At 35.6% G+C, this 70,113-nt stretch overlaps 1 protein-coding gene across 6 annotated transcripts; it reads right to left on the minus strand.

The window, feature by feature from the left end:
- Positions 1 to 720: 720 nt before the first annotated feature.
- On the minus strand, positions 721 to 49,663 carry LOC150100807 (uncharacterized). Of its 6 annotated transcripts, none has more exons than XM_090401765.1 (8): positions 49,554 to 49,663; positions 36,080 to 36,238; positions 30,117 to 30,242; positions 17,130 to 17,264; positions 15,366 to 15,577; positions 7,836 to 7,910; positions 3,577 to 3,738; positions 721 to 1,186 (listed from the first exon to the last, which is right to left on the minus strand). In XM_090401765.1, the coding sequence occupies exons 2-8, from the start codon at positions 36,213 to 36,215 to the stop codon at positions 905 to 907; spliced, it is 1,128 nt and encodes a 375-aa protein (XP_090257891.1). In that variant the 5' UTR covers positions 36,216 to 36,238; positions 49,554 to 49,663; the 3' UTR covers positions 721 to 904. The 6 variants fall into 6 exon arrangements, with proteins under 6 accessions (XP_090257891.1, XP_090257890.1, XP_090257889.1 ...); XM_090401764.1 differs by lacking the exon at positions 49,554 to 49,663 and adding an exon at positions 44,428 to 44,559; XM_090401763.1 differs by lacking the exon at positions 49,554 to 49,663 and adding an exon at positions 44,253 to 44,421 and having other exon boundaries at positions 36,080 to 36,232.
- Positions 49,664 to 70,113: the final 20,450 nt, after the last annotated feature.

A 70,113-nucleotide genomic window follows, 5' to 3' on the forward strand; every position in this document is an offset into this window, starting at 1 on the left:
AGGAACCTGTTGATATGCCTTTGGAATTGGAGATGGGAGTTCTTAGGAAAGTTGGGGAAGATTGTTCTACAGTACAGAAGTACCCGGAATGAAAAATGACGAGAAGTTGGTTCAGTATGTTTAAAAAAGTGTCCAAATAAACTTATTGGGTGATCAATTGATTGTGTATTTACGTGTCTAATAGAAAATGGAAGAATGGTGGTAGCCATTTCAGCGGAACAACGCACATGGAAAAGATCCATAGAAGAGGGCTTAAGGCGGTAACAGAACGTCTTATAGATGGGTCATCATGTAAGCATCCAGTTGTCCTCTTCTGAACAGCATTAGTCATTTTAGGGATGTTAATGAACCATTTCAAATGTGAGAATGATTGTGTTCCACGGTTTAGAGTAGATGAACATAGGTATACACAAAACGTACCTCCACTTGCACAGCTACGCGACAGATCAAATATGATGCATATCAGAGATGGTATTTAGTGTTTATTTATTAAATCAGTAGAAATACTTTGTTTTTACTAATATATAAAATCATGAACGGTCTACTTTAACACCTTTTAATATTCTTGTTTTACTTATTAAGTATATATTTAGTTATTTGTGAATATAATAGGAAAGAACTAGGGAATATGAGTCAGGGTTTGTCACATTATATATATAATTACACACACACAGCTTAAATTCAAGCTGGGGACACCAAGAATTTATAGCATTCGAGGTATTGAACTGCATCAGCTCTCCTTTATTTTATCACATACTTAACACGGTTACCAAGTATCATAGAGCATATATTTCTTGTTGTAAATTAACTGTGGTTGCTAAATTAACTCTGGTAATGTTCAGCTAAAGAAATTTATTCTCATTGTCCTCATTTTTTTTTAGTTCAAAAATAGCTTGTATGTGTATTAATTGACATTGGATAGAAACAAGCTATTGTCTTCTGTAGTTGTTTCAGTAGTAGTTGGCAGTGTGGTGGGCACGGATGTTTCTTCATCCGTATCAGTACCATTAGTATTACTGATCGTAGTCGAATTTTGGGCTACTGTGTCTGTGCTGTTCACTTCTTGTTCTTCCGATGTTTCCACCCCCTTCAAAGGCAACATAGCAGTAGGGGACGCACTTAGATACATGAAGTAGGTAGAAAGCTTGCCGTCGAAGTACAGCTTGTAAGCATTCAGTGCGTTCATCTACAAATTAAAAAAAAAAAATTCATAATGAAATAATCAACAATTAATATAACTAATGTATGGTGTATTTATCTAATCAATATACCAAGAGAGACGTAATTTTTAAGTTGCAAAAAATTATGTATTTGGCATCTAGACAGATATACTCATTGAAATAAAACTATACTTTTTTTTTTCATCATGAAGGTTTCTTTTATTGTCTGCTAACAAGAAAATTTTTGTACCTGCCTATGTCCTTGACTTCATAAGGAAAATTTCTTGAGATGCTAGAATTGTTTTTGTTTTCTCATTAAGAGAATACAAAAAATTTCGCAGAGGCGTATCCATAGATCACATATATGAATACGCACCCAAGTATATATAAAGTGATGTTTGACACTAAGCGTCAAATTCTTAAAGATAAAAAAAAATACCATGAAGTCTTATGTAATGCTTTTATAAATGTGATTTTAATAAAATGAAAATTTAGAACTAATTTTCTCCTTTTAACTGACCTTCAGAAGGAAACATTTTTTTTGAAACATTTTTGGTTCCAAACTGACTTAAGCTAATCTATCAGAGACACAAGGTTTATAAGAAAGGGCTTTTTACAACCGAGGGAAGTTAGCGTCTCATACTATGAAGTATTTTTCTTCTCCCTGACCGACCCATTCTTTCAAGATGGTGTTTTTTTCTATAATTTGAAGATGTCTGTAGAATAATTTTTTTTTTAAAGTTCAATCCTATTTAAGATTTCCTCGTGTTTTCTTTAAATAACATGGTATGCGTAGGAATTACTATCAGGGCACCTAAGGCCGTCAAGTTAGTATGTATTAAATGCGCGTTTTCTGCTTTCTGGGAGGTTTTCTGTTACCACCTCACAAGACCTGGTAACTCACTTTCAGTAAGCTCTTATAAAAATGTTACTTGCATCTTAACAGGATTTGAGCTGAGGTGTTTCCAACCTCAGGGCAGATATCGCAACTACGCCACATCATTTACGGCAATTACTGGTATCAAATCAGTTTATAATCCTATCGTCTTCTATGTTTCACTAAGATTAATCGTCATGGCCGATTTTCAGATGAGCTGTTTAGAAACTGGTTTTACTTAGATTTAGAAGTCTGTTTCTTAACATTTATGAGGCAGAAGGTAATCATGTGATATAATTAATACAGTAGCTTACCTCCCCCTTTCCCACACACAAACTGTGTGCTGTTTGGTATTACGGCCGATGCAGCTGTGGCTATGGGCCATTGTATTAATATTTATGTTCCTCTTGCCTAGCTATCTGTTTTATCATATAAAAACTATGCTATCCCCTTTCGTGTAAAACTGGCTAATTCACCTTCCGTTGAAAAGCCCTTTAAGGTCTTCGCGTAAAGACGAGATTAGAAACCATTACGATCAAGATGCCTTATTTGTTGATACGCAAAATGATTACTGTATCATCCGACTACAATAAAAACAGTTTGAATATCCGAAGCAATATACGCTGTGAGGCAACCATATATTATTGAAATGATTCAATGAGAACGATTTCAGAAAAAAATAATTATACTTCGGCTTATTTTGGAAAAATCAGCCCACCTTATGTTTGTCTTCTACAGCAATTTGGAGGCGTAGGGAAGGTTCTTCATCCTAGATGAAAAACTAATGCCACGACAACTAGCGAAATTATGCATTTTAGCTCAATTATTATTATAATTGTCTCCATGGTGTCAGAAGACTCATCGCGGGAGACCCTACATTGACACACCAGCCATTATTCATACAATACCTATCATATTCCTCAAATTCATTAAAAGACGAAGCACTCACAACCACCTCTGGTAACATATTCCACACATTCACCACCCTCTAAGCAAAAAATCTAGTCCTAACGCCCTTGTTAACCACACTCTTTCACAATCTCCAGGGATGACACCTCGTTCTCCCCCCCCCTCCTGCACTGTACAGCAAAGTCAGATAATCCTATAAAATCCCTTTAATAATTTATATTCCTCTATCATGTCTTCTCTCTTACGTCTATCAGCTAGTTTTTGGAGCCCACAGACCAAGCTTTCCTAGTAGGAAAGCTTACACAGACCTGCAACTTTAATCTCGAAACTTTTACCAAATTGAAAAATCTAGTGTCGCTTTTTTGGACGCTATGTTTGAAAATCCGAAAATTAATTCGTGTGATCTTGTAGTGATGGATGGGTTACTAATCCTTTCCTGTTTGGAAATGATTCACATTAGAAGTCATGCTAGCCGTCTGTCTATTCTCATGCTCATTTAGATTGGCAAATTATGTGAATAATTTCTTATACACTTCTTTAACAGCTTCAATCGACTTCGTATTAGTATGGATCTGCATGTTAAATGATAAAAAAAGCTTGTTTTATTTTAGTAATTTATTCCGTACTTACCCAACAAGAGAGAATCACATGTGTCCGAATCGGTAGTCCAATTACTCGTATCATTACTGCAGGAACCATATATACATTTGTATCAAATTTATTGGCCGGGAAGAAATCCACTGGAATGCCTTCTGCTGGATACATTTGGATTCCTTTTATTACATTTGCATTCTACATTGCGAGAAAAATGTAGAATGAAATTAAGAAGGAAAAGGAGCTTAATTAAATTATATATAATCAACAAGCTGAAGTATATAATTTTAATCAAATCATTAATCTGTGCATTGTAAGTCGGCATTAAATGTAATTAATCGCTTTAATTACTATGGGTAAAGCTGCGTTCTGACCAAACTATGTCAGTGGCGTTTTTTTAAAACTCCGGTGCTCAGGAAGCGAATACAAACTCCCCCCCAATAAAGAACATGTTATGGGCAGAGTATTCAAAAGTTATCATGCGATAAATGAGCCGCTTTAAATTATTTCAAATACAACGTATCGGAAAGAGTAATATTGCCATAATATAAACGTGTACCATAAAAGACACGTGATAAGACGTAGAGAAGGAAAGAACACTAGTATAGTGGCTCCATCTCTTCACTATGTAATTTGTTTCACAAATCTGCATTTGCCATCTATAGACCGCTAAACTATGGTATATATTTTTTCTTTTTTTAAGCAAAGGTTAAAGAAACAAACCATGAGCTAAAGTGATCAAGGGTTACTTTACTCATTTACATATCGATATTGTTACATCAAAGCAAACCCAAATTGAGCATAACAAACCTCAGATACACTGAATGAATATGTATGCTTCTTTGTTTAGATAATTACTCTACCTTACCTTAAAATTAATGAATATAAGCCTACAAGTTTCTTAATTCCTCATACTTCCATGAATAATGGTGCAAAGCGGCATATAAAAATCTTGCGGTAGGTTTTGGTCAAGAACAATGGATGACTAAATTCATTTCAAAGATTGCCTGAATCCCAATATAAAATTCACTCGAACTGGAAGATCACAAAAAATTACCGTTCCTTGATATCCTTGTCTAAATAAACGAAGGAAAAAAAAAGAATTCCCTTTTCAGTATACAGAAAACCTACCGCAACTGGAAGATTTTTACATGTCTTACATCCACCATCATCCATTACAAGACACAGGCATGATTAAAACATTACAAGATAAGAGCATACAGGATATCCAGTACGTCAATTAACAGGAATGAAAAAAAAAAAAAACCCGAGTTACAACCTCACCCTCAATGGTTATGAACCCAAGGAGATCAACAAAATTCTTAATAGAGCTCCGACAACTAATGTACTTAAGTTTTAAGAATGCGATTACGCTACTTTACATCAAGAAGGTTATAGACAAAGTTGCTCCATGAGTACATTAAAGTGGCTTTTTTTTTATCATTGCATAAAATCTCCTGATTCTTACCTGCCACAAAACCAGGCATTTTATGACATTCATTGCTCTTAAGCGAGTGTGTGCGTGGAATGAAAATTTCAGAAACAGACACAGAAATTACTGAGCGATGTACGGAAAAATGTCAGAAGAACAGGGACAAAAACCAGCAGCAGCAGCAGTGATGGAGTGTGAAGGATATGAAGATTAAAAGGAGGAAAAAAGATAATGCTATGTAGAAATTCTATAATTAGAAGTGTGAAAGATGGTGGAATCATTCAAGCATGTTATACAGGATCAACGATTAGGGATTTAACCGAGGCCGTGAAGTTGCAGAGGGATAGAGAGTGAGTGAGATTATTAGTAGTGGAAACGAATGATATAGGTAGCGAAATATATTCTGTGCAAGATTTGAAAGACTTATAGCAATGCATGCAAAGAATGAGAGTGGAAAGATCATGAGTGTGCCTACCAAGATTAACAGTCATGAATTAACTTTTGTAGAAATGAAATTTAATATCTTTTTATGAATGTCTGGTATGAGTTTAATAAGAGGAAGGAATTTAAGAATGATTGTTTGCACTTAATCGGACTGGGCGCATGACATTTAGAACATTTATTGATAAAGGATAGAGTAATCAGCTAACAACAGGGAAATTGCGGGCTAATTCACGCACAGGGAGGTTATAGGATGAATGGAGTATTTGTAGTATATACAAATACTCCTTGCACTTATTCCGAATACTAAATGCCAGAAGTATTCGGAATACGTGCGAGGAATTTTTGGCATTAGTTATTACAACTTGGCCAAAAATTATAGGAATTAGGGAGAATTGGTTGATTAAGGGTGATGTTACCCTTGTGTGATCTGAGATTGGTGCATTTACTTGTATAATGCAATTTGTAACGCGTGTATTCTAATGTATAGTTCTATAATCCTGTCCTATTTGTGATATATTTCTTAATCTGATCTTTTATGGAGCAGTTAATTAGGATGCGATCCAAGATCCCAGGGTGGAACTCCCTGGGATTTTCCATTGTCGTAACCATAATTGTATAGTAGATATTCATTCTTTAAGATCTGTGCTACTGTCATTGTCTTTTTATGCTGTTAGATTTTGTGTTTAGTCTTATCATAGTTTCTCAATCCTCATGGACTTATTTCTAATGAGTACAGGAGTGGCCAACCCGAGGTATGTGATGATAGATCAAGCTTACTTCACATAATGTATATTTGTTATGTTATCTGTAGACTTGGCCCTCATCTTTTCTTTCTCTCTTTGTTCATCTTGCTTTCTCCCTGTGCTATTAGAGTATTCGAGGGATTTATGTTGACCACTTCGAAATGCATAATTATGAATTACTTGTTTTTGTGTTAAATTTCAAGTTCTTATATAATCAACATTAGACATCTTATACTCAGCATTTTATTAAGCATAGCTTAGTTATCAAAACAAATCTGGAGCAAAACGAAATTTTGACATTCATTGACGAGTGTTTCTCAAATACTAGGTGTATACAAACAAAATCAGGCATGCACGAAATTGTGTAGAAAACACAAGGTGAATAGTAATACTATCTAATTCTGTTCCGAAAGATATTCTACAGAAAATTGCTCGAGGCAGAAAAACTTACTCGATCTATACAAGATGTCAGTTGCTGGAATAAATAAATGTAATATATTTTCCTTTAATATCCTTCATATAAGGCTTAACTTTAAATGCAAAGACGAAGGGAGGAGGGGTGAGATGCTGATAGTAGCTCCCCAGCCTTCCAAATCAAGAATTGATTTTTATAATTAAGTTTACATTCCTCATATTATGTATAAAATTTAAAAATTTTATACGAGTTCCTTTCATTTAAAACAAAAGTTTGGTCATCACCGTTATCATTAATATTCCCCTTAAAAGGGAAATATTAATTATAATGTAATATCTGGACAACTTTTAAGTTGTCCAGATTTTGCTGCACTCCATTAGCCATTCTAATCACTGTCAGGAACAGTGATCAGATGATGAAATCATTTATAGATAAGCCATATTCGTTCTTATTTGCTTTTTTTTTATGTTGCTCCCACCATGAAAAGTTATCTGCAGACCTACAGTACATATTATACCGTGGGTGGACTAAGGATCCCCTCCCCCCCTTTTTTTAATCAATTATATATATATTTTGTATTTTAAATTTATTTTTACATAGTCCGGAAACGCTGTTCTAGAGACCAAACATGGAACTTTTTTAACCCACTTCGGGCATCCAAAAAGCGGGTGGTTTCACCCGGGGCGAGGAAATTCATATCCCACCTAAAAACAATCGCGAACATCCATGCCTACGGCGGGATTTAAACCAGCAGCCTGTTGGAGAGCGGCCACGCTAACTACTCTGCCAACTAGGCCTAATTTAAATATCAGGTGTACTAAAATAAGTTCTTATTCATCAGTAGTTCTAGTCTAGTATAAAAACTTTTTTTTTTTAACGGTAACTGAGGATCAACATAAGTTTTCAATTAATATTAAAAAAATTAAAATTAACAAAATTAGCGCTGCTCATTTCAGTTTGTATGCTATACAAACTGAAATGAGCTTCTTATGCTTAAGGGCTTGAATTTGAATTATATTTTGTGCTCAGATTAGATATCATCGTAGTCAAAACAGGTTAATTCAGCTTGCTAATCAGATACGAATATGATGTGTGATAGTCATTGCCTACTAGCGTTCACTTGTAATATTGTATCAAGTTATGTTAATATACTATATTATATCCAGCTAGTTTGTAAATTTAAGAACAAATAAAGAAAAATTAACGAAACTGATTAGGGGTCATGGTAATTTCGAAAGCAAATGGTTTACCAACTACTTACATTAGCTTCACATCCAAATGTAATGTATTTGGACTGAGACTTAGATTTCATCACTTCTGGTATCCAGCTTTTTGTCTGTAAAAGTCCAGTAAAATGATATTGATGCATTAGTAAGCAAATACATAACAATTTTGAACATTCTATGTAATCTAAAGCAGATGACGATTTGTCAACAAATTTTACTTCGATCCGAAAGAAAATCACCTCTTTAATGGGGAGTGAAGTTACTTTTAATTTATCATGTGTTCTATTAGTTTGTTTTCTCTAGTTGCGGGCGGGGAGAGGCTTGCAGCCTCATAAGAGACACGTGTCATCATTTTTTACTTATGATCATGATAAAAACGAATATTGTAATGAAAAGAAAAATATGTACGAATATTTCAAGAATCAATATAGGACAGATTGTGAACTGTAGGCTCAAATTTGTAAATATTTAGAGAATGGGAAATTTTAAACAAGACAAACTTTAAAATATCAGGCCCAGTGGTGGACGGTTGATCACAAGATTGTCATTTTTCAAGTGGGTAATATCAAGCGACCACATTGATTTTGCCGAACCATTCCATATCATGTGTTCATTGATTGGCGATGCTGGCAAGGCGCTAGGGCAGGTAAGAAAATGATGCTAGGGCAGGCAAGATGATGCTGATAATGCTAGGGCAGGCATGGGCAACCTTTTCTAGTTCGGGGGCCAAATTATCATTCTGTCTCCGAGTCAAGGGCCAGACCAAATTATTAAATAAAATAAATTAATATTTAAATTAATTAAAACAAGTTGCTACTTCATATTTCATTTATTTATAATATAATGCTTTGGTATAAAGCTCTACATAAATTTTATAATATAATGAACGGCATAACAATTTAATGTGAAGATTGGCCTTGTACTTCAACTACGAGACTATCAATATTGACGTTAATATTACTTTAGGATAATCGCATATAATTTTCGAGGTGTATTTTATCTTCGAAAAAAAAAGTGTTCACGCATATATGTGCTGCCGAAAAGACAAATGATTTTTCTTGAAAAGGCGCGTAAATTTGTATATTTTTCTTCCACCAAATAAAATTTATAAAAATCCGTCAAAGCAATCTTGTTAAATTGCGATTTTAGTACTAAATCCGCCTGAAGCTCAATAAGTTCCATCTGTAAGTTTTCTGGCACATTATTTACATCAGCATCCATCGGACGAGCTAATATAGCGAATGTGGAGTCTTTGTTTTTGAAGTCGGCAAACTTTGTATCAAATTGCTCTATTAGTGCCTTCAGTTCATCTCCATAACAATTATAAGGGATATTTTTATGAGTTGCTAGAGTAAGAAAATGATAACAATTTTTAGCTCTTATCTGACTTTCCAACAATCTTAGTTTATTACAAAAAGCTTTGACACGTCCATTCAGTTCATGAACCAATTGTCCTTGTTTTTGCAATTGAAGATTCAGTTCGTTTAGGTATCCGGTGACATCTACAAGGAATGCTAAATCACACCCACTCATCTTTTACTTGGTTAATTGTTTCCTTTATTCCATAAAATCCACAATGTCTTGTTTCAGATCATAAAGTCGTTTTAACATTTTACCTTTACTCAACCACCTCACTTCACAATAATAAGACACATCTTCATAATCCGAAAATAGGTCTGCCAAATACTCCTTAAATTGTCGGTGATTAAGTGCACGTGACTTAATAAAGTTAATACTGGCTACTACAACTTCTATAACATTTGTGAATTTAATCGATTTTGCACACAGATTTTGTTGGTGGATAATGCAGTGAAAATTTGTTAAATTTTCCGGATGGATCTGTAGTTCTATTGCTCTTTAATGAACTATTCCAATAAATCCCTTCTGTGCACCAGCCATTGCAGGGGCTCCATCAGTGCATTATGCCAGATAGTGAACTCCATTTAAGCCCAAACCTCTCGAAGACTGTGTTGACTGTTTCAAATATATCTTCAGTAGTTGTACCTTTTAACGGCCGAAGCGCCAATAATTCTTCAGTGATGTTGAAATCCACATCAACTCGAATAAATATTGCTAGTTGTGCTGTATCGGAGGCATCGATGCTGTCATCCAAAGCAATTGAAAATGCTTCCAATCTAGCAGTGTTCTCTTTTAAACTTTTTTTGATATCAGCAGCCATAATTTCTATCCGTCGGACAGTACATCTCGACAAACGAATATTTTCGAAGTCTTTTCTTTTCAGGACATATTATACTTGCAACATCCAGCAGACATTCTTTGATAAATTCTCCTTCACCAAATGACTTAGAATGCTTAGCGATTTTTTCGCTTACCACAAAGCTGGCTTTGACAATGCTGTGGTGCTCCGTTCTTTGCTTGTTGAACATTTGATGTGGGTATCCAAGTTCTTCAACTTCTGTATTTCATCTTTTCGTAGATGTCCATCAATTTGTGGGTGATCCACGTCTCGAGTGTCTCTTCAAGTTGTATTCTTTGTTGACGGATATGGATTCGTTGCACAGCAAACATACAGGCAAACCTTTATTCAGAATAAAATAATCCTCCGTCCAGTTGTCTTGAAATTGACGATTCTCTGCATCTACTTTTCTTTTTTCTTTTTTTTGCAATAACTCCTGACATTGTCCCAAATTTATAAGCGATATTCAAAACTGTCAAACAAAACTGTCTTCTACACCGCAGGCACTGAACAAAGCAAGTACACCAACGCAAGTACCGAACTGACACGTTGTAACGCGTTCACACACGCCGCTAATCAAAGTGAGAAAGAGACCTTGGTTGGAGAAAACAGTGTGTTTTGCGCAAGTCATATGACGTCAGCTTAATGCGAGTTTGTAGAACACACCTTGTTTTCTCCCACCGTGAATCAGACAAACTTCACTGAAATCGATTAGGGCCGAATCAAAAGACGTAGAGGGCCGGATCTGGCCCGAGGGTTGCCCATATCTAGTCTAGGGGTTTGGTTAGGCTAGAGAGGAGCGGTGATAAAGGCTTTGGTATTTCAGTTATTCTTTTGGTAAAGGTGTTCTGGTCAGAAGATCGAAAATAGTCCAAGGAAAGTAGAAAAATTACAGACATCCCACTTAGCATTATTCGATATGAGACTAATAGTTCTATGGTTCTGTAGAGAACCATAAGATTCTCTTCCGAACTATACAAAATACGGTCGGTCTTGGCGTGTTTAGATAATACGTAAACTCCGATTTATGAACATGGTACTTTTTAAAACCACTTCCGCCTCTGATAAGAAGGGCGGTGGTCTTGCACTGGAAAATCATTCGACACCTTAAGACTCACAAACACCCACGACCCCTTGTAGAAAGGAGCTTTTATTCCTGTCAAAAACACTGATACTATTGATTTTCAACATTCATAAATACAATAATACAATTTGGGAGTGTTGATGGATAGGGAATTGAAGTTTAGGGGGCACATTGCAAAAGTGGCTAAATCAGCTCATCAAATCACTTGGCTTCTGAAAAATACTTTAACATGCAGAGACAAACAAGTTATTGTTCCTCTGTATCGAGCCTTGATAAGACCCCATCTGGACTACTTGCCCAGTTATGGGCGCCAGGGTTTCTTCGTGATGGGGAGGAAGTGGAGAGGATTCAGAGACGAGTGACCAAGATGGTAGCAGGTCTGTGGAATGAACCTTATGAGAATAGGTTGAAGATTTGTGGGTTGCAAAAATTGGTCGATAGGCGGAAAAGCGGTGATATGATTGAGACATTCAAATTACTGAAGGGTTTCTATAAGATTAATCCAGAAGATATTTTTTTAAAATAGGACTGGTAGTGGGAGGACTAGGGGCCATGCATGGAAGCTGGGTAGGAATGTGATTAACAAGGGTGTTAGAGCTAGGTTTTTTACTTGGAGAGTGGTGAATGAGTGGAATAAGCTGCCAGAGTCTGTTGTGGGTGCTACGACCGTGGATGAGTTCAAGGCAAGGTATGATAGATACTGTGTGAATGTCGAATAGTTGTTCTTCACATGATGTTAGGGCCTCCCTCGATGAGTCTGTCGACTCCTTGGAGTTGCCCGGGATAATAATAATAATACCTTATTTATTTGGACTTATGTGATAATGTTCAGGTAACGAGGCCTTTAACAACTGATGATTTTTTTTTAATATTACACCATGTTTTTTTAGAGTTTAAGTTTGTTAAGAAAACAATTTACGGTATATGGAGAAGGAGTGAAAAGTTCAATATACATGAGGTTGGGTAGCAATGACCCATCTCCTGAACTGAAAGAGCACTGTACAGTCAGATCAAAAATGCTTTTATTGTAAAATCGTATCACAGAACAATCCATTCCGCGTTACTATATGACATGCACCATTGAATTAGAAACTTATTTAAGACTATGTTGGACCTCCTTTAGCCGAATTATAGCACATTTCCAGAAGGTGTTGAATGGAATCTACGTCTACAGCATACCAGAAGTTCAGACAGTCCTTTAACTAGCTCAGATTTGACGGCAGAGGACGTTGCTCCCGGATCTTTTTTTTCTAACATGTCCCATACAATCTCAATGGGATTCAGATCCCAGCTTTATGGTTGCCAGGGCAGATAGTGAAAGTTGCTATTCTTGGTCTTCACTGGCCACCACAAAGCCCAGATCTGAATCCTATCGCTGATCAATTGCTACGCGGTGGACAGTAGCATTGTTGTCCATTAAACAACCGTCACCTGCTGGATAAAAAGTCAACATTTCAGGATGGACTTTATCTTCAATGCTATGTTCACACATCTCTTGGGGGACACCTGACCTTCCATCAATATCAAGGGACCCGTTCCATACACACAGAACATGCCCCACACTATGACACCGCCTCCAGAACTTTGCGTTTACAAGGCAAGCTGAGTTCATTGTTTCATAAGGCTCTCCTGCTAAACTCTCTGCCAACTGTCGATACAAAACAAGGTGTACCGTGGCTCATTGGACCACATGACTGAGTCAGTGTCCAGTTAGCGTTCCTGACACTCTAGACGAACTCGGTTCTTCGCAGAAATCAGTGGCTTCGTTATAGTTCTTCGACTGCTAATACTGATCCTCTTCAATTCCCTGCGCATAGTTTGGCGAGGTATGGTTCGGCAACTGCTTTGATTCAATGCTTCGTCTTCTGCACACAAGTTCTGTTTGTCTTTACAAGTCTTCCCAGAAACAGCAATCTCGTTCCTGACAGATTATCTTAGGACCACAGTTATTCCTCTTATACAAGCAATGTGGATTATTTTTGCACTGATTCAACACCCGGGTATCTCACCTTTTGAGAAATCCGTCATTTTCGGTGTTTTCAAAATCTTAAATCCAGCTAGATAGATACCCACAGTATCTATCTACCTGATCATCTCATATAATTGCCTATAACACGCGGCGAAGTATTTTGCATATATGCGGCATAAGTGATTTACATATATCTGCATAACGTTTCCTAATTCAGTCGCCAGCATTTGTATATTCTCCACATGCATTTAGTTTCTCGACGAAACCACTGCAAGATTTGTCTGTTATGGAATTGCATTTTTGTGTGACCTATCTGTCTGAACTTGGTGGTACAGATCCGTATACAGCTGGATTTTCTCTAAAAGATTCTGGAAGAATTTTCGAGCAAGGAAATATCTTACTGACTGATACTTGGAATTTATAGCAAAGGATCTGTTTAGTTTCCACTGTCACGAGATCTATATCCTTTCGTTGTTTCTATATGGAATGTATTTTAAAAAACAGCATTTCGGAGAAATGCACTAATGAAAAGTGCGATTGAAGAATTTTTTGTTCTCTTTGTAAGAGAAAATATTTGGACGTGTTATTCGTAATTTCCAACTAAAACTTTATTGATAAACGAGGACACATCGAACAACTGGCACAACATATTCACCATCTCTTCATTACATAATGTGCATATGTAGTGTTCGTTTTACTGATACCAGCTAACGCCCTTCTTATTACTGTATAGCGAGTATGCGAGGCCTTTTTAGCCCTATCTAACTTTTGGAGACTAAGTGGGCAGTTCAATCTCCACTGGCACCTAATCAGAGATAGCTGGTCCAAGACTATCACTAATTAAATATCATACACAGTGAAGAGAAAGAGAGACGGCTCAAATGCCGCCATCTCGTGGTCCATAACACAATATATTTAATGTCTGAAATAGTGTGGGTCGATTTTCTTGAGTTTACCGGACGAAAAACCCGAGTTTCATGTAGAAAAAACTCGCTTGCCCGTGCCAGAGATCAACTAACTCGGGAACCGGTCGAAAAAAGGTTTAGAAAAATTTCCTCTATTCTCCAAAAGCAAGTCTTCCTTCTTGTGCTGAAGCGCTGTGGCAAACGCCACATCCACTGAGCCATACAGGCTCTATTGGGATTTTTATCATCCACTTCAATACCGTTTCTCGTCGTAAAATGAAGCGGGCGGGAATCTGCTGCGGGAAAATTGTGCATCCAATAACTCTTCACATGTCCGTAGTAGTAGTTAAATACTTGAGTGTCACCATTGGTTTGTGAAATCTCACAAACATCCTTCGACATCGCGGAATTATAATTTATGCATGATAACATTCTACGGAGAGATGATGCAACTACTGATGCCATTGCAAAAATATCCTGTTGTACAGGTAACTGTAGGTTATAAACAGTGTTCTTGCAGCATATTTTAAGTTACTGAACGTGCTCAGAGCACAGCAGGTTACATGATGGCACAAAATATTTGCTATAAAATGTCTTCCATTTTGTAACTGGAGTTAAAAAATAAGTGCTTATTTCTATATCTGTTATTTATTACTTTCATGTAGGTTTGTTAGCCGCTCTGGTTGAACTGCTTTGATTGTAATGCAGTACTTGGGATTGATATGAAAGTCACATATATGTGCTGCGATAGCCCATTCAAGACGAGAGACTTCGGCCACCATTAATGAATTAGGCTATGAGAGAAGTTATGCAGCACATCGCAACGAGTCACTCAACTCATCTGACATCTCGCTGCGTTTTCAACATCTAGTTCAACATAAATTTGAATAATGATAGTTGTTGAGAAATCTTTTTTCCTAATGAAAATACTTAAATAGCAACTTCGTACCAAAAAAGATGCACGTGGTACTCACCAGGTGCATCTTTATCAAGCCACGTAAACCTTAATTCGCTATAGAAAGGATGTTCTTATCTTTCAGTTTTGGAAGATATGCATGCTTATAAGATATTTTTTACAGTGAAAATGACAAAAGTTTAGTAGCTATGGCGTGAGTTGAATAAAATTAACTCCGTATTAAATTGGTAAAATCTCTAGCTCTTACATTCTTTTGACCCTCTAGGAAGACAGAAAATTTATTTAAATTGTGAACCGCTGATTATCATCGATGAAAGATCAGGTTATCATTCTATGATGTAGAAAGTCAATTTTAAAACCAGGCATATTAGTGCGCCTGCCGTTTCAAATATAAACAGTAAATGTGTACAGTCCACAATAGCACACTAACTTAATAAAAGAATTATCAGAAAACTAATAGCTGGAAAAATATGCTTTTCTATCATTCGCCTTACGTTTTCTAGACGTAGGAGGAGGCATGGGTTTATGACCCCGTTTACTTCCTCATAACCAAACTGCTTGTCTGGCGAACATCCTGCAGCATCCCACAGACTTCGATTGACGTAACAAGGCTTAGAAGGGACTGGTTTCCTAGTAGGGCAGTTTACATAAGGAAGAGGTGGGGATTCTGTAGTAGCCGTAGTAGTCGAAATATTTGTCTGGTATTCTAATAGTAAATAAAGGAATATCTTTCAGTTAAAACAGCAAAAAAAAATATAATATTAATAATTAATGTCTAATTTGATTTAAAATCAAGTGTCTTTGTCCCATGCATGTCTTTCTTTATGCAGTCTTGCACACCTCCCACTCAAACCAGTTCTAAACAATATAACATTTAAACTCATTTTACTTCATTCTTTACAGATATTTTAGTTGTTTATTCTCATCTTATTCATTACACTGTTTCGCTAACTCATACTGGAAATGAGTCTCCACATAAGGAGGGAGGGAGGAGGAAACTAGAATCTCTCTAGATGTTTTACGTCTTTTATCAAAAATTGATATTTTCCCTTGTCTATTGTTGGAATGCATCCATTCCCCCCCGCCCCCTTTTTTTTTGATAATATAAAACCCGATGGCACATAGTGAAAATATAGATTTCCATCCTTATTTTCTTATACTATTATAAGTAGTATAAGAAAGAAGTGAGGTGCCAATCATGGAGTTACGTTCAGCAGTCAACTTTTATAAGATCAGTATACATTCTGTTGCTAATAGCAATGCGCACTAAGGCACCACAGCAAATAAGGCACAGTTTGAATAAAGTGCCTGATTATTAACATATTGATAACATTAAACGAATATCACATTGAAAATAAGATTTATACAGGGTGGCCCATAATTCACAAAGGGGTTTAAAAATATGAATTTTTAAAAAATCTCCAGGCTCTGTATTTCATTAAAAAAAACAAAAAATAATAAATAAAAAGTTATTAAATGTTTAAACCTCTTCGTGACTTATGGACTCCCCTGTATTTTAAACTATATCAGAGGGGTAAGATAAGCGTTACAGAAATCGAAGGAGTCTTCGAGCCCTTCGATTTCTGTAACTTTTTGAGGTCTGATCGAAACGATTCGTGTCACTGGAAATTGTGCATTGAGATTTAGTTCTCTTTCCAGAAGAGTTCCACAAATACAGGGAGGTGACATGCGAAAAGAGCCAGTGTATACTTTCTAAGCTCTAAATTATGGCATTTCACCGATTTTTAAACTTTTTTTTCACTGTGTAAATAAATTTAATTGTAGTTTCACTTCAACTTTTCTCACATCGTCGTCTTAAAAAGGCACCTACGTACCAACCCTCAGATTTTGTTTTCTTTTTTCTGGAAATTATCGCATTTTTAAATGCTTTTGTGGATAATTCCGTTTTAATTTGTTTCGCTATTTTTTTTTTTTAAATTTGTAAATCGATCCTAAGTTTCATGCCTGTAGAAAATGCTTCAGTTACCCCCACCCAGTGTTGCCCTTTAAGATGAACACAATGTGACGTGTTCCTGAAAGCAAGAGCTAAACTTGAGATAAGATGAGATTAATAAGTAATAATAAAAAATGAGCCGGTGCTATTCTTTCATTTTAAATCTTAAAAGTATATTTTTTTAGATCGAGTGAGATAACTGAAATAAGTGGCTTTATATAATTTTAGATTAATCACATGTATACCAGAAAATTTCTGGTTTTCATTTTATTATACTAAACTCGTGACTAAATAAATCACTCACTATTGTAAATTTCGTTCAGTTCCGGAAGAATCCTGCTTTGGATCGACGTTCTATCCAAATAAATAATGTACTCCTCACCAATCGTTGACCATGTTCCTTCATACGGCATGCTTTTTGGATAAAGTTGTAAACCACCTGTAATTAAAAACAAAAAATAATCTACAGCAAGTAAATTATTTTTTTCAAAAATTAAAATCATCAAGAATTTGTTTCGAGAACGCAGGAACTTAGGGTTATCAGACATACCAACAAAATGAAATGACTTCTGTACCATTCTCCACAGAGGGTTAACTTCACTGTATGCAGAATACAACACACCTAGAGCTGCCCAGGCAAAACCTAAGAGGCTAGGACATTGGAAACTCAATCGAGTGGGACAGATCCTTCAAAAGGGTTATCAAGACAGTCCTGTATTTTACAGCCTTCATAGGGTAATAAGGAATTAAAAAAAAAGGCCTAAATAGGATTCCTACCGAGTATTTCGGTTATTTTTTGACAGATGTCACATTACTCAATGATTAAAATAAAGTCAGGCTGTTTTTGTGTGATGTGCTAGTGTTGAAGTAATGCAACTACCATTCCATAAAATTCCACATTATAAAGGGAGGTTTATTATTGAATTGGGAAGAAAGTGTTGATCGGCTTCAGATTTTTCTCTCTTTAGATTGGGTTTGTTATTCTAATCCAGATCCTGCCTCTGTAATTTCCCAGCACATATCTAGGTCTCCTACCTCAACATTCCATACTGAACTCAGATGTTCTCGTCTTACTTCACGTTCCCAGGCAGATTTGTCTGTTTAAATGAAAAATTCAGGAAGGGATGCATCCTCAATAAATAAAAAAATTATTCCAAAGCGGTGTCCTCACTTCAATGATGAGAATCGAACTCAAGCACGTTTTTGGCCAAAAAAGATCTGCTTCTGCTAAATCTATGTAAACAGTCCTTATTAGTAAACCCAAGTGAATATTTATTGACTTATTTTAAAAACACTAAAATTACAGCAAGATATTTTGAATTCAGTAAAAGAAAAATAAAACGGATCTTAGAGCTATTTAGAAATATTGCTCTTTAATATATACTAATGCTCGTTTAACTTCTTTTCTGTGAGTAAAGCAACCCGTGTAAACAGACACCTCCCATATTATAAGATTTTTATACTGTATTTTATAAAATAAGAGTAGAGTATCAGGTTCTCCAAGAAGGTGTGAAAAAAAAGAACCTAATTCCTTTTCGTCTTTTGAATTAAGTAAGCGTCTTCTTTAGCTCAACTTTCTGTTGTTGGTAACTATAGGCAGCAGATCTCATCTTCGCTGAGGTTCATTGAATCCCCAAGACGTGCTCGGTAAGTGACTATGTTCCTAATCCTGACCAGCGATTACAGCATTTGTATGTACTGATCAGCTGTCTTAAAAGCTGATATTGCTGAATTGCACAATCCAGAATCCGATTTTTTTTTCGGTAAAAAAGGAAAAAAATTAACTTACCTGCGCAAAAGGCAATTTGCATCGCCTGAAAAAAAAAAAACGATTCTCTACAGGTTTGATTTTAATCACCATATGAAGTCTTCTGGAAATTTAGGACATGCTAGTTGCAAGGTTACACAGACCGATTAATTCGAGGGAAAAAATTTACAAAATTCAATATTTTATTGTGAAAAACGGGGGGAGGTTATACCTGTGATTTCCTGAGTGATGCAACAATTGTGTCCTTCTTCCCAGAATTCAAAAGCTCCTGATAAGCAAGCAAATCACGCAACAGTTAAGGTAGTAATATATGTCTGATGTAAAATTAAGTCAATTTTTCTGAATTTACCATTGCATACATTTGCTTTTTTTTCCCACACTCAGGTTTGAGATCCAAATCAAATTATTAAAGACAACTTCGAAGGGATCTGAATTTTGTTCAACAAAAGGAAGGCGTGGGTTAAAGGATAAGCGTACCAGTAACTCATTTTCTGATTTACTTTGACAGTTCGTGGTCCAGTAGTTATACTACCGTCTTTCTTACACAAATTAAACTTCGTTTTCTTAACTGAAGTTATAATTTCTAAAATTAGGAACACAAAGTTTGATTTAATTCTTTAATTCATTTGAGTTTAATTTAACAATGCCTGTAAATGGACAGAAATAATGCGTTGTTTATTTATTAAATGTACCTGACTACTAGGTGTTTTAAACAAGATTAAATGTACATTCATACCAAATTCCTTGCTTGCTCCTTTTAATTCTTAGTATTTTTGCGCTTAGTAGTAAGCTTAACAAGGTATTTCCCAATGAATTCTTTCATATTACGTGAAAAGGAGTTAACGAAGAATAACTAAAGCGAGAACAAAAATTGACGCGTTCGTTCGTGTAAGACTGAGCAGGCAGCAATAAGAATATTATTGCAAAAACAGCCAAAATGTATAAGTGATACGACCGTATACACCATATGTATTCTGCCAACAGATTTTGACATATATACACTGTAGAATACTTTTGTTCTGAAATACTGAATTGCATTAAGCATCAGGGAAGAATCGTTTCGCCAATAAGACACTAAATTATAACGCAAACCCAGCTTTGAAATAAACATTAGCTAACAGACTGATTATTATTAAGATAGACTTCGAGGGAGGCCACATACTATACGCACCAGCTATCATAATTATTCTTGAATTCATTCACACGCTTGTACTCACAACGTCCAATGGCAATTCATTCCAACCACACACCACCCTATGAGAGAAAAATCTAGCTCTCGCCCCTTCTTAGCGGCATTCATTCTCAGCTTCCAAGTATGCCTTCTTGTCATTTCCCCACCCCTCCATAAAATGAAAAATTCGAACAACTGAAATCCTATATGACCTTTTCAGAAGTTTGTAAGTCTTAATCATATCACCCCTTTACCTCCCTCCCTAGTGATTGCAGCCTTCATAATCAGTATTCCGCAATTCTGATATCATTTTTAACACTCTCCTTTGCACTCTCTCTCTCTCTTTCTACTGTATCAGAATCCCAACGGAAACCAGACCTGCACACAATAGTCCAAATGAAGTCTTACCAAGGTTCTGTAAAGAGATAAAAATATATTTACATGCGAAAGTTCGTTTCAGCATTGCAATTATCTTTTGAGTTTTGTTTGTAATCTTTGCTACATGCTCCCCCCCCCAACATCAACTTGCTATCTATTAACACTCCAAGATCAATTTCTTCGAGCATAATCCCACCAAATAATATGAAATTGGATATTTAATCACGCCAAAGTGCATGACTTGTATTTACTGACATCCATTTTCTCATGCCCACAATTCCAGCTATTCGAATCATTTTTCAAGTACTGCATATCAGCAGCATTCCTGATTACCCTACCTATCTTTACATCATCAGCAAATAGCTGTATATTGCCTGTCAAATCCTTCCCAATATCACTAATGTACAGATCGAATAGCAGTGGACCAAGGACTGATCGTGTGGTGTTCTACTAGTTATTTATTTTTTATTATTATTAATCTTTGTACTGGTTATGGGCAGTACTACCCTTACATCACATCCAGACATCTCGTCCAGACTTGATATAGGCCTAAGCCTTTACAAGTGTTTTACCCTATGTCTATTGTAGTTATCATTGTAGTCATTATTTGGTGGCAATGCCATGCCACCAGTGTGCCTTGTAAGGTCCTCAAGGAAAGAACTTTGATATCCTTCTGGGTAAGCCCAAGTTGTTTTAAGTCCTTATAACTATCCGCGCTCCATACGCCATGTAAAGAGGTGGTGGCGCTGGTAAACCTCGGAGTTGCCCCCATGCTTCTCTTTAAATCTTCCAGACTCACATCCCCCATATACCACTTTTTGATATGTCAGTCAGCCATCCCCTTATCCACTCTAATAATTTATATTCTAATTTCATATTTTCCAATTTATGCAACAGTCTTTCATGCTGTATTCTGTCGAAAGCCTTAGCAAAATCCAAAGTATCATGGTGTATCAAATTTTTGTCTAACCTAGTGTAACATTGTCTACGTGTTGTAATCGACACTGTTCTGAGTTCCATTTTCTTGTTTTAGAGGGAATTATCGCGTTCGTTAGAAACTCATGCTATTCAGAGAACTATCGAGTAGTGCAATTTTATTAATTCACAACCTTATAATACTAAATATTAATATCAGTGTTTCTGCGGATGCGAGAAGGTACACTGGTTAATCTTTCTCTAGTCATAACAGATCGTAGCCAGAATTTCACATACTTAAAGCAAAACATCAGAAGAATTATAGTAAGTCAAACAACTGGCAGCTGCTGACTCGATGTGATGTGGCCAACAGGAAGAAGTCATTTGGAGTACAAAAAAGGAATAAAAAGTTGCAAATGGTGGCCAGAGTGGCGTAATTCACCATATCAGAAGTTTTTGTGCTTCTGGAATAATCAGAATGGAGATAACTACCACACTCTAGATACAACAGTTCTTTTAAAAATGCTATCCAACCCTTTTCCTCTGGGTTGGATAGTATATTATATTAACAATTAATTTGTCAAGTATAACATCCGGTATAAGTTACAAGAAAAATCTGTGCTTGGATTGCATGTAAAATCCAAGACACAGAAATCTTCTCCATCCTTGTTTCACCCAAGCATAAAACATGCTACTTTCTAACTTCAAAATGTGAATCTTCCCGTCTTAGTTAATTGCCCAATGTTTTCACCGTGCGTAAATTTCCTCACTCATAAGGCATCAAATATGTTTCAGTCCCTTGTATTATGGGCGATTTTGTCTCAGTTTGTAAAAAATACTAATTACTGATCAGCGTACGTGCTGTCAATGCCCTTTCTTGACGATTTTTTTTTGCATAATAAGAGCTAGAATTTTTAAATAATCATTTTTGTATGCATCAGACTAGATTTCATTTTCCTGGTATGAAGAATCTAATACATTGAGCATTCTAGCAAACATAATATTTCTCAATCAATTACTGTAGTTTATATCACTAGATGGCAGCATAAACGTCTTATTGGGTTTATCCCCCTCCCGACGACGTTAATATCGTTCATGCAGTCTCTTTCAGCCCGTGTCGATTCCATAATTTTTTAAGTTTCATATAATTTACATTACACTAACAACTGTACATGTTATGAGCAAAGAAAATTGTTTTTATTAACAGAAAATTCATAACCGATTTCTTGAAATTTGTCTTCTCTCTTTGGACGCGCCACTATTATTCACCTTTCACCTAACAATGTGTCTGTCGCTCGTTCTTAAAATCGTTTCACTTTTCATATCGCTATTGTAATATGGAAAAAAAATCAGGAATATTTGATGTGAATTTTCTTGTTTAACACTTTCATTGCCAAGCTGAAAATTGGAATTTCGTGTGGTGGCCAAATTTTTTTTTATTTAGTTAGCGATGTCCACGCGATAACGCGTGATCGGCCGTTTGGTGAGAACTCGCATCACCGACATCGCTTGATTGGCAATGAGATTTTTTTTTTTTTCGCTTGCTTTCTTTATCTACCTTCCACATACTTACGTGGGAGAATATTGCGATTTCTTTTATTAGCACAGAGGATCGAAAGTAAAACCAAATAAGTAAAGCTGATAAAAAAATGACTTACAATAAAGCTGTTGGTTGCATTAATTCCTAGACGGAACATATAAAGATTGCGTCTAAGAATTATCATACAACCAAGAGATTAATCATTTGTTTTTCTTTATTCATTTGTTAATGAAATGGTTTTAATAGTCTTCAATATTTATAAGAGTGGATCATATATATCAACTAGTTTTGTGAAGGAACTAGTTGCTTCTTCAGTGTGAAAAGTGAAGGATTACAAAAGCATATGACAGAAAATCCATTAGAATCGTAACAATAAGAACGAAGCATGAGTAACGCTCGGCAGGCATCAACTATTTTCCATGGTTTGAGACGAATTTTGGAAAAGCTGAAATGAAATATGTTAAGGGATGGCGACTTCCAGACATCCTTTAGGACGCGTTTCTAGTTTCTCTTGAGCGAATCAATATATTAATATTGATTAATTAAATATCCTTTACGCAAAGTTTTACTTATAAAGTAAGTTTACATATAACAAAAAATTATATTAAATAATATTTAATAAACTTCAATATATTTCATCCAACGTTTCGTGGACATCGTCAGGGAGAACTACATGCAGAAGATGAATTGCAGTAATGAATCATAGTTCAGGCGTATATTAGCTCATGTCTCGGTCGCTGATAAAGTACAACACTATTAGGATTCAAAGAAACAACTGTAAAAAGTTGCGTAGATAAAAAAAATTAAATTAACGGTTATTAGTGATCCCTTCTCGAAATTTGGATATCGCCATGCAGTCTTATCGATTCAGGTTCGGATGATTTCGTAGAGTTTCACATGTTTCTAGGAAAAGACGATAGAATTTGAACTTGCTGGAATGAAGAAATTTAGTCTGATTCCAAAGAACTATGCCTAGTGTCAATAGCTTGCGAAGCAACGCCAGACTTTGATTCCAAAAATCTAACAGTCTTGATGTTCTTCAATTCTAATTAATGGAAGGATCAGCCTGTCTAAAATAACAAAGATGACATGAGAATGTTACTTGATAGACACCCGGTAAGGAAAGAGGTGGGAATGCATCCTTTGTGGAGGGCAGAAAGGAAGACAGTTTCCAAGCTGGTTTAAAGGAAGTGTATATATTGAATTTTCGAAGAATCCTTGCTATTTTTTTCCGAGGTTCCTTAAAGGTATTGAAATTCTTTTCGCATTAGAGTGTAGTCTGTTGGAAAGATGATAATTATCAATAATTTTTAATGGTAATTTTGTTATGTCCATTACATATCAGATTGTTTAATTTTATTCAGTTCATCTAACGAAAGGGATCAGAAGAGTAGATTCGTATGAGCTTTACATATAAGTCTTGATCTTTTTTTTTCTATATTTGTGATGAATGACGTTGAAGGGATGAGAATGCATCCCACAAAGCTTCGCTTATCTAGAAATTCAACATGACCTGCTGAATTACGAATAGTTAAGGTATCCAAAAAGGGTAGTTTGTTATTGGACTCACGTTCAATAGTGAACTTGATACGGGAGTACAAGGAGTTTCTCTAGGAACTGAAGTAATTCTGAATCAGTGTGGGACCAGATCGCTAGTATCAACAAAACTTAACCATATATGAGGCTGAGGGAATAGTGTCCAAGAGTTCTTTTCTAGATGTTTAATAAAATAATCTGCTAAGGCTGGTGAGATAGGACCTGCTCATCTAGATAACCATGATATGGCTGAATAAACGAATGTTTGGTTTGCAATTCGGCCAAAACATTCTGAATTAAATTTTATAAAATGTTTTGAACAAAAACACTCATTAAAATGATTTTATAAGATTGAAAAAAAAAACTGATCTCTCTCCTAACAACGCAACTACATTAAAATGCAAGAATAGAATTTTACTATCTCCGATTTAATAATAAAAAAAGGGCCATTTAATTTTCCAAGGAATATTTATATAAAAACAAACAGCATGAAAAGAAAAACAGCATTAAAAAAGGGGGAAATCATTATTTCAGCAATAAATGAATACTAAAATAGTAATGGAACTTTGATTTTAAATTATTAAAAACAGATAATTATGGATTTATTAATCAAAATGAATTCGCGATAAATTGTGATGCAAGAAGTTGCATCACAATTTAAACATTTTCAAAACCATTACAACATTTTCAAAGTTGTAATGGTTTGCAGCTTTCGAAATTAAAGCAATATTTTGAACTCTGTTTTGGTAATTTCCTCGATGAAGAGTCCGATTTGCGATTACTATATTTAAATGTTTATCGATTGTAAAGATATTTAATACTTTTTTGTTATTCTTGTGTTCGTTGTAGCACAAGTATTTTAACCATTCATCCACTACCTACTTGAAATTAAAAAAAGATATTCATACTGAATTAAATGTCAGTCATAAAAAAAGTAGAGTTCCACCTAGTAGATACATCTTAATTTTATATGGCTGATATTTAATTGGGTTTGAAGATCTTAATTCAAACATTCATTGGATGAATGGTTTATATAGCTGTGTATTGGTGGTATCCGTAATTGTTAACTGCGACGTGAATAAAACATGGAATGCTTAGAATTTCAGCATCATTACATCATTTTGAAAATATTGGTGCTGTTGTCTCCAACCGTTACATGAATGAGTGAAATGCATATATCCCATATTTGTAAGGTAGCGAAAAAAATTTTCATTAAAAAAAAAATCATTTCACTTGCATGCCTCTCTGGAAAATGTTGACAGTTCAAAACTGATTATATTCAAAGTTTATATCTCACCAGTGTTCTATGAAGGTAATGAAACTTTCGTTTGTATGCCGACAGACCCATATATCCGATGTAAGAGAAATCGATTTAGCATCAGCAATCTTATTTTTAATAGTTGCAACTGATCCATTGTAAATAAATATCTGAATTTTTTTTCCCAAGTAAATTGGAGCAAGTTTACTCATTAGCCTTCTAATCCTTCAATTAGAGTCAGTTGAATAAGGCGTGTTATCAAATGCATCACGCCATAGAAAAGATGATTGCAAGATTTTCATCTACATCCCATTTTTTAGATTTTACGTCAATAACGTTTACTGTTTTGGTTTAGATTCTGAGTGCTATTTGTTCTTTCATTCTGAGTTCATACTTCAGTTTTTCACTTTTTTTAAAAACTATTTATCGCTATGTTCGAGTTTTACATGATTAATAATAGATGTTGAATATGCATTATCCCCCATACCACCTCAAAATGTTTGCAGATTTTACATTTTGTAAATTTTTAATCTCCACATAAATCCTTTAGTTCCATATACTGTTCTCTATCTCACACAAAGAAATTGATAATTTACGGATGACGTAAATTAGAACAGTTAATTTTAATATTGAACTTTCGGGCGCGTGTGTATCCGTCTGTTGATATGCAGAGAAATAGTTTATTTATTAGAACAAACTATAAACTAAATGAAAATTTACAGCATAATAGCGTGTTTATTACAGCAAGATTTTATGCTGATAGTTTCAAGCAAACGAAACGATTCGTGTAGACGTTTGAATACGTCCAGTGTTTCAATTTTGATCCTCAGCCCGAATCAATTTTTGTAAGGGGAAAAGAAAAAAGGGAAATACTCCTTGTTCATCTCTTCCCCATGTTACGCAGATTCACTTGAAGCCGGTTATGAAGTAATTATGTTGTGTCCATGCCTGTTCAGGAAAATGATTTCCTCCAGAGCGAAAATCATATTTAGACATTAACTCCGTCACATCCATATCTATTAAGTTATTTTGAAATGATTTTTAAATTTCAGATTACAATTCATGGCAGATTGTACTTGCCAGGTTTCATTTTCGTCAGTAACATCACGGTATATTCAGGATTTCCTACGAGTGAAACTGTAGAGTAGGTAAAAATCAGTAAATATTTTCTTTAAGTAAACAATTAAAATTAAGATCTGTAACTGTATGAATGATTTTCAAACAATATCGAACATGCTGCCGAAATGCCTTGTAGATTCAGTGATTGTAGAGGTGCTTTCAATTATTGTGTACACCCCTCATATACAGTTTTTTGTAGATGGAAAACATTCAGATTGCAATTAAAGGAAGACTATACTTGCTAGGATTCATTGCATAACTACAATGGAAAACATCAGTTCAGGAACGTCTCAGACAGGAACGTCTGTGTAGAGCAAAACAAACAACTTTCCTTCTATATGACAAGGACATATGTGACTAATTCATGAAACCATGAAAATATTAATTGTCAAGGATTTCATAATTAAAATTTTATGAATATAGCATTAAATCACGTTTATGCAAGTAAAGGATAAAATTTACTTGCATATTCGTGATCCTCTATTTAAATTATCACTTACTAAAATTATCGTAATAAAATTCTAATTATCGTCATCAAATTCCATTTACTAATAAGAAACGGAAACTATCACTTGTATCAACTATGCAAAAATTCACTATAACAGTAACACGTTTAGATTTTACAAAGGCATTTGATAGGGTACCACATCAGAAACTCATGTTTAAGCTGCCCGTATGGGTTTGGATATTAGGTTGGAGTGGATTGGCAATTGGTTGTCTGATAGATATCAAACGGTTGTGTATGGAGGGGCAATATCGAGGAAAATGAAAGTTACTAGTGGAGTTCCACAAGTCTCTGTGCTGGGACCATTACTTTCCAACCTTTAGATCAATGATATTTTCGCTGAAATTCAAGAAGATAGTCGATTGCTTGTGGATGACATGAAGCTGGGGAAGGTTATTGAGGGTGGCGCGGATGTAGTGGCTCTTCGGAGGATCTGAATAAGCTGGAAATGTGGACAGATAAATGAAGAATACCAGTTTAATTGCTAAATTTAAGGTTTTGAATTTTTGGAACTGAAAATGGGATACCGACTGCTCTATATGTGGAAGTATGCTGAAGGAAGTTGAGGAAGCACAGCATCTTGGGATTATGGTGGTTCGAAATTTGAACCACCTTGGCATTTTGCAAAGGTGGTTAAGACAACTCAGAGGATTGCTGACGATTAAGACGAACATTACATCAGCAGAGATAAAATGGTAATTATTACACTGTATCAGGCCCTGATTAGGCTACATCTGAACTAGTGTGCCCAAATCTGGTCACGAAGGTTTAGAGAGGATGGAGATGCTTTGGAGATAGTTCGCAGGCGGTTGGCAAAAATGATTTCAGTACTGTGGAATGTTAGCTATAAGAATAGAATGAAGTCAGGTCAATTGCAGAGAATTGGCTGATAGAAGGGGGGGGGGGTGATACGATTGAGACGTTTAAGAGAGGTATTTACCGGATGGATACGAGAAATTTTTCAGATTGTTGAAAATAATGGGCGAGAACTAGAGGCTATTCCTGAAACTTGCCCAAAGAATGGTGAATAAGCGGGTAAGAAGTATTTCTTTTACGTGGAGAGTGATGGGCGAGTGGAATGCATTGCCTGAGTATGTTGTCAATGCTACGAGTGTGAATGAGTTTAAGCTTTAGTATGATATGTTACAGGCAGGAGTGATTTTCCATGTCTGTGGACTTTTGTAATATATGTATATTACATTACAGTATGAATAAGTATATAGTGTATATTTCTTATATTTTAATTGTTAATGGTATAAACCTCTCTCTCGACGAGTTTTTGGCTCAAGGAGAGTTGATGTAATAATATTTTTTGTAATATATTTATTACATCGTCCGGAAACCCTATTCTAGAGACCAAACGTGGAACTTTAAGCCGTTTCAGGCCTCCAATAAGATGGGCGGTAGTTTCATACCGAGCGATGAAATCCATCTCCCACCTAAAGACAGTCAGAGATATCCATGCCCACTGCGGGATTCGGACCTACAGCCTGTTGGTTGTAGAGCGGGTAAGCACCAAATTTTTATTAAATTTCACAAAATTTTATTAAATTAAAAATAAACCTCCGCGTGGAGGCTGCAGTACACCTTACATGACTTGTAATAACGTAGTGATCATTTTATTGTCTTGACACAAGAATATCGAACACATTTAGTTATTTAACATTCCTGGCCAAATTTTGTCCCGAGACAAACTTTGGCCAGGAAGACACTCGATGGAGCATTTATGCGCTGTTTAGCACTCGCAAAGTGCTCGAAGTACTGAGGTTTTTCTGTTTTCAAGGAAAATAGACTGAGCTCTCAAGGTCATCCTAAGAGGCCATCCTTAAAAACGTCATACTATGGAAGGTTGAATAATATGACATTTGCGACGGAGAAGAGGATGGTGGAAGATCTTCGAATTGCTGAAGCGGTCAATTATTGTGAGGTTTCTGCAGGTTTTGTCCCTAATAATCTCTCGCTTCCTATTTGGCATCATCTACAAAAAATTTCTATTACCAAATAATAAATAGTACTATTGAAGAAACTGGAATATTCTGTATTTATGTAGCAGTAAGATTGTAATAAAGCATTTGTCTACCTGATAGAGCCTATGATTAGTATAAGAATATCAATTATTTAGCTGTAGATAATTTTCAATTGGCCCAAAAATATATATAAAATAGCTATTCTGTTCATTTTTTTTATATCTTTGATATTGACAAGGGCTTTCATTTTTATTTTTTTATTTAACTGAGTGCATTTTATAAATATACACCACTAAACTGAATGGTGTGTGTGTGTGTGTGTGTGTGTGTGTGTTTTGATGTTAAATATTTAGTGCCTCACGATTTAATCTCCTTACAACAGTTTTTATAGTTCTGAGAAAAAAAATATTAGTAAGGATAGCCTAAGTTACAGAAATACAATTTATGTGGAAATTTTAGATGCAGTAAGGTTCATTTGTTTATATAATTTCTTTCTTTGTAACATTCGAGGTAAATCGTGCTCGAGGTTTACTAACACTTCGTAGGGAATGGCAAACGATGGACGGTCCCAGTCCCGAAGTACGACATTTCACGAAATTACCTTTAATTAATGAATAATGATGCGATCAGTAGCATTAAGACTTAAGTTCATAGTTACCATATTGATAACTATGTATAATAAAAAAAAGTAGAATGAAACAAATTAGTGATATTTTAGAAGGTGTATCAAAAAAGGTTTCTTACACAGCTAATTTATGCCTAATTTCCGCACTTTAAATATTTTGACTACAGAAATCCGAAACAGCATCATTAACAATAAAATAATATCAAGGAAGTAGATATGCCGTTTGCAAAAGTTCTGCAACAGACTTTTGCAGTTAAAATCCAGTTTCCTACAATTTTTTTGGCTGTAATATTTTTAAATTAATAATAACGTTATTACGTTCACTGTTCATTACGCATGCGTTTATTCCATTTTTCTCATAATTGTATTGGATTCTAAGTCTTCTAAAGCCATCTGTGGTTTTCTCAAATGAAGCGTTGTATCAGTATAAAATAAAAACTCTAAGAAAGTAGTATATCGAGAAGCTTATTTTGTAGAAATTAATGCTTAAGTAAAAACAAGTAGATTACCTTGCACAGTGTAATATTCTTGAGACTTAAGAGGACTACGCTTCCACAGGTATCCGCGACGAGGAATTAACGAAACACACAGCAGAAAGAGTAAAGCTAATGCTCCAACTATGCAAGCAATCAACCCTAAAAAAGGAAAGGAATAGTTATTTGGAGACAAAAGTTCAACCACTTAATGTTGATGTATGAATAAATGAAAAACTGTCATACCCAATAACAGATACGTTAAAGATACCAAGTAATTTTATAACCTTGGTTTTAATCCTTTTTCCTAAGTAAGCAGACAAGTAAGTCAAGTTTGCGCCTGAACGTGATCCAAGACTTATGGTGGTGGTGCAACACCAAGGCAACTCGTGGTAAAGATGGATTAAGTTCTGATCCCTTTCCTTAGTATTTCCCATACATGTAAAACACATCTCCTAGGAGATGTATGATGTTATACATTATGGGTGGGGGTCACTACCCAGACAGGTTTCCACCTTTATTGAGGTCTCATCAGTGAGTAGGCAGACCCTGAAATGCCAAGGTTTAAGTAATACAGAGTTTATCAATTTTACCTATGCAAGTTGCCACATGGTGCTTTGACCTTATTAAGAATCTCCGGATGAGAGAAAGATGTGGAAAGATGCGAACATATATTATACCCAAGGTAAAAAACTTTTATATATATAAAATCATTTGTTAGAGCACCTTACTCGGATCTTGTTAAAATCCATTTTGAGATCTGGATATGTTTTTAGCCAAAGAAAAAGGGATTAAGAGTTACAACAATAAAATTCTGATAGTCCTTAAATATGTATAAATGTGAGAAATGATCAGCTTGTTCTGTACGCAGGTTATAATACAGTGCACTTCTAATGCAATTTAAAATGTTTTGTTGTATAAAGCGTTGGAGTTGGGAAATAGAAAACGACGCATGGTGGACTCGTTAGTCAAGTTTTCCGGATGCTGAAGTATTGGACGTTTTGAGCCACAAACGTCCAGTAATAAGAGAAGTATTTCATTTTGTTTTTAATAGTAAAATGGGTGATGTTTTCAAACTACAATTGATACACGTTCAGAGTAAGATGACAAAAACACGTTTGCGTCACATTAAGAAAATATCGAATTCTACCAAACTACGTTTGTTTAAAGTACTTCTGAAAGTTCCAAGAGCTTATAAAACCATGAACATGGCAGGAATTTTGTTTTAAGTAGTAGTTCAATACTAGTACTTCGCGATTTGATTATTTTCGATGAAGGGGTTCACTGATAAGGACCAACACTAAGCAGCTGTCAGCTTAGAAAAACCTTAATCAAAAAGCACTGATAAGAGTGCGAACATACGAGCCAGAGTGTTTTAAGCAATACCAGGACCACTCGTGCCGAAAGTTTGCATTGTCGTAGTTCTCAATCGCTTTCGAAATTTTTAGTTTGCAAAAAAAGGCAAACTTTGTTTATTTAGATGTAAAATAACCACTGGATTATAACCCTTTTGTTTAATAGGTCTTGATGAAAAACGCTTCTGAAGAGCATTAACTAGGATGTGTCAACACTTTCTCTTCGCGAGGAACCAGTATAACGGATATTTTCAGTTGAAATATATTAACTGGCCTCATACCAAGATTTTTTTTTTTTTAACTTTCATTCCCGAAAACAGGCAAGCTGGCCAGAAGAAGGAATGGTTGGAAATACATTGGCTTCCAACATTCGCCATAAATTAACCCACCCAGCAAACCCAAAACCGATTAGTCTACCCCCTTCTTGAATTCTTTCAATTTTTTTTTTTCTCAGAATAGAAGTTACATTCTCCCCCTCCCCCAAACATGACATTGACTATCATCGGAATATAATTTCATAATCATGAACATAAGTCATATGAAATTGTTTGGGACTAACAAGAATGGTGCGCATTTGATTACCTCAACTCCCATCCCTCTTTTTTTCTTTTATCGAGACCAGAAAAACTTAATCCAATATGTCCATACTCTGGTTTTGGGAAAGAAGATTGAGAAATACATAAGGATTGCTGACTTCATGAATAATTTAGTTCAACTTTTCACTAAATCACATTTCAGAATTTCAGTTTGTATTATCTTAATATGATACAAAAGTTGAAATTTGCATACGAGGCTTTAGCTGCACGAGTTCCCCCCCCCCCCCATGCAACTAAAGGTTTGTATGCACTTTGCGAGGTAATAACCTCACGAAGACTGATACACCAATAATGCAGACAATATCAAGGACGTCGATGTGCTTCCTTGAAATCATTGTAAGCGTATTGTGCATATTACTTAACTGAATATTAAATGTTTAAAGTATTTTTTGTTAAGCACGTAAAATGTAAAGCACGCTAAGAACTTTCTCTGGAAACATTTCAGTAGTAGGATAACCACTAGATTAAGTCAAAGCTTCTTCTCATACAAGGAATTAGAATTATCTGAGGTTTTTTTTTTTTTTTTTTTTAATTCCAATATGCTAGTTGATCTTATCGTTTCTTTCACAGTTCGTCTATTAGGTTAGTGAACACTTTGCCCAGAGTTAATTAAAATGGGACAAGGTTGACAAATTGAAAACTCCACTGTAAACGTATGGAATATATCATAGAAATTAAAAATTTAAAAACAATTAACGAAACATACCGAAATTACTTTCATTTTAATTGCAGAGTAGCAAGAGACGCATTTTGATGGATTGTTTATCCTTTTAGCCAGAAGGTATTAGAGCTAATAAAATTCTGATTCACTCAGGGCCAGAGAAAAAACTCAGGCACAGATCTGCTATTTTATGATGATCAGCCTATTTTTCTACCAGCTGCAGGGTGAATGCCTCTCCTATTGCGGGAGGTTTGAATTTACTACTCCCATGATAACCTAGTCCATATTGGGAGAATATCTCTACGTGGGTGGATGAATGTATGAAGGTGGAAGACAATCACAACATCCAATTGAAACAAATTTCAGAACAAACAATGTTTGCTATTTTCACCAAAATGGTTCATTCACTGCTATTTGCGTTCAGTGACAGTGTCATGTTTTAATTTCGGTAGTATCTTTAGAGCCATAATATCTCTGTATGACTTACGTTTAAAAAATGCATTGGATAGTATGACCTTGACAAAGAAGGACCAGACACCGTGCAGAGTGTAGGAGCTCCACTCTGTATAACAGCGTTAAAAATACTTTTAGAATCCGGTTTCACAGAAAGTCATAAGAATTCACGAGCATCAGAGGAGACAATTGCAAAATGATTTTTACAGTGGTGTGAGACGTGTAATGATGCACAGTCGAAGATTTCATCTTTTTACATAAAAAAAATTAACTTTTTTCCTCCATTTCGAATAAAAAAGAGACAGAACAAGAATATTCTTCTGAAGGATTTTAATGAAGAAACAGGAACAAAAAATAACATCCTACTTATTAGCAGTAGGTTAGCAATTTAGCAAGAGGAAATTACTTGTCACCTGTATTACACAATCATTTCGGTGATTGTACACTATTTCACTGATGTACTTTAAAGTGAGATTGGAGGTTATGCCTCGAGAGTTTTTTTTTTTTTTTTTTTTTTTTACTTTTAATACTTCCGTATAAGGATATCGATTCCTCGACAGCTCAAGAACGTTAACAATAAATATAAGCAGTGCGATTCGTGTTAGAGCAAATGAAACGATGTTGACCATAATGATTTTTTTTTTTTTTTTTTTTTTTTAACTGAGATACCATTTTAAAAATCATGTATCGTAAGTCACCATGACCATTTGTCTGACTTATCAAACCTTCAGTTGAAACTGAACACCGTGTTTTTGAGATTAATCTGTACTCAAAGTTCTTTTGGTAGTAGTGATCTTCTAGGATCGTTTTCCTTGTTTTAAACTTTGTTAACAATTGTTTTAATCATTTTTCTTTTAGTATTAAATATCATTTGTGCACTTAAATATATCCCCCCCCCTTCAATTTTGATATTAATTTTTTTCCACCATTTTAAATGAATGTCAATCGAGTTTAAAGACTACATTTTCAAAAGCAAACTGATGTGGAGCCAGTATGAGTTAATGAAGATTTAATCTTGACAGGGAACTTAAAATTCAGTTGCTTCCTATCATCTCTTAAGAAATTAATTTTGAAGATATAACAACAGAACTAGAAAGCCTAGGATTTATGGAACACGAAATGTAAAGAAGAAAATAATATTTTATACAGGATGTCTAAGTTGATTCTGAGAATTTAGGAAAAAGACTAAAGTCAGTAGTAGAATAAACGAATATGTTCTTAAAAAATACGCTGTAAGAAACACTCTTCGGAAAGAGTAGATCTGAAGAAATTGATATTTGTTTATATTTAATATTACTCAACCAAATCAAACAAACATTCTTATGCTAAATTTATGTAGGAAAGTAAAATTAACTCATGAAAGTTTTAAAAAAGGCATGAAAAAAATGAATACGGGGATGTGATCAAAATTAGACCTTCAGGAATGATAGAAAGGTCATTTGTAATAACTTGGTAATTTAATAATAATTCTCGAATATTTATGTAAATCTATTAGGCAGCGCTTTTTTTAAGGGATAATTTAAACTTAGAATCCTGGACGGGTCGCAAACAGTATTTTATTGAATATAATTTGTTTTTCATAAAAGAAAAATTATTAACGAGCATATTCTCATAGCTTGCGTTTTTTATATAATGGACTGAAGAACGTCAAATTTCCCATCTCCATGCTTTGGTATGGCTTTAGTATTTGAGGTGGTTATTTGAGATTAGTTAGAATTAAACCAAGTCTAGTGCGTCTCTTCTCTGGCTGGTTGTTTTGTGAAGTAAATCCGAGTTTCTTGGATGAAAATTCTTCTGCCTCCGTACGAGACTTTACCATTATTAACTAACCATTCGAAAAGCTCTTATAATAAGTCCCCCCCCCCTCCCGGATTACATTCAAATTTAAGTCTGTCGAACCGAAGGAAAGACATCACACCTTCATGGAGAATGCGCTCTCGAGAGTAGTTCATTTTGCGTTGCTTGATACCCAATGCAACGTTATGCACTTATACCATAGTACCATAGAATGAACTGTTTTGCATGATGCTGAAGAATGCAGTGTTGCAAATAGAAATGCTATTGCAAACTCGGAAAGAACTGGTCGTGCATGCAGAGCGGCCATACAATTTTGTTACATCTGAATTTAAAGTTTAAAAATGGAAATTACTTTCAGGCCCGATTAACATGATCACTGCACTTTTATGCTAGAACAAATGTAATAACACTCTTTGGAAGAACATTGAACGGAATTTGCTCCAGGAGTAGATGCTGGTACTTTTCTGAACAGTTAAGCTACTTACAAAAGCAGTACCATAGAAAATTACTATTTTCCAAGTCGTTAATGAGTTTAAAGATAACGTGCTTGCATATCTTCCTGGCTCACCGAAACATGCCCAAACACCACTGAATGAAATTCACTAAACATTCAGCAGAAGTTGAAATAATTAAGTGAACACTAATTTCCAATGCGCACTCTGTTCCTCTGTAAAATGTCTCGACAAATTCCACATAACCATCAAAACTGAGTCTACAACTTTATTGTAATACATTCAAGACTCAGCGATCCAAAAATTACTAACTGTTCAACAATATAAAGTTACAAACGCTGGTGTATTATGGATACTCAGGACTAGTTGACTAATTTTAAGTAGCGCACAACAGTCAAACCATTCTGTTATGATTTTGCTAAAGCGATTCTTGCAATTTGTGTCCTGAAAACTACCTCCAGATGATCAATAAGACAATTACTACTTCTCTTATACTACACATAAATTCAAATTCCTTATGCTATGCATTAATCGCTACTAGTACGTACTCCTGTGCATAGCCACCACTAAGCAGAACCACACGCATCATTTTTCTTTGGTACTTTAGCAATATCATCAGCATAATAGTGAAAATCAAATAATGAAAGATTATTAATTTAATGAAATTTATTCAAAGGTTACTTACAGCCGCGTGTAAACACCTTGGCTTTCTGGTTTTCTTCATTGATGGAAGAGTTCGACGAGTTGTACACGGGAGATGATTTATCGGAACCAGCAGGTACATTGATTGTGTAAATTGTATACTTTTGAGAACGCGGCATCTTCTTTCGAAAAGAACCTGAAACTAAAAATATCCGCTTTTAAAACTACAGCTCTGCTTGGTTGCAGCATGGAAACGGGTAGTTCAAAACTAATACAACTTGTTTTATAGACACGGAGACTCAAGAATGGGTATTACCTTAGAAAACACAAAGGAGAGAAGGATATTCTAAACATGCCATTTTGACAAGTTTGAACAGTTACTGTCATCATAATATTCAAAAGGTCACTAAGTCTTGTTTGGGTCTACCGAAGTATAACTGCTGGTAAACAGTACAAAGTAAGGAGTTTAACCTTTGCACGGAATGTACAAGATAAGTAATGCCATTCATCCCCGTATGAAAGTACTTTTTCCGAAGCGTTTACAGTAAGTTAGTCACCACTTGATAGCAAATGCTTTTAACTAGCAGATACTACTTTAACAAACGGAAAGTTAGTTATTTAGGGTTGATGCACGTGTAGTTGTGCAGCCGTTATTTGTAAGATAATTTGGTAATATGTAGGAATGAATTCGTGTCGTAAATTTCTTTTGTATAATGTTGTAATAGAAATCCGAGGTAACTGAGTCATGTAGGCAGCAATAAAGAAAATAAAATACTGTTCTAAATGCTAAGTATAGTCTTAAGGGCAAATGGACTTTAGATGTTCCTGAAATCACATGTAACAGTAACCTTAGTAGTACTGCATCTTGGGTTGCAATTCTTGAGGATCATGCCTAAATTAAGGCTGTGAGGCGATATTACTATATGATGATTGCATATCTTCTAGGGCTGATTTTTATACTGCAAGCTTGAAGTTTCGAGATAGTTTCCCTTACATATCCATGGGCGTGTGTTTGCAGGAATATGAACATATGGAAGTTCATACCCAATCTCACAGCAGTATATTTAATGCTTTTATTATATGCTATGTAATAAAAGTGCATTCTTCTTAAAGCTGTCTTGCATTTTCATTCCTGTATCACTTATTGTATGCAGGAAACAGAAGTAATATACCTTTCTAAGAACAACCCTGTCTAACCTATCCTCTCTACTTCTGTTCTTTGGAATCATTGTAGACCAAATGAATAGCGTCTCGATTTTCTAGCAGTTTGGATGTAGATTCGAATCCTACTGTGGGTATGGATGTGTAAGTGTGGTACCACATTTTCGTCGTCCAGTTTGTGACGATCATTCTTATTGGACACCTGGAGAGAAGAAGAAAAAAAAATGTTTAGTCTCCAGAGCAGGATTTCTAGAATATCTAACCCTAATCCACCCAAGTTATTAAACGTGTGATAGGTTTATGCCATTTTGTGGGTGGAATTCATATATAAGAAGAATATCACTACTTTTGAAGGATTTGACATTTCTAGAAATAACCGACATCCATAGAATGAATATGAACGTTAAGTAATAATTCATTGCTATTTTCAATTTATGCCTCTACTTTTCCTTTGCATGCTACTATTACAAGGTTAAAAAATATACAGCACCAAGAATTGTGTGTGTGTATGAGAGAGAGGCTGTCTAACTTCCTAGGATTCTAAATGTTTGGAATAAACTGCATTTCATGAAAAGTTTATCCCATTTCTTAATTTCTTTCATGACAATGAGAAAAAACTTTCAATTTTTTTTTTTTTTTTTTTTTTTTTTTTTTTAATATAAGGAAAGGGATTAGAATAATGGGAAGGTATTAGTTCCGCGAGTTCGAAGAAGAGAGAATGGAATTCATCTCATTCCAGTTCGGGGGAACATGATGGCCATAGAAATGCCTGTATAGAAAGAGGTCAGCACAATGAACATGTATAAATAGATATCCAGTCGGTTCATCGATTACCTCAAAAAAAGGAAAAGAGACAGTTTCCTCGCCCTCCCGTCGTGGTATACTTATGCAGCATTTCTAAAAATGCTGCTGCTGATTAGAATAGGATGGATATTTATTATGTATTTTAAAAAAGGTATCACCCGAGTGTGAGAACATTATTTTGTGCTACAAACAGAATCTTTAGAATCAACACAAAGGGGAAACGTTATCGTTTGCAAATTAGAGAAAACTCAACCTTACTTAACAAGTTATTTCCAATCTTATTTAATTATAAAATTATCCAATCTCCAGTAATAGGAGGGGGAAACATTTTTTGGAAGAAAATGTGACCGAGTTTTACCAGGATTAAAGAGTTTTTCTGTTTGAAACACAGAATCTTGTTTTACATTGATTAAAAACCATACACACACACGATACTCAATTTAGGGATGCTGTTATTAGGAGATGTTAAAGGGAATAAGCACTTGCAAAGTTTTTTTCCCCTTAAAGAAAAGTTAGCAGTAGACACTGTGCCTAAGACATGGAATGCCGCTTCTGAAAATTTCTCATTCACTCAGAACGCATTTTTCATAGCTAAAATCCAAGCATTCAAGAAAAACAACTGATATCGTAAACAACAAAAATATTCCTATCTAGTCCATCCCCTTAAAAACATTTCAGGATAAGGTTCTGGAGTCACTGGAGATGCTCACACATCTCAGTAGAGACCTCCAGGGAATCGGGCCTCATCGAAGGGGACCCAACATACTACTGCACCAGCTGTCATACTTGTTTTTAAATTCATTTTACTTGCACATCCGAATTCAGTGGCAGTCCCTTCCAATCACACCACTCTATGCGGTGAGATTTAGGGAAACCTAAATCTCACCGCTTTCTTCATAGCATTCATTATTGGCTTCCAAGGATGCCTGTTCGTCCTTTCCCCACTCTATATAAAATGAAAAATTCCATCGATTGAAATCATGTACCGCCCTTTTAGAAGGTTGTAAGTCTCAATTATAACACTCCTCTTCCTCCTGTTTACTAGCGTCTGCAGTCTACAAATTATCGATTGTCTTCAATCAGCATAGTCTTTTCCACTCTTCGCCACAATCCTGATAATATTTTAACTCTCCTTTGCACTTTCTGCACTGTATCAAATTCACCACGCAACCAGGAGACCAGACCTACACACAATAGTCCAAGTGGGATCTTATCCATCCAAAGCCTTGTACAGAGGCAGAGTGGCTTCCTTATCTTATATCACAAAGGATAATTTCAATGTTGAAATGACGTATGAGTTGTATTTGCAATCTTTGCTATATGGCCCTTGAAGTTCAACTTCCTATCTACTAAAACTCAGATCCCTAATCTCATCAGTATGGTGTAGCATAATCCCACCAGTATAATATGGCATTGGATATCCAATCACTCCGAGGTGTATGCCTTTACATTTGCTGCAAGTACCTCATGCCAGCCGCATTCCCGATTACCCTGCCTGTTATATTTGCATCATCAGCAAATAAGCTATGTCGCATTTCAAATGTCGTTAATGTACAGATTGAATAACAATAGACCAATTACTGATCCTTGTAGAAACACCATTGATTACCTTAAATCTTGCAGAACTCGCATCCCCCCACATACCACTTTTTGATATATCAGTCAACCGTCCTCTTATCCACGCCAATAATTTAATCCAATCTCATATTCTCCAATTTATGAAACGGTCTTCGGTGGTTTATTCTGTCTTAGCAAAATCGAAAAGTATCACGGGGTATCTAAATTAGTGTAACATTATTATAGAATGTGAGCAAATTGCTCAAACATTACGTTCCCTTAGTAAACCCATGCTATTCATCCCACAAAGATTCTCTGTGGAGACCCATTTTCGAATGCGAACTCTAACCAACTTTTCCAGTCTTCACTATTACCACTCCAGATATAATGACAGATCGATTGTTGGATATATCATTCTTTGCACCACCGTATTGCAGTAGGATTACCATGCATTCTTTCCACTCCTGCTGAATCTTCCCTGTTCTGAGTCTCAAATTATTTAATCTGGTCAAAGGAAAAGACAGTTCACAGCTGAACACTCATCATCCGCGCTGATATCCCTTCAGTCCCCATCGCCGAATTCTTATTCAGTTTGTGCAACAGTTCTAATACCTCCTCCACATACACCTGAGTTTCTTCATCCGCATAGAAGTAGAAGTTCACTGCTACCGTGAAGAGGTAGCAGTGAACTCAATGTTGTATACACCAGGTTGATAGCTTTTAGCAAAATGGGCACTTATTAGTTGAACAACCTCTTTTGCATCTGTCACCATCTGCATTTAGTAATTATTCTTTCGTATTCATTCTTTCTTTAACTTGCAACAGAACGATAGAAGTCTTTGGAGTTGTCTTTAGCTTGCAAAGTCAGTTTCGTTTTATAGACAGCTTTCTAGACAACAGTTTTGATTCTGTCCTGTTCCTTATTTTCATAATTGACTTTCTTATGCGCACAGTGTTCCTTTCACGTCATTTTCTTACGAATTTCTTGCTCAATAAGATTACACATTCATTTCACTCCTATCCTATTTATTTTTTGAACTCTAGGGATACATTCCCATATTTCATCATTTAAGTATTTTTTTAAATGATTCCCATGTCGATAGTGCATTCTCCCCCATTGAACAACTGATACCATGGCGCTGAATTCAGCATACTCCTCAGTTGGTTATAATTTCCTGCTTTATAGTTTTAGCATGTAACGTTTTCTGAATCGAACATTCCTAAAAAATAAGCCACTTCTCAAATGAATACAGCATGATCGCTGTCACCAACCAGAAGCAGCATATGTCCTTAACTCAAGCCCTCTGACACTTGAATGAAATCTAACACTCTTTGAGCTCGCGTTCATCTGTCACATGCTACCTGAGCAAGTTGTTTCGCAACAACAATAAATTCAGTTTTTTTTTTTCTCGTGAGACTTTACTGCTACCCAATCAATGGTTGGATAATTAAGATCCCCAATTAGGATTGCTCTTTTCGCACCATCATCTTTATTTGGGATACATTTCTTCGTCATTAGCAACTGATGCACCACGTCTATAACACCACCATACCATGTATAACTACTCGTTAGACTCCACCTCACACCAGATGGCTTCAAACTCACCACATGAAAAATAGTTGCTATACACATTGTATCCTTTTAATTTTATAGCTTCTCACCATTCCTCCCACGATACCAGTTAATGCCTGCTTCTGACACGTCTCACTTATGCATACAATCTGAGGTCCAACATATTGACCAAGGCAACAAACTCTACCCTTTTGTTTCTGATATTTCTAGTATTCTTGTATAGACATAAATTATCTGCAGTCTGCGTGACACAGTTGTACAACTTGCAGATCTGTATTTATCTTGTGTCTTATTTATACAGACATCTTTTGCACATGCTTGATATGTCCAAATCGGATGAACGCAAAATGGTTGTTTTCTCTCCTCTACAATTTCCATGATAATTCCTATTCCTAACATTAATAGTTACATAACATTGTCGCTCTTACATATAGCTTCTCACCATTCCTCCCATCGTAATTTAGTTTCCCCTGACTGTATTAGGTCTCATACCAATTAATAATTTTTCAAGACTTGATGCCAAACGCATTCAGGTGTAGTTCGGTCCTCTTATACAAATCCATTATTCACTCAATCTCACTCCATTCCTTCTACACAGCTTACGCATCGATTCGTTTGCCATCATAGCCCTTCTGAATTCATGTTTATCATATCGAGGTAATATAGTGACGATTTTCACTTTCCACTCTCGCTTCTTCCAACAACACTTTCATATCCACTGATGTTGAACTTTCGGATAGTTAAGTCGTCTGTACCTACTAGAATTGCGATTTCTTTTGTTTTTCTGTTTTTCAGCTGTACGGGCTATAATTTTAATTTTTATTCCTGGAAAAACTGAAGTTATAACCCACTCATGAATAGAACGTTTGATGATAGTCACCATACCAAATAATACCCTTTTTACAATCAACGTTTCTTACCTGATTTTCGTTACGCACTAACTTACCCGATTTCGTGCTTTTGTTTATTTTGCTGCTTACTTTTCTTATTCCCCTCCCCATATTCTTTTAAAGGCCTCCCGATTTACTGTAATTCCCATGTCGTCTGTCTAATAATCTGCTGTAACTTTGCGATTTTGGAAGTTAAATCATTTTCAATATCCTCCTTAGCGGCAAGCCTTCTTATTCTCGACCTAGTGTTCCGTTTCTTGTGCCATTTTGGCGCTATTTAAAACTGTATTTAATGTTGCAATATCCTAATCAAAATGTTATAAAACACTAATTTTCTAAGGAAAGAAACAATAAAAACAGATCACTATGATTATCAATATGTGCACTGAAACGTAAAGATTTCAGTAGTAATATAATATAGTAGGATATAAATGTATCAGTCCGAAGTAACTTGTTGCTGAATATCTAAATTATCTCGCCTCTCCCCATATTTAGTTACTTCCGCTGAAGTATGGCTACTGCCCGGATGTTATTTACGATGCACAGATCATGGGTCATCATTTCTGCCACTCCTTTCCTTAGCTATATTTGAATTAACTGGCTGTGAATATGGGATGTTAGTTAAATTCATATCTTTACAAAACTGATAGTAAAATACCAATAATTACTTCCGAATGAAAGTAATGAAAATAACTAAAATAAAATTTACACTATACGTGCACGTGATAACGAAGAATCACTTGCAAATGGAGGACAACATGATCAGAGTGTATAGTAAACTTTGCAACAATTTACAGTTGTAGATTTTGGCAATTAGTTAAAAGAATCCTCGTTTTATTTATTTATATTTCTTCTGCATCGAGAAATATAAAAAGCAAAAAATCAACTGCGAGAAGGAACGAGTGAATGAAAACATTTGAAAATAACAGGTTGAACCAAAAGAAAAAAAATTAGAGGTTCAGTTTAAAAATCTAGAAAATATTTAAGATCATACTGTAAAATTCCTCTTTTTAATAAGTGTTTACTATTTAGTTTCAAAATTGAAAAGTTAATCAATAAAGGGGGAAAGTAAGTGTTAGATAATAAATCTGCTTCCCTACTCACATTTTTCCATTTTGCCTTGTGTGTGATATTCGTCTTCCTGAAGCGAAGAACTGGTATTAAAAAACATGGAAACTTATCCATGCACTTTGGCATATAAAATGCATCCAGTGAAGTCTGGATCTGTCGTGTTCATAGATAAATATAATGAAAAGTAAGAAGATTATCTCCGCAAGTACTTTTTTTTTAATAACATCCAATATTTCCTTTTCAGCTTTACTCAGATTCCTCTTAAATTGTCCGAGCTGTATAAATATTTCTCAGAATATGATATAATCTGTATAAAGGCGTTAAATCTAAGTTTTCTTTCCAAGTTGTGTATTACAATATTTATGGAACGGTGAAAAAAACTTCCCCCCCCCCACAAGATCACAGATCTATAACATGTCTTATGTGCAAGTAGTTAAAGGGAAAAAATAGAATCGATTTTTATACTTTTCAATCAGATAACACTTCAAATGGAAAACCTTGTTTTAGTTCATTTTGCCTGTACTTTATTTTAAACTAGAAATTGGAACAATTGAGCTTATTATGGTGCCTTCTACCATTTCATATTCATCAAGGAAACTCAAACGACAGGGCGTTGATTAAAAGAAGTACATGTTGATTGTTCAGAAAAAATTTTAAGGCGTCAACAGTAATGCAGAGTTGAGAATAGTTCTGCGATACAAACGATACTGTTGATAAATGATTACTTTGATTCTCTGGTCAAAATTGCTATTCTGCAGTTTATGGACATTTTTAGAAGAATTTATTTAGAAATAGTACGAATTTTCGGGATATCCCAGTAATCAATATCAGAGCTAAATCTTGAAAATAAAATTCAGGGTTAATAAACTCAATGTTTCCTTCCTACTCCCACAGTCAGTTACTCATGAAAACATTAGCAAGATTAGCTAGCACTAATCAGCTAAGGATAATCACCATCAACTAAGCATAACAAAATGCAGATGCTAATTTCTATTTGACTAAGCAAATTGACTATCTTCATATTTCAAAGACTGAGATGAAAAGCAGAGCATTGAATTATTATTGGATCTTTGGTTATCCCGTTGTTATCCAACTATCCTGATTCGAATCTCATAATTATAGCGAGTCATCTTTAATACAAATCATAAACAATTACTTACGTTCTTTTTGTCCAACTGTAAATAGCTTATTCATATTTGATTATTTAAAAATTTTCGTTCGTTAAAAAAACCCAGTCATTTTAAGGATAAATAAGACCATTTAGTAATTTCATATTCACCACTTGAACGGTTTCGTTCTGTAAGTGGGGCGAAAAACAAACAGTGAGGTACCAACCTCCAGCATCCTTCAAAGAAATGACTAAGTTCTTGGAAAGGAAATAAACGGGAAATGTCGTCGGTATTCAGTAGAGCATAACAGATGATACGACTACATCTGATCGTGTCACATGACAGGCGTAGATGATGCCGATTATTCCAAACTGCTCGCATGTAATATAATCGTCTAAATAAGCAGGCATGTCAGAAACAAAACTCTGACCGGATGCGTGTTTTACAAATTTAGATTAGAATGAAGCACGAATCAGATTTCTCAAAGTCGATTAAAATAGAAAACTGATTAGTTGACGTGCTATCCAGGTCGTTCCTTTCTACATAAAACAATCCTAGCCTACACAATTGTCATTATAACATTACTATAGTGAATTCAAAGTAACACTCGGATTTAAATAATATATGTGAACAGTTAAACATTTTGTCATCTGATGCATGCCGCAGCATTGCAGCCATCGAACTAATTTATTACGACTTTGGTTGGATGAGATATTTTCCCAATGTTAATCACCTATATTCTTCATTGCCTAAGAGTACGAGTGATTAACGGGTAGTCTACAAGTCAGTGTCCTCCGTATCATTGCCAGAATTCGTTGCGTTGTCCTCACAATTTTGGCAATAAAAAAATTAGCTAACGCCTTTCATTCCCTTATAAAGAGGCCGTTTTAGCAGTATCTAGTTTGGAGACTAAGTGGGCAGTGGAGTAGCCCACTGGCTGCCAAGACCATCACTAATTTTAAGTAGCATCCAGCGAAGAGACGGCTATAAAGCGCCGCCATCTCGTAGTCTCTAACTCTCACACAAAATTTTTAATGTTTGGGTTCTACGGTCGATTTTCTCAAGTTTATGGGATGAAAAAACCGCGTTTTCAGGAGGAAAAAAAATTCGCTTTCCTGTGCCAGAGATCGTTGAAGAAATATTGTTGTATTGTCAAACGACCGTAATTTTATTTACTTTCCTGCTCTTCTAGACACCATCCTGAAAAAATACCGTTGGTGGATGTAGTAGAATTAAGTAATAGGGAAGACGAGACGGTTAGATGTGGTGCAGGTAGAAAAGCCTTTCCTCAATATTTTATTTTGCATCCAGTGGTCTCTCACTCACACACAGCTAAATGGATATTAACGAGCTAGAAGTTCTTGCAGGAGTCTTTCCTAATTAGCAAAATAATCGTGCGGTGCATCCTGATTTTGGCATTTAAAAGTTATTGAAATCTAAAACTTGCAGAAATGAACCTTGGAAAGCGTTTAATACACTTCGGTATCATATTAGCTACATTTTCAAAAGCCTTCTTTGGGTCATTATTTATTGGACTCATTAATCGTTTCAGTTATTGATTAGATTATATTCTCGTATTAAACGACTTAGTAAGCGAAATCGAAGATAATTTCCATCAAAAGAATTCAATATATAATTTTTGAGCAACTGAAAACAAAGAATGTCGTTGTAGGCAATAAATTGCTTGACAGATCACAAGAGATCCTTGAACCATATGATCTTCAAGATCACGACAATTTGATTCGTTTTATTATAATTTTCTGCTGGAAGACAGTTACAATAGCTCCTGATGTCACTACAGAAGTGTTTCTTGTTAATGTGTAAGATGAAGATTTGAAATTTAACAAAAACAATCTGGATAGTTATCGTTAAAATAGACACCTTTGAACCTCGTGAAATCTTTGTCGATAAACTCTGTTGTAGCTTATCTATTTGTATTATCAGTTCTTTCTTGTAAAACATTGACAGTCATCTGTTTTTCAAGCAGAATTTATACTTGCCGTTTTTAATTTTATCGTCTTATTCAGCAAAATAATCTTAGACGCCAATGTCACATCACTGAAGCTACTGGGGTGATTCTTTGATTAGGTTTCTCTGAAAGTCTCCCCCTCCCCATGTTGGGTGTGGTATACTGACGGATTGCCTTTATGCAGGCAATATGAAAATTGCTGCTAAATTATGACAGTTTGTGCAACTGCATATTTTTAGCTGAATTTTTGAAAGTTTAGGATACCTTTTAGCTTCCCAGAATCCCAACTAAACATTCGACCTTGAGGGTTCCTCTTAATCACTGTTGAAAACTCCCAATTCATAACTTTCATTACATAATTTGATTAAACTATTCGTTATATAATAGAAAATACTTTGAAACAGAATATCAAATGACAACGGGGAAAAAATTGCAAGATAGAAAAACAAAATGAACAAGCAACTACATTGTGGAAGTTACTGCCATGAACACATTGCATTTGACGTGTTCCAACAATTCCGGAAGTGCCGGTGCGGAAGTGTAACGTCACTTTGACCTTCTTTCATTCATACCGGAAAGCGAATCGCGCTTGTCAAATAATGATTGTTAATAATTAAAATGAATAGTTTAACTCTGACATCTAAATTAAATCAGAGACGTAGAGTTTAAGAGATGGAGGAAGAGAGTTTTGTTAGGCTAGGGAGATGGTAGTGGCGCAAAAATGCCAATGGATCCAGGATTTATCTCAGACTAGATATATAATTTTTGTTCGCCCATCAGTAATTCCCAGAAAATTTTACTTCTAGCTGCAATGCTCCGTTTCCATATTTTGGTCAAATTTTAAATACAATTACATTTTAAATTCAATTCTTCTATTTTAAAAAAAAAAAGTATATTTAATTGATATACTTTTGCTCCGTATAATTAGAAAAGTCGGAAACTGCTTTCAACCGCCAGGGTTTAACGATCTCCTTTCGTATCAGAATTAAACTGCATGGCACCCCCATCGAGTCCTAGGATTTTATTGATATGCTATTTGGCCGGTTTGCCTACGGGAGAGATAGAAATCCTGTTACTTCCATAATAACAGCCTTTTTCCAGAGGGAGCAGAGTTTTTTCCCTTCCGAAAACTGATTTTTTTTTTTTTTTTTAAATCTAGCATATTGGTATATCGCGCCCTTCGATTGGAAAAACGGCCCAAGTTCGATTCACGTCGTTACGAGAGGAATCTTCATATGGACTTTTTCATTTGAAAGCGAGTTAGCCGATTTTATGCAGGGATAGTAGGGTTTTTCCCCTCCCGGAAACAGGGTTTTTCATCCCGCATACAGGATACACGCAATTTACAGACGAAAATTACTGTTGTCGGCTTTGATAATTGTGTATAGTAGGAGAGATGAGACAGTTAGGTGTGTGTGTGTGTGTGTGTGTAGCGGAGTGGAATAGAGTAGAGTAGAGTGTCCTCCAGCGATGAGTCCTTCGAATATAAGCAAATCAACCAGAGAACCGCAAAAAGCAGACAAAAATAGTGAACGGATGATGCAGCATGAAAATGGTGAATAGTATGTAGAAGGAGAAGAAGTGGTGTAAACCAGCGTTTCTTTAGACTGCAGAACCCTGCATAAAAATTATTTTCCGAAGAACGCCAATGAAAATTTTCATAAAAAATTATCAAAATAAAGGAATTATGACAGTGAATTGTTCGTTACCTGCAAAATATTTTAAATCACGAAAACATACGACACATAGAATTACTATTTTATGATCATTGACAGGGTGGGTTGTAAGATAGCCCTCTTGCGATATGTCCTCGAGGTATCGCAATGAAAATCGAACTTAGTTCTTTTTCGACAGAAGGGTTGTTCTCGCTTAATTCTTCGAGCCGCGTTATGAATACACTACATATGCATTCTAAAAGCATGTTATTAAACCATTTATTTAAATTAGTTATGGATTGAAATGCCGTTGTAAAACAAACATATTTCGTGTTCATGCCAGGTGTGGTTTGTACGAAAGAAGTCTGCCGAAAGTATTGCCGTCAGCCCTGAGAGCTTCAAGCAAAGTTATATTTATTATCCCCCCCCCCTCCACACACACACTTAATCGCTTCCTCAAATTTTGAGATCAACGAAAAAGAATGTACATTCTGGTAGGGCCACTATATTTCTAAATTAACTTTTTTTTAATGCAAACGTAAAATAATGCTGTATTTTATGATTCAATGCTGCTACCTTCTGCCTCTTTTTTCCAATATCAGCAAATAGGAAGAAATTAGCATTTAAAAGTTCCAGGAGAGAAAACATTTCGTGGATAGTTTGATCATATATACACAGCCCTCCGATAAGAAAACAGTTTTATCTGATGTTCTATGTGTGCGAATATCATTACTGAAATATCGTCATATTGCTATTGTAATTATGTTTGGAGTTATTTTAATTAATCGCTGACGGCATTTAAAGTTCAGTTTACTGTTAAGCAAATTTTACGTTACGTCTCCAATAAACATTGAAATGTCAGGTTTGGTTTGAAACCTAGTATTTCAAATGCCTGCAGGTGAAGGGAATAAGTTCCTCACGTCGTCAGCACGCCTATTACTAGTGTTAGCTTCATGCATAGACCCCCCTCCCTTCCTCCTCCTCCCCGCAAAAAAAAAAAAAAAAAAAAAAAAAAACACAGAAACAGTCATAATCATTATAAACCGCGAAAAGGACTTTTTTTTTTCCTTTGAAGTTAACTGTAACGAGATGAATGTATGAAAAAAATATGCAGTTATTACAACAATGATACCCCTCCCTTTCCAATAAAACACGTCCAGACTGTTCACAGAATATGAAATTCGACGTTTATTACTGTTCTAGTATCCGTAATCTAGGCGATTTTATTTTCTTTTCCCCATTATAGAGCTACCTCAAAAACATGGCCTTTGTATCCTCTAAATAGTTGTGCAAGTGAGGGTGAACGCATTCCTGTTATTGGAGAATTAACCGCGAGTATTTTATTAATGTTACTATTTAAACCGGCTCATTTCTGCATGCGAACCATTTGTTTAACATTAAAAACGTATGAATAATAGAATAAGAACTACAAGATACTGAGAAATGCTTCCAACATTTTGGGCTTCAAAACTTCCAGGAATAAGAAACCTATATATATATTTTTGTTCTGCATAAATTATTTAAACACATGAATAGTTAAAGCGATCTGAATATTATAAAATAAGGGACGAATGATTCTGTTACTGTTCGCAATATGCTTTCGTCTCGTTATTAATGCATATTTAAACTAAAAATACTATCTTATGCAGTCACACAAGTTCGAAAAGAGAAACAACAGTGAGTTATATTTTAGAGAACTATAATTACTAAAGTATCGATTCAGCTTACCTGTTAGACGGATTATTGAAAACTAGCGACTCGCTTCTAGAAGTCAAATTTTTGTAAAAGAATATTCGGTTTCATTGGCATTTCTCTACGCTGTGTTTTCCCCTCAGCTTGTGATTTTAGCACCGCCTAGTGACTTGTCCCAGTTTTAATTGTGTATCATATTGTTGTACATAATTTAAAGAACATCAAAGAGTTTATTTCCTAGGCTTCTTAAATATAGGCAACGTTCTCGTGCAGAAATTCACTGCGGTGCCTTCAAAGGACCGTTAAGCTGCGAAAGAGACCGAGAACTGTTGAGTCAGGTTGAATTTGTATTCGTGTATATGTATAACAAATGACAACACGACAGTTAGCTGTGTTAATGAAATCGAATGATGGTGCATGTTCACAGTTTCTACAAAACGTAGAAGTTTTTTTTTGTTTGTTTGTTATTATTATTAAGTTTACACAAGTTTAAAAACATATATATATATACACACACAGTTGAATTTCTAGAAAGAATGGATGTGTGGAATTTATGGCTATTTTTTTTCCAGGTACTATCATTATACGTCAGATGTTATTTTAATTTATTTGAAATTATTTTAATGTGACGTTTGCATATTTTTATGTGTAAGTTTTATGCATACGTTTTTATTTTCACAAGAATTGAACAATTCAAGTTTATTTTAGATAATTCATACGATTTAAGTTATATTATTGCTGATTTTTAGTAGAAACACAAGTTTGTGCCAACGCGTATTCGATCTTCAACCAAGCAGCTGAAGACTCGACTCCCCCTCCCCTCTCCTGTCGTGGGTATGATGTTTTGTGAACGTTTACATAACTTCATCCAGGTGATAAATAAATTTCATCGCATCGTATGAGACTGCCATTCTGCTCATTGAAGGCCTAAAAAGCCTAAGGAAGTTTTATGTTTAGTCTCTAGAACGAAGTTTACGGATTATCTGATCTTTAGCTAACAGCATTTCGTGGGTGGGATTCGCAGAAAACTATAATGGAGCGGCTCTTTTTCTTGAATGTTTATTTACTTAAACTAGTGGTAGATCAAAAATATTGTATTTGAAGATCGGAACTATTCGCATCTAAGATGAGCACAGCGTCCCTAATTTTTTTGAAGTTTTTCAAATGTTAAGTTTGTTTTACAAACTTGTCGCGTTTCCTTCTAATTTTTCATTTTGCTTTGTACGCACTTAAAAAATTTAATTGAAATTATTTGCACTTGTATATTACATTACTCTGCACGATATTTTTTTATTAGAAGATCAACCTATTTCAGGGGAGAGTTGCAAGTTAGATAAGTCACTGTTCTCGAATTGAGAGTGGCCCGATCATCTCAGTTGATATATGTCACATTTATTTCCAATCAGCTCACGTCAACTACAACTTTAAACCAGGTCCTCATTTAAGTTAATACCAATTAAGTTAATTTAAGTTGATACTAATGGTGGTCAGCAGATGGCGTTGTGTAGATGATGATGATGACACAGTGGCGTTCTGTATAGTTGGTGAATTAAGTGGTGGAGACGGGGAGTTGTAGAGTGCCCTCCCAAGATGAGTTCTTTGGACGTGTTATTATTAATATTAATTGTTATTATTGGACATATTAATAATAATACGTTCTCATTCAGTTGGGTATCTCCTATTTAATTTTTACATCGGTGATATAGGAAATATATCAGTTGTTTTCCTAAAACACAAAACTGGTAAGAACAATAATTAATGAAGATATACTGATTCTCCAAGTTAAATAAACTGGCAATTTGAGACCACCAGTGTAATGGAGACCAAGTTTAAGGTCATACATATCCTAAGGGATGAAGAGAATATAAGTTGTGTACTACATTAATGGAACTGGACTGCAAAAAATTGATGCCAATAATTTGAGGTTGAAGATTTGAGGTTGAAGGTCACAGAACCCTAAAAGTAGCCAGGATAGCTCATAAGATTACTTGGATGGAATACGCTGACAAGCAAGGATAGAGAGGTTAAATATTAATCTTTTTAGGCTTTAATAATGGCACATCCAAACTTCTGCGCACAGATCTGATCGCCTGGATTCCTTGGGGGATGAGGAGGTGATGAAGCGCTTCAAAGACCAAGATTGTGTCAGGACTGTAAGATGCTCCTTATTGTGGATAGACTGAAGGAGCACTTGGAGATTAATGAATAGGTGAAGTGGGTTGCCAGAAGAGGTTGTGAGTGCTTCGACGGTAAATGAGTTCAATGAGAAGTAATTATAGATATTGTGCGAATAATGGCTAGTATGGGCCTCTCACGATGAGCCCTTGACTCCATGGAGATGCTCGAGAAAACAATGTGAAGAAAATGGCAAGTTTCAAGAAAACGTCATCCAGGTAGGAATTTACTTTTAAATCACTTCACATTTGAATTTCATATGTGCGGATTCCATGCTTTTATAAACGTCCATCCAGAACGATGCAACTTTTCCTTCAATTTTTCTCATGAAAATCCAAAAATTAGTTTAAGACTTAAAGCCTTAAATGCAAGCCTATCGTCAGAAAGGCGGAGGAATCCTGAATAGGTTGGACACCCAGAAGTCGTCTCGTCCTGACGATATTCGCTCCAATGATGCTCTGAACTTGTGTTCCAGAAACAACTATGCTGTTCAAAATTTACACGTTAGTCGACTTTTTTAATCTTACTTACCCTTTTGGCAAGGCAACAAGCCTATTCGAAAAAGGGTGACAATTCGGCCATTAACTGTTCATCCCATTGCTCTTACTTCAGTTGTTTCAAATTTTCATCTTGAACTTTTTTCACCAGGGTTAGGTCGACCAGCTCATTAGTGACTGGAAATTCAGAGCCTATTTCTAAATGTGGTGATAATGTTGACGATAAATTGCCGGTCTGTATCAGTGCACTGTTTCACCTCCCTCTTAGCGAGCCCACTTCACATTATCCACTTTCATTCCATCTACCTCTATTCTTGGAACAGTCTTCCTCACACTGTTTTCTCTAAGGGCTAAGTTATTCAGTCATGCTCGAAAGAATATTAACATGCTCCTTTTTTCTCCTCTTAATCGCCTAGATACATGTAGTACCTGGTATAGGTTCTATACCAGGTACTACATGTATAGAGGTACTACATTTATACGAGCGAGACTGGTATAAAATGGAAAAAAGAAAAGTATATATAATATCATCATTTATCGATTTTCCATCAAACTTTAATACACATATCCGTTGTTCCTGATTACTTGAAAAGTGTGTAATAAATTCGTTATATTAATCGCTATCATTATTTAATATTGGTAGTGATGCATATAATATTGAACTCTGAAACAAACATTAAAAATGTGCTACTCACGTGTTTGGTTTTTAATTAGTTTTAGTTCATACGGTATCTTTACTACAGAATATCGTACTTTTTTTAATTTTCGTTAATGAAATCTTAAATTTTAAGCGGCACTTAATTGACGTAATTGATGAACAGATCTTTCTGATTCTGCATGCGACATTGCATTTACTTACACGTTCATTGTTGTTAATTCCTGGATGTAATATAAATTTTAACTTTCTTGTCGTGTTACCTATATGAAATCTGTTATTCGTATTCGCAATCGTTTACCATTATTCTTGCTGTAGTTATTTCCATTTAAATCTCTCCTGTTATTTCTTTTTATGCTTCCGAGTTTGTTTGATATTTTATGGGAGGAATTTGCAATCCCTTCTCTTTGCTTAAATTCCAATTGGAGAATCAGGATATCTTAGTTTGGTGCCTCATCTTCCCCACTGTCGTGATCAGTGGCTTCCGAGCACCATTGACCAACAGAGTTATTCCACCGGTTACGTGGCTGCTACCAGAATAAGCCACCTAGCCGGACATATCAAGAGAGTTGTGTGTGTACACGCATATTTTCATTACTGTGCTCTAAGAACAGCCATTGGAAGTCCACATTTTTAGTGGAGCTAAACGTTCTATATCGATGAAATTAAAAAAAAATCAAGTATTGTCAATAGAAATAGATAAAAATTATAAGTTTTCGTGTAGTTTATTTAACATAAATCGTATTTTCGATGCAATTTCTGCTGGATATTTTAAAAAGCAATTGAATGTTTTCCACCCCCACTAGCTAGAAATCATTGGCCTAGCGAATCGGAGTATAATACATTTCTAAATCGGATGCTCATAATACACAGGAGAATACATTTTTGCACTTAGAGCTGCCCGTTTGGGAAAAACGTTTAGTGTGTGTGAGAGAGAGAGAGCACTATTTTTAAAACATTACAGAAAAGCACAATGCAGCACAGCGATGCTTGTGACAAGGACAGACTGAGCAGTCGGGCATGGACAAGGAGGAACCTGCAGTCACGTCATTAACGTATATAAATTACGTACTGGGGTGGTACAGTTATCATACATATGGACTCTTCATCATATGGGAAACTTTCGAAACATTTTCTCCCGTTATATATTTACTTTTTAAAATATTTTGTCGTGTTTTTCATATCATTATGCGTTTATAAACTCTGTACCATTGCATTTTATGTACGTTTAAATCTTCCTCTTGCATGTCTTATGCATGGGGGAGGAGTGATAACCTTGATCTCAATTAACCATCGGTCCTGCAGAGGCGTAATTCCAATCGTTTTCGTCTTGTTTTCTATCCTGTAACAGTCTTTCATAGAGTCCATTAATCCTTTAACTGAGCCTCTCTGTCTAGAACTTTCACTGGGCGCTTTTGACCTCTCAAGTTGGAGTAACCACCAAAGTTTGGTGGTTACTCCAACGGAGTCCAGAACATTATCAGTTTCACTTCTCAATCGCTAATAAGAAGTTGAGAGAGTCCATGTTTATACAGAATGAAAAGAAATTAATTGTATATCAAATGTTTCTCAGTTGGATATCCAGCTCTCCTTTTGGGATTAAAATCTATTTTCACTCTTTTCCATGGATCTTACCTTGATCCTAGGTTTCTGGAACTGAGAATAATTTCCTGTCAGTATGTTAATCTAAATTCCAACAGGACATTAGTTGATATTTGTTCCTGAAACAATTGATTTCCTATTCGTTCAAAAAGTGCTTCTTGCAAAATAATAATAATAATTTAATGCTGTTATTAGCTTTCATGTACGCTTTCGGATAAATTCGGCTTTGATTCAGCAAATATTTAATGACCCTATTCATGATAAGTAGACACTTAAGGACTTGAAGAGCGCTTCCATTTACCTCAGTTCAGAAGTGTGTTTTAGCAGGAAAATTTGTACAAAGCTCACAGTTGAGGTAGTACCAAGGTCAGTAATTGTTAGGTCTTAAATGTAAAACTTTCCATTTATGTTTTACGATGTACTAATTTCACTTTAAAAAAAGTTAATGCTGGCTCTAATATCCTTAGTACTACAGAGATTTTTGCTTTCTAGTATTTTGATTAGACTTGGCTGCTGCGTATACAAATTACTAGCCCTATTACTATTCGAGGAAAAGTTGTTCCTCATTCCTTTGAAACGTGTCATGCTTTATAGTTGGGTGCCTTTTTCCATTTCCACTTTCTTTTGACATTGATCGTGTAATTAAAGGACTTGTTGATTTTTTTTCTCCTTTGGTCACGAACGTGCGAGAATCGGAAATTCGGGTTTTCCTTCTTCCATCGGTACTTGTGCTTCATATGCAAGATTTTTATTTTGTTGTGAAGGCCGGTATTTGGTCTTCATCAGGTATTGCGATGTGTGTTCTGTTGTCCTTCTGATCAAGTTTTGACTTTTATATAAAGCTCTTTTCACTTCATTATGAATTAAATTTAAAATGCCAAAAGTCATTAGCCTCTGTATACAAATAGCCTTACCAAGTGTAGGCAAACAAAGTTTGCCTACATTTGGTAAGGGATTAAACAAGAATATAATTTCTTTGCATTTTTTATTTAGTTTTGGCTTTGTTCCTATGGTCTCGCCTGTGTCCAGCTGTATTGCTATCAAGTCCATGTTTAGTAAAGAATTAAATGTCTTTGGCCAATCTTTGCATTAGCTCTTTGTGTGGACATTTGTTAATATGACAAGCAGGATTCTCACATTTTTGCCAAGTTTTAGACATAGATTATAGACCTACTTGTATCTCACTTTGTGCATCTTGCACGAGGATAGTCTGCATACCTAAGTCCTGGAGCTATATCTTAAGCATTGTTTTTCTGCAGACCAATATAGTTGAGCACTAATCTATACTTCTCCTGTCACATGCTGTGTTTGCCACTGCTTGTTTCGTCTTCATTGTTACAGTTATTGTCCCTGGTTCAATAAGCTTAGATTTACTATATGTGTTACTTTTTTAAATGTTCATTGCTTTAGCATGTTTACTACTTGTCGTAAAAATGAATCTAGTATCCCTGAGAGCGATTTTAATGGAATTCAAAAAAAAAAAAAAAAAATCAGCTAACGCCTTTTTATTCCCGTATACGGGAGTAGGCGAGGCCATTTAGCCCTATCTAACTTTTGGAGACTGAGAGGGCAGTTCAATCTCCACTAGTACCAATCAGCGATAGATGGCCCAATGCTATCACTAATTACGCGGTACGCAGTGAAGAGAGACGGCTCAAATGTGCCGCCATCTCGTGGACCCTAACCCTAACACAATATATTTAATGTCTGAAATAATGTGGGTTCTACGGTCGATTTTCTTGAGTTTACAGGACGAAAAACCCGAGTTTCCGGGAGGAAAAACCTGCTTGCCCGTGCTAGAGATCGACTAACTCGGGAACCGGTCGAAAAAAGGCTTAGAAAAATTTCCCCTAGTGGTCATCGTTGACTTAGAAGTCATCGTTGAATCGTTTAAGAGGACGTCCTGGTTTCCTTTTTCCTAATGACTTGTACTTTAAGGCTTGTTTTGGTAATCTTTCTGTTTTCATTCTTTGAACGTGTTCCATCCATCTATGTTTATATTTTTTAATTTTTTCAATTACTGGTTCTTGGTTTAATTCTTTCATAATATCTTCGTTTCTTTTGTGATCAAATAGGGTATACTTTGCAGTTTTTCTCATAAACTTCATTTCTGCTGTTGTTAATCTTTGTTTGTTTTATTGTCCAGATTTCGCTTCCATACATTAAGACCGGTAGGGCTAATGTATTGTATACTTTTAGCCTGGTTTGTTTTTGAACTAGGTTTGGTTTAAATATAGAGTTAATTACTCCTGTTATTTTTAAATATTTTGCAATTTTTATGTTTATATCTTTTTCATTTTCATAAGTGATCATACATCCTAGGTAGTTAAATGAATTCACCTGTTCTAAGATCTTGTTATCTAATACTATTTTAGTTCTTGATGGATCTTGTCCTTTAAAGGCCATAGTTTTTGATTTTTCTGTTGATATTATCATACCATAATCTTTGTATATCTCATTTAGATTTAAAATAGCTTTCTGTAAGTTATCTTCAGAATTTGTTAATTATTATTATTTGGTCGTCTGCAAAGAGGAGAGTGTTTAAGTTAACTGTAGGTGAAAGTTTAATTCCTTGATGTAAATTTTTACTCCATTTTATTATTATTTCATTTAAGTAGATATTAAAAAGAATTGCTGAGAGGGGACATCCCTGTCGGACCCCTTGGTTTATCTCTCTTGTATATGATAGCTCATGATTTAATCTTATTTGTATTTGATTATTTTCATATATACTTGTGGCTGCTTTTAGGATATTATTTGGTATTTGTCTTTCTTTTAATATGTTAAATAATATGTTTCTTTTAACTTTGTCAAATGCTTTTGCAAAGTCAATAAATGCAATATGTGTTTCTAAATTATATTCTCTTCTTTTCTCTATTATTAATTTTAGGCAGAAGGCTGGGTCTATACATGATCGTCCTTTTCTAAATCCATTTTGTACCTCTAGAATAAAGTTTTCGGAATATTTCATTAGTTTGTTATTTAAGATTCTGCTGTATATTTTGTAACATGAATTTAGTATACTGATACCTCTATAGTTTTTAGGGTCATCTCTATTACCTTTCTTAAAGATAGGAATCACAATTGCTTTTTTCCATTGTATTGGGGGGATACCAGTTGAGTAAATTTTATTTAAAAATAATAAGAGTCTTCCTTTGAATCTTGTTCCTGCGTATTTATATAGTTCTGAACCTAGCTTATCTTCTCCAGGTGATTTTCCGTTTCTTGTTTCTTTCAGGCTGATTTCTAATTCTTCTTCAGTTATTTCCTTTTCATTTTCGTTAATTGTTTGCCAGTTGTCTTTTTTAAAATATTTGTCTGTCCACAGTTCTGTGTAGTAATTTAGAAATTCTTCTAATTTCAATTCAGTGTTTAATTTTATGTTTTCTTTGGTGTCTGCATTTAGGTGTTTCAAAATCTTATATACATAGGGTCTTATTTTATATAAATCATGTTCTGAATTAGAAACAAATTTATTCCATGATTCTCTATGTCTTTTTCTGACTTCTCTTTTAGCTATGGCTCTTATTCTTTTATATTCTATTTCATCTTCTAATCTTTTACTGCTTAACCATTTGTGATAGGCTTCTTTTTTCTTTTTGATTATTTCTTTGATTGTATCATCCCAGATCTTCAGTTTTTTTCTTTTATTGAATTTTTTGGTCTTTCCTAAGCTTTCATTTACTGCTGCATTTAGTATCATTTTTATATTAAGCCATTCTGTTTCTATTTCTTCATTTTGTTTTTATTTTATCTAGATACTGGTTAATTCTTTGTTCATATAGCCATTGTACATTTGTGTCATATATTTTTTATCTGAATTTGTTCAGATAAAAAATATATCACATCTGGATGGATGTCTAAATGCACAAAACAAAAATAGTGAATAGTTCGAAGAATAAATATTCTTATTCTTTTCTGTGCCCTTTCTTCCTAACTATAATATTTGTTCTCCCTAATAGCTATTCTAACTATTAATAGATTTGTTAATAGTAATAATTAAATAGTTAACTATGCAGAACGCAGAACGATACTGGTTTGATGGGTGAAGCATAAATGCTTTTCATATTGCTCTTTGTCTGAGAAGGAAAGTTCTTTGAGTGGAGAATTATTGAGCTTTAAGCTCGCCCTGAAAGGCAGTGAGATTAGCTGTGTTCAGCTGAGCATAGAATTGACTTTGGTCTCCTGTATTTCCAGAATTCTGCTTCATTGTAGTCTGAAGCTTGCCTGATCAGTAGGCTCGGATGATTATTTGTCTTGATGAAGAACTTTACTGCTAGGTCATGGAGGAGGTATGTGATGTAGGGAATGTTGACTTCTCTGTGAATCTGGGAGTTTCTGATAAACCATGGGGCATCTAAACTTATTCTGAGGTCTTTGTTCTGTATTCTCTGCAGCTTTTGGATATTTGTATTCGAGGTATGGCTCCATGCAGTAGATGCGTAAGTGATGACTGGGCGTATTACCATCCTTTGTATGAGTAGTTTGTTCTGAGTGTTCAGTTTGCTTTTTCTGTTGATCATGGGGTAGAGCTGCGCAATTACTTTGGATGTCTTCGAGCTTATGTGTTTTATATGACCGGTGAATTGTAGTATTTTGTCGAGCATTACGCCGAGATACTTGACTTCACTCTGCCATGGGATCTTAACTCCTAGTAGATGTATGTCTTCCTTGGTCTGAAACTTCTTTCTAGTGAACAGTATGGCAGAACTCTTCTGTGGGTTTTCTTGAATCCTCCAGTCCATCAACCATTTCTCTAATGTGTGATATACCACTTTGGAGTCTTTTGATGGCTAGTTTGGGGCTGAGAGATCTTGCTAATAATGCAGTATCATCTACATATAACGCAATGATTGTTGAGCTTGGGTTTTGAGGGATATCAGCTATGTAGATAGAAAACAGCAGGGGGGGCAGGAGTGAGCCCTGCGGCACACCTGCTAAGACCTTGTGTCTGTTTGACACAGTTTCATTTATTTTGATATGCATGAATCTGTCTTTGAGCTATGAGTGAATTATTTTTACTAGATTTGTTGGTATATTAAATGTGATGAGCTTGTAGAGAAGACCCTGATGCCACACCTTATCAAAAGCCTTCGCAGCATCTATGAAGACTGCAGCTATGTGGAGGGTCCAGTTGAAGCCTTTGGTGATGAATTCAACCAGTCTGTGAATCTGTTGTACGGTAGTGTGGTTTTTTCTGAATCCTAACTGCTCATTAGGAATAATACCTAGTTTATCCGTTTCTAATTGAAGCATTGTAAGGATGACCTTTTCCGCAATCTTTCCAAGGTTGGACAGAAGACTGATAGGTCTGTAGCTTTCGGGGAGCTGGGTGTTCTTTCCAATCTTTTTGATTGGCATGATATCCGCCATCTTCCATGTTAAGGGAAAATACTTGAGTCTGAGGATGGCATTGATTATGTTGACTAGATGCACAATGGCTTTTCTGGGGAGTAGTTTGATTATTTTGTTTGTAATTCCGTCTAGACCTGGGGCCTTATTGTTGTTCAGGTGGGTTATGATATTTATAACTTCTGCTCGAGAAGTGGGTGTGAGAGGTTCTGGATCATCCTTTTGTTGTGTTATGGCCTGCTTAACTCGGCGGTGAATCTTGTAGATAAGATAGTTGTTCAGATTTTCATAAGAGGGGTCACATTGAGTTTCCAAGCTGTCTACCAGAGCCTCTGCCTTTTCCTTGTCAGTATGGGCTATTCCCTTCTTGGTCTGAATTGGGGGTAAAAGTTGCCTTTTAGTGCGGAAGGTTCCCAGGAACTTCCAAATGGAGTTGTCCTTTGGGTTTAGCTTCGTTAGCTTGGATTCCCAATCTTGGTTTCGATGTTTTTCGATGTTTTTGGAAAGAGTCCCACAAGATAAAACAGATTTGTTTTATCTTGTGGGACTCTTTCTGGCTTTGTTTTTCAATCTGATTAGAGCCATTATTTCCTCGGGGATCCGACCACTAGGGTGAAGGACTGTAGTTCGGGTGACTGACTTTATTGCTTTTTTTTATTTGACTGGTTAAATAGTTTACAGCAAAGTCTATCTCCTCTTTAGTGTGAATAACAGGGACTGGGCCAATGTGGTCATGGAGAATTCTGGAGAGCTTGTCCCAAGATATGAAAGAGTGCGGAAGGGAAAATTGCTCTTGTGTACCGAGTTTAAGCAGAATGGGGTTGTGGTTGGAAGAAAGCTCGTTTAATGTTTCCAACTGATACTGGTATCTGATGTTTTTGAGGATGACTAGTCCACCCATCACAGCTCAGATGTCAAGTACATCTAAGCTTCCAAATGAGCTATGATGGGTAGGCTCTGTGGGTCCGGCTACAACAATAGAATTTTGTATTGAGTAATGATTTAGAGTCCGAACTTTGTCGTTGATTGTGGAGCTATACCAGTCTGTATGTTTGGCATTAAAGTCACCAGCCATGATGATGGAGTCTGTGAAGCCGACAATAGTGTCCAAGTCAGATATCAGTAATGGAATGCTGAGTCGATTGTATACAGCATAGATTTTTATACTGCCAGCATTGTTGGTATGAACTTCAACGCCTCTTATCTCTAGGTTCTTGGTTTGTGTATTCGTCAGAACATTATGGCTTTGGTAGTATTTAATGTATATGGCTGTACCTTCTCTACTGCTGGTGAGCCTGTCTGTTTTGTACATAATATAGTTCCGTAATTTGGGATTATTAGCTGGCCTGAGATGTGTTTCATTTACTAATATTATGTCAGGATTGTGTCTGTGAGTAAACTCTTGCAATTCCAGAATTTTGTTACTCAGTCCATTTGCGTTCCATGCAGTGATCATGAGAGTCGGGATGGAATTTTCTTTTATTCATTATTGAGGGTCGTCAAAATTTAGTGGGTACCTTGTAGGAATCTTTTCGTGGAGGATGGTGAAGGATTTGTCATGCTGAGTTCTTGTAACATGGTAGCTAGTGAGGCAGTTAATACTGATGTTAGATTAGAACTTATTTGTTCATGGGATGGAACAGCCTTAGTTCGTGCGGCCTCTGCATAAGTTTTGGTCATTGCCGCAGTTGACTGGTTAAATTGTTTACAGCAAAGTCTATCTCCTCTTTAGTGTGAATAACGGACTGGGCCAATGTGGTCATGGAGAATTCTGGAGAGCTTGTCCCAAGATATGAATGAGTGCGGAAGGGAGAATTGCTCTTGTGTACCGAGTTTAAATTGTTTACAGCAAAGTCATCTCCTCTTTAGTGTGAATAACAGGGACTGGGCCAATGTGGTCATGGAGAATTCTGGAGAGCTTGTCCCAAGATATGAAAGATTTGTTTTCTTTCATATTTGTTTTCCATTGTTTCCTTTCCTGAGTTGTCGAGCTTAAGATTATTTGGACCAGAGTGCGACCTGCACGGCTGCCTTGAGCATCGCTGTAGTGTGTTGGAAGGGTAGTTTTTGCTGACCCATGGTTATTCGGGTGATTAATACATCCCTTGTAGTTGGCAGGGTGAGGTCCTCCGCAGTTAGCGCATTTAGCTGGTGTGGATCTTGACTTGGTGCACATGATCTTGTGGCCCTCGCCGCATTTTAAACACCTGAAATTTGCCTTGCAAAACTTTTGGGCATGGCCAAACCTTTGACACCTATGGCATTGCCCAGCTGATGACTTTTTCCTTAGTGGCTCAGTAGAGATTCTGAGACCACAGATAGCGGTCAGTTCATATATCTTTTTCTGTGCCTTGTCAATTTCTACGAGCACCAGTGGCATTGGCCGTTTATATTACCTGAGCATCCTGTTCACTTTTACTGGGGTCACGCCACCGATTCATAAGCTCAGCAGTGATTTCTTCAGAGGTGATACCTTCGGTTACCCCGCGAAGTACCACCTTGAGATTCTTATCACTGGGTAAAGCAAATGTTGATTAGGAAGACTTTTGTTATCCATTAGTTTTATCATTTGTCTCTAGTCAGTGACTGAGGCTGGCTAGATTTTGACTCCATCTTGATTTATAGCCCAGGAATTTGAGATTTTATGTTCCCTAAGGGCTGATGTGACACTGGTCCATTTGTACTTGTCCCTTAGTATAACAGGTGGAACTTTTACAGTGTTTCTCTGGACTAGTGCTACGTCTTTTGTTAGAATGTTCTCCATGTGAGTTGTTTTGACAGAAGGATTTTGGTGACAGAGCAGTAATGAATTCTTCTTGTACTATAAGTATTAGTTGGAAATAACTATTATCCCTAAATATTCTTAAATACGGTGTCCTTTCTCCCTAATGACCCTATTCTATTCTTGTAAAAATTAATATTCTATCTACAGAGACTGTAGTATCTAAGTAAGAAAGAATATTAATAACTTTATATGGAATAAAAAAATTTCAGAACGCTAAATATAATCGAAAAAATAACTAATGCATGATGTATGTGTGTATACAGGGTGTTCGGGATAAATTTGACAGTTTCGTAAGGAAAAAGAAAATCTTCTTTGTATCTATTAAATTTAATGAATTGACAAAAAAACATTACAGGCAGAGTTAATTACAATACTATCAACAAGATTTACTCAAAATAACCACCATTAGCATCGATCACAGCTTCAATTCTGCTTCGGAACCTCGAACAAGCTGATGCTACAGTCTCCCTGGGAAGGGCCGCAAAAACTGTTTTAATTTTATCCATTAACTGGGCTTTTGTATTACTGGAAGTGCGATTGGTGTCTTTTTCAACTGCGCCCCAAACAAAATAATCCATGGGGTTAAGGTCTGGGGAGTTTGGAGGCCAAACATTTGGACTGGTGAAGTCGTAGAAATTTTCAGACAACCATTTTTGACTTTTCCCAGAGGTGTGGCAAGGGGCCGAATCCTGCTGCCATACATACGGCCTACCATTGGCTACCCTTGTTATCCAGGGCTTGACTACAGTTAGCAACTCCACGAACAAAGCCCGAATTCCAATGCCAGGGTTCTTCAACACCTGTTCCTGCAGATTTGCGAGGAATTCTGCTGTACGAACGCAATCAGATCGTCTGCTAGGGATCTTTCTTCTTGCTACATCCTCGTAGTCACCATTGCAAGTCTCTAGTTCATGCCTGATTGTTTTTACTGTATTCAGGGAGCATTGGGCAGCAGTCGTAATATCCTTATTTTGATGGCGGGCACGAATCATCATGATACAAGTTATTCTCTTCCATGATTCAGGTGGGTTCCAGCTATCCATCCTTTCTGACATCTTGTATATGAATGAAGAAGGGTCCAAACTTTTAAATGAAGAGAAGTGTGTGTTAATACATGTAACTTACGGAAAAATATAATTAATTATAAATATGTCAAATTTATCCCGAACACCCTGTATTGCTGTTCCCTCTTTGCAATGGGGCGGTGACAACCTCCAACTCTTGGATGCTTTGCAACCCATGTGTTTGCATTTTTGTGTGTATATATATATATATATATATATATATATATTTTTTTTTTTTTTTTTTTTTTTTTTCATATATGCGAATGACATGAAATAGGATTTCAAATTTCCCCGCGATGAATTGTCCGGACACGAGGAACTTGAGATGCCCTTTAATATTTTTAACAAATTGATTCCAAGATATTTTATCTTCTGTTAAAAAAAAAAAAAAGTCTAAAGCACTTAAACACTCAAGTGCTACTGATATCAATAAAGTCCTTCCAAAATTTGTTTTCTTAAATCATCGCCTTCCGCTCTGGCTACAAAGCAGCTCAATTTTGGTGCCATATTTGGTTGTTTGTACACCCAATGAGATGAAAAGAATGCACCTGCTCCTTGGGAAAAAAAAAAAAAATCTTAATTCAAATAAATTACTTTACCACATGACAGCCATCTGGTGTGTGTGTGTGTGTGTGTGTGTGTGTGTGTGTGTGTGTGTGTGTGTGTGTGTGTGTGTGTGTGTGTGTGTGTGTGTGTGTGTGTGTGTTGGAAGGGTTACATTCTTGCTCTCTATTTCTTTACATAAAGAAGTGAATAGGCTAGAATTTTGTAATCTAGAATTTTGCATCGATTTTGTAAAATTAGTTGACATTCTGTAAAAAAAAGTTGAGACATTCGTTTCGACACCAGAGCTTCTCTATTAATCCATGAAATAATTCATCCACGAAATATTAACATATACATTTTTTTTATGCGAGTAACAAGGCTCGTAAATTCTTTTGGCATTGATTTTGATTTCATCTGTACAAATTCCACAACACAAACACCACTCGGTTTCTTTGTTGTGCGAATTACAAATGAAAAATATTCTCACCAGTATCCATCATCATCATCGCGAACCATTGGCTCACTGCCCGTTGGTGTCCGATGCCCACTTCACTATCTTCTTCCACCTTTCTTTGTCCAGTGTCGCAGTTTCTGTACACCCATTCCACACCAGTCATTTATGTCATCTATCCATTCTCTGTATGGTCTACCTCTTCTGTTTACACCATCCATAATACAAAACATGAATATCTTTATCTTCCGGTCCTCACTCATTCTGCAGATGTGTCTAAATAATTGCAACTTGCGTTTTATAATCTTCTGCATTAAATTCTCCTTTGGTTTTATCTTCCGATAGAGCTCTTCATTTGTGATTTTCTGTTCCCATCCTATTCTTAGAATCTTCCTGTAACAAGTTTTTTCAAATGCCAAAATTCTTTTTTCTTGATTCCTTATTTATTACTCACGTTTCAGATCTGTACAGTACACCGCTAAAGATGCATGTTTCCAGTTCTTTTAGTTTGGTTTGCAGGCTGATCATTTTACTTTTCCAGATGTTATCCATTGCCTTCAGATTTGTTCTTCTCTTTGCAATCCTGATTTTTATTTCTTTTTTACATTCCAAATCATATGTCATTTTACTTCCTAAATATGTGAATTGTCCTACATTTTCTATATCAGTTCCATCCACTTGTATTGTTTGTGTCATGTTCTTCTCACCAAATACCATTGTCTTTGTGTTTTCCAAGTTCAAAACCAGTCCAAATCTTTTCCCTTCATCATTTAACAGTTTCAATGTTTTTTGTAGTTCTCTTTCGCCTTCTTCAATAATAACAATGTCATCTGCAAACCTCAGATTGTTCATTCTCATCCCATGCACTGATATTACTTTTGCATCTTCCGTCATTCCGTTGCTCTTTCTAAATGTGCGATGAAAATGCTTGGTGATATTGGGTCCCCCTGTCTAGTACCTCTGCTTGTTTTAAACCATTTCCTCAAATCATCACATATTCTAACTGCTGCAACTGCATTCTTATAAACATCTTTTAATATAGCTATTCGTTTTTTGTTAATTCCATAGGATTCCAGCACTGCTAATGTCACTTTCTAGGCGATACTGTCAAATGCTTTCTGAAAATCAACAAAGCAAGCATATATGTTTTTGTTTTTACGCCTAGCTTTCTCTGCTATTAACCGCATTGTCAAAATCTGTTGAATTGCAGTTCTATCTTTCCTAAATCCTTCTTGCTCGTCTGCAAAGTATGCTTTCAATTGTGTTCTCAATTCTTTCTGTCAATCATCATCATCACCTTAACAAGATGACTTGTTAAGGCAATTGTTCTATGATTTTTGCATCACTAATATCGATTTCACCCACTCCTCTGGCATTTTCCCTTCTTTCCATACCATATTACATAGTTGGTGCATTTCTGTAACCATACTTCCGCCACCATATTTAATCATTTTTCCAGTGATGTTATCATTACCAGGGCTCTTGTTGTGTTTTAGCCGTCCTATTGCTTTTTCTACCTCTCCTCTTAAAATGCCCATTTTATACTCATTACCCAGTGGTGATATCTGCTTCAATTCTTCAGTCAGTTTCCCAACGCTATTTAAATCTAGTTTTCCTTCATATAACTCACTACAGTATCTTGTCCACCGCTGTGCAATTTTATCTTTATTCATCAATACTTTGCCTTTTCCATCTTTAATTGTTAACTGTTTTGGTTGCCACCTTCTATTAATGTTTCTAATCATTTTGTGTACCCCCTAGTTTTATGCTCTCCATAGTGCTGTTTCATATTATTGCATTGGGCTTCTAACATTTAATCTGATCCACTCTGATTGCTTTTTTCACATCATTACATTTTCTTCTATATTCTTCTTTCCTTTCCTTTCCTTTAGTGTTACACGGCGATCAGCATTCATTTCACACAAATTATGGACTCTACAACCGTATTATAAATAATTATTTTAATTTCCCGACAAATCAACTTTCATATCAAGGTCATCATCTGGAGTATACACACACACATATATATACAGAGGCAAACTAATTACATTTAACATAGTATGCTGAAGAGACAATGATTTGATCAATGGTTATTCCACTAGCCTGACCTCTAGTGAAATTAAAATATTTCACACCTCCAGGAAGTCCGAAGACTCATCAAGTGAGGGCACCTGCTCTACAGCTCTGTCTCTACCACTCAATCCGCCAACTCCGCAACTACACCAACGCCACCTACTGCCGACCACCACCACTACTACTATTTCTACAGACAATCACAAACATCCATGCCCTCGCTTGGAATCGAGCTTGCAGCCCTTTGGCTGGAGAGCGGATGCGCTAACCACTCGGCCAGCCAGGCTGGCGAAAATTACAATACATAACTATCTATATCTATAATAAATCTATCTGAAAAATATAGATAGTTTATATTGTAATATAAACTATCTATATCTTTCATATAGATAGTTTTGTTACAGTGAAAATAATGTCCTATTTTAGCATGACAATTGTTATATTAGATTTAGCATCCAGGGTTAGCTGTGGTTCTATTTGCAATTAACTCTTAGGGAGAAAAGTTAAGTGGGTGGAATATGTGCCTTCCATATGTTTGGGTTTTTAGACCATCATTATTGTTAAGATTAGGGTGATTGATAAGAATCTCACAGGCCTTAAATTTATGTTCATACTATGTTTTGGTGTGATGTAAACAACATGTGCTTTTCCAGTCAGGTCTATGTAAAGTGTTCAGGGCATGATCAGAAAGACCAGCTTGACCATAGTTATTATATTTAATGTGTCGTTTATGTTCCTTTTTTCTGATGGGAATTGTGCGTCCTATTTCCTCTATATAGGGCAAACTACAGGTGCGATGAATACGGTATACCAGAGGGTGGACCAGTGGAGAGAGTGGATCCTTGGATGTGTTGAGTAAGTTCTTTAATTTTGTAGGCGGTTTAAAGGTGACTTTAAGATTGTATTTTTGTAGTATTCTGTTTATTTTGTCTGATATTCCTTAAATGTATGGAATGGTTACAGTTTATTTTTTGTTTTTAAGTGAGGTCTTGTACAGAATTTTGTCGATAGTATTTTGGATGTAACCATTTTTAGGAAGGTATTGCTGATAATTTTTAATTCATCTTTAAGTGCTTGTTCATAGGAGCAAATCTTCAAAGCCCTGTTTTTAAGTGTATTAATGACTCCTAGTTTTTGTGTTGGGTGGTGGTAGGAGATTTGGTGCATATATTGGCCAGTATGTGTCGGTTTCCGGTAAACAGTGCAGGAAAGACTGCCAGAAGGAAAACGTGTGACAAGCGTATCTGGAAATGGAAGTGTGTTCTGCTTTTCAATATAGATTGTGAATCGTATGCGTTTGAGTTGTTTGTTTAGGTGGCGGAGGAAAGTGTCTAGCGTCTGGCGGCCATGGGACCAAATAGCGAAAACATCGTCAACGTATCTAAGCCAGATTTTGGGTCTTAAATAGAATATAGCTTTGATATTGTTAATTTATTTTATTTCATTTCATTTATTTTATTTTAATTTCACTAAGTCAGGCCAGTAGAATAACCGTTGACCAAATCATTGTCTCTTCAGCATACTACGTGAAATGTAATTTAGCTTGTCTCTGTATATATGTGTATACTCCAGTTGATAACTTCATATGAAAGTCGAAACGTCGGGAAATTTAAATAATTATTTATAACACGGTTGTAGAGTCCATAATACTCCTCTGTTGGTTCTGATGTATCCCTTCTTATATTGAACATTCTTTTCTCCTGTACTAACTTAAGTGTTTCTTGTCTAATCCACTTCTTGATCTTTTCTTCTTCTGGTACTGTTGCTTCTAATGCGTTTTCTATCACCTTCATTACTCCTTTCACTCTTAGATTCGAATTTTTTTCTTTGTCCACACTTAAGTTTCTCTTCTAACACTGTCCTGTATCTTCTTCCTATTTCTGCTTCACTTATTCTTGCTGTATTTCTTCGTTTCTGATGATGGGGTTTATATTTTCTTTTTAATTTCAACTTTTGATGTTTGCAATTACTAAACTATGATCCGAGTCTATATCCGCTTCTTGAAAGGTTCGACACTATTGTTCTGATGTTATCCATCTTCTTTTAATCGTAATCATATCGCTCATGTTCTTGGTTTTCCACTCATTTGATCGCCACGTCCATTTTCTACATTTTTTTTTGTTGGAATCTTGTGTTACAGATCATCATCTCATGGTCCACAGCAAATTCTAACATTTGTTCACCTCGTTCATTTCTTTCTCCGAAACCATATTTTCCCATGACGCTTTCCCAACCATCATTATCTATTCCGACTTTGGCATTCCAATCTCCCTCAATAATTAGTACATCTTGCTTTCGTATTGTTTCTATTGTCTCTGTCATATCTTTGTAAAATAAGTCAATAACCTATTCTGTGCTGCCAGATGTGGGTGCATATATCTGGACCAGTGGCGGCTCGTGGCTTGAAATCGTGGGGGGGGGGGGGTGCTGCAAGTTTCGAAATATACATAACACACTGTAAGTACAGTGTATACGTGTTTGGATAAAATATCAAAATTATGGTAAAAATTTAAAAAAAATTAAACATGAAAAAATATTGTTTATTATCGATAAAATTATACAGTTTGGTATAATTCAAAATTACTTAAAAATAAAATCCATTATCATAATCCCAATAATGTTCTAAAATAAAAACCATAACAAATGTTATGTCTTTAATTGTAATGTCCAAATATTTAAAGAGACGGAGTAAACACGATAAGCACTACGAACACTCTACTACCGGTGCAAACTGCATATAAACAACAGTGGAACTGCGCGACGAACAGTGCCGCATTACGCTAATAGCTCGTATATCTCACTATGACGTGCATATGCTTGCGCGCGTAGCAAATACTAGCAATATGACACTGTGGTAAACACAGTGCAGCTAGCGTCCTTCGTCCTCCTAAGTACTACAAGATGGATTTTTATTATTTTTTATACAAAATAAGAGAATTGTATAGGATTGTGGATAAAATTAAATATTACAAACAAATATAAATAAATGAATAAATATATATATATCGAGAAAAATTGGGGGTGCTGCAGTTCCGTAGTGCTTATGCACGAACCGCCCCTGATCTGGACTATTGATATATTCAATGGTTTTGCTTGAAATCTTGTTACTATGATTCGTTCATTGACTGGTTTGTAACCTAACAATCAGAACCAGCGCTAGGGTCTTTGGCGCCCGCATGCAATTTCTGTCTAAGCGCCCCTGTAACGATCCAGGCGTGTGTGGCTTTTACGATAATAAAAAATTTAATTATTCAAAATTTCTTAAATAAATTTTGACAGAACAGCCACACGTTGTTTCGCTAAATGTAACGAATCAGGGGTGTTGACTAGGCAGGATAATCGTTAAAAACCCGAATATACAAAAAATTCTTAAAAGTTAAAGCAAATTTTGACAAA

Source organism: Typopeltis vanoorti, chromosome 12 (genome assembly GCF_054136105.1).
Source record: "Typopeltis vanoorti isolate ZY-2024b chromosome 12, IOZ_Tvanoo_1.0, whole genome shotgun sequence".
Taxonomy (NCBI): Eukaryota; Metazoa; Arthropoda; class Arachnida; order Uropygi; family Thelyphonidae; genus Typopeltis; species Typopeltis vanoorti.

Bases quoted from the DNA above. Each gene is read 5' to 3' on its own strand.
- LOC150100807 (XM_090401761.1), bottom strand. From the start codon at position 43,192: ATGTTTTTTAATACCAGTTCTTCGCTTCAGGAAGACGAATATCACACA. The intron at 3,739-7,835 runs GTAAGTAGTTGG...CTCGCAATGTAG, and splicing joins CATTTGGATGTGAAGCTAAT to AATGCAAATGTAATAAAAGG. The intron at 1,187-3,576 runs GTAAGTACGGAA...TTTAATTTGTAG, and splicing joins ATGTGATTCTCTCTTGTTGG to ATGAACGCACTGAATGCTTA.